Raw genomic sequence first — 72,089 nt, forward strand, 5'->3', positions numbered from 1 at the left:
TTGCTCCGTTCCGTGTCACTGATGTGGGATACATTAAGGCCCTCCTTTGATGGATCGTTTCTTTTCAACATCAGCTCATTATCCAAGAAGTTGATGTAGGAACACCCCCTTCAGTACTTTGAAGCTTGCATGCCTCAATGGCAAGTTTCTCACTTCCGGCGATAGGTATACATCAATGACCTTCGACCAAAAGATTTTGCGTGGTGTTTGACGCCAAGTCCTTTATTCACACCACGTGAATTGTACTGCAGTACCTTGAGGGTCATTATCATTATCGGTGATTCCTCTCGCGCTTGTTAACAGTTTACATCATTGACTGGTAATCAAGCGATGTCTTTCCATGTTCGACTTCAAAACATTTCTCACATGGATCGACTTGTACTTAGAGTGAAGATCGGACGAGATTGAAGACCCCGGATCTAGTTTCATCCATCCGGGCTGCGATATATATTCAGGAAAAATAAAGACATTGACATGTACAACATTGCAGCAGATAATCATCCTACCAAAAGGATGATGATTTCATCAAAATCATCAGTCTACCATCAGACGATTGTTTGTTCTATGTACAGAAAAGTGAATTTATAAAAGCTGAGCATGGGAATGCTCGCCTCAGCTAGATCATGAAAACAGTATGAAAAATAATGTATTGTATTGTATCTTATTATAGGTCTCCTCCCAGCATTGAAAGAACTTCGGATCCTCCTAATAAAGCATTTCACCCGATAAACGGCCTCATACTTTAGGGGGCAATTGTTATAGACATTTTTGTGCCTTACAGCATTGAGCATGAAATGTCCATAATCCAAGGGATCCAAAGTCCCTAAAAGAGTTGTTCCTACCCTAAAGGAACAAGGTCAACTAATGACATCTTCTCCCAGAAGTTCTCCACCAAAAATCACTCAGAAATAGTCAATTCAGGATCAATTCAGAAGCTCTTCTATATGCCTGCGTTGCAATGCACCCCAGTGCACTAGCTAGGTGTGTTGCAACGCACCTAAAAGCACTACCAGGGTGCGCTGAGCGAGAAATGCCAAATGGCAATGTCATTCCGCAAGGTGTACAGACACTGGAAGCTTCCAGAATCTTCCTCAATGACACTTGCCTCAATGAACTCGACTAGTGATGAGTAAGAGGCTCTCAACCTCCAAGTGGAAACAAGAACTAACAGAGAGAAGCCACAAGTCAAAACATAAGCTGACTCATCCTCTCTGCTTACATCTATATATGGATCTCTCACCCAGAGGTCCAGGAGGCTGGAATTTTGTACTTTGCAGAGAATTGTTGTTGGTTTGAGATCAAGATTAGTATATTGGGTGATTTATGCTTTGTTGGAGGAGAGGAAGGGATTTCTTTGCTGGGAGGTAGATGCTGGATCGGGACTCACTTGGTTGTATCTCCCCTTGGACTTTATTATCATATCAAGAAAACTATTTGAGTTTCTCCTATATGCTTGTATACCAATGATGCTTTGTTATATTTGCATGTTTAGTTTAATCTGATCCTAAACTAGTTATGAATGTAAATCTATGTTTGTGTAGTTTTCCTCTCTTGTGATCTTGCAGGAACTTGGTGAAGCTGGACCAGTGAGAGAGCAGGCAGCGAGAAGCGAACAAAGGAGAGAGCGATTGGATCGACAAACAAGCGGAAGATACCGGTTAGTTACATCCTTCTTCTCCATTTACATTTCATAAAGAAGAATACTCAGATAGTTTTCCTTGTTTGTTGCTAAGGCACTATCACACCTTAGAGTGGGATAGGGGCATTCCGAATTGGATACTTTTCCCAACAACAAAATTGCTTAAGCGAATGCTTCAACGAATGATAGGAGTTCACAAAAAAAACTAGAATTTGATCCTGTACTTAGCTTTGTTGGCATACCGAACCTCAGTAAGAAATGTAATTGGATTCACACCCTTTCAATTGGTGTATGGTCTGGAGGGAATCTTGCCCATACAATGTGAAATTTCATCACTTAAACTCACAATTGACTATTACCTAATACTTTTGATGAAGAAGCATGTTTCGTAGAACTCATCCATCTAGATGAAACACGTCGTGAAGCCAGATTGGCCAACGAAGCACATAAGAAACGAATTAAGGTGCAATATGGCTGAAATGTCAAGCCTCGCATATTCTTAGAAGGAGGCCTGGCCTTGCTTTATGATCAGGAAGTTGATAAATTAGGAGCAGGAAAATTTGAACCACTATGGATGGGCCCCTACATTGTCAAAAGGTGCTTACGAGTTGGTTGATTATGATGGAATTCCATTGTCGTAGACCCAAAACGGGCTGTATCTTAAACATTATTATGCTTAATTGAGCATAGTAAAAAAATTGCATATATGATTTGATTGCGTGTGTGTGTTATAGTGTGACTTTTAGAGTATTTTATGTGGTTATTAATCCACTTTGCATTTGTTGCAGATGTCAGAATCTTTGGAACCATTTGCTGGTTATGCCGTTCGTGCTAGTTGTACTACGCAGAACCTATCTTCTGCAACATGGGCAATATTCAGTCCAAGTGGCAAGTTAGTGAGTTTTCAAGGGATCTGTATTGGTCATTATACGAACAATATAGCTGAGTATAGTGCATTGATCGAACTCCTCTTTGATGCCATTTCACTTGGCATTCGTCGAATCATCATTAGGCTAGACTCAGAACTTGTCGTACTACAACTTACAAATGTTTATACCATCCAAAATCCAGCTATTCATCGTATGTTCCTTAGAGTTTGTTTTTCAGAAAGACATTTTGATTACATTCAATATCAATACATTTCCAAAAACATTAACACATTGCTTGATTCTTTAGCGAATTATGTGTTAAACAGACATTTGCGACATATGTAAATAGTAAATTTTCAATTCACATGAATAGTTGAATAGGATTGAACATAACCATATAAAAGCACTGAAAGTAAAAAAATAGATGGATGTTTAAAGTTTTTATAAAATCTGTGTCCAAGACATGTTGGTCATCTGACCTCAAAACTCAAAATGCATACATAAATCATCCTAAGTAGACCTAATGATGCTCATGATAACAGGTCACAGCCTGAGCTATCATGCGCAATAGCCTCATCCAATGGCTAGGTACACCAATAGTATGGTGTTGTATCCTCATCGGTATCTCCTTGATCTGTACATCAGGAATACTGAGATTTAACCCCTCTATATGATCCTGCAACTCCGCTAGTGTCTCGGTCAAATCCAAATCCTGGAGAACTGCTCTTCCGAAATTTCTCCACGCTGGTTAACTTGCCTCCTGTTGATGACCCATTGGTCAAACAATACCAACATCTGTATGCATGATAAAAAATTTTAGTTTAGTCTTGGAAACATCAAAAACACAAAAACATGTAGAAACTTAAAAATTAAAAAACGCTTGGTCAAAACAATTTACCTATAGCACCCCATTGAGCACCCACTGGTAATATCAAATATGGATCTCCACGAAAATCCATCCTTGCATATGGAAGCTCATCGATGACAATATGTTGTTGATTGAGCCAACTGAAGAATGCGGTAGAAAATGAGATTGATGACTGACCAGTATGTCTAGCTATCAATTCTACCCATCTCTGCATCTGTGGATCTCTAGGGCCAGCTAAACTCAGTGTCACATGCTAAGGTTGAATCAATGGAATTCTCTCTAAAGTAAAAGCCATTAATATCGATCCATAGTTGAAATTATTTGTCTTACCACTCTTTACTTTATTCAGTTTCTCTTTCATCAAAGAGAGAACTACCTCACACTAGTTAAATATAGTTGGCTCAAGACACTCAAGCGCATACTGCATTTATGATCTATTCGCGATATGAAGTGTCGCACTACTCACCAACTTTGTGATAGTGAAAAGACTTGTTCGTAAGGGCATATCACGAACTTCTTTGATTCTTATATTTCCATCTTTGCTAGGATGTATACCTGGCCGACATAATTATCAAATCTAGTCCCTCACTAATTCACCCCGACGGGCAGAACCTGAAAGAGAAATGGGGGCACCATGTCTCGACAACCCTTTGAGAAAGTAAATGTCATCAATAACTATAGGGAGTACTTTGTCCCCTATGTGAAAAGCCTAATCTGCTAGATCCCATGAATGAACCAAGAACTACAATAGTTCTAACTATTTACTCCTCCCAGACAACCTGAAGTATTTGGGTAACCCACAATTTCTGAGGGCCTCAACAGTACCCGATCATTTAGGGGAACCATATCTTATTCTTCATGTTCTCTTTCATGCCAAGTAATAGCCATTCTAATCCAATCAAAGTCTGAAATCAAACCATAGGCTTAGTTAGGATCCATTTCATGAAAAAAAACTGAAGAGATTTTGGGTAAAAATGGAGAATCAAATTTCTAAACTGTGCCTAGTGCACCCCTGGTCTTGAGACATTACAGTGTAGAGCAGGTCCCCTTCTGCTTGAGTACACCCCAGTGCAGTTTTTGATTTACAAGGGTGCACTGATCCTAGGGTGAGGTATATTTTCCCTAGGGACCGCAAAACCCTAATTTTGTTTCCTGAAACTGGAAAAGAATGACCTTAAATGAAAGAGAAGAGGTATATATCCTACCTAGTCCTGATGGTGCAAAGAATGATCCACAGAAGCTCCCACAATCAGCTGCTGAATTTTGAGGTAGAAACTGGTTCAGAGCACACAACTAAATGGTAAATATCAAATGGTAAAAATGACTTGGTAAATTCTTGTTTTATGGTTATTTCATGTTCATTAAATGAATAAACTATAGTTTTTACCTATTTTTATTAATGAAATAGGTATGTTTAATCCGTTTGGTGGTTCTTTGAGCAAGTTTTCAGCTGACATAGTGAATTTGACGTGCATGATCACAAATTGTACTTTTGACCACAAATCATACTTTTATCTCTTTTTTGAGCTTTGTCAAACATTGAAAAAGAAACCCCCTCTGGAGTTCTCTTTAAGCTCTTTTCAGACTCTTGAAATATGAAAAGATTGTTGAGCGCTTGTCCTTTTCAGCTTTTTAATGGATTGGAAACGACATCTACTTAGTATAAGTTTAGCCCTTTTCCGGGCTGAGATAGATTACTTACGAAAAACGAATATGTTGATCGAACATGGTCAATAGGTACACTCTTGTATTATTTTACACTTTTTTGGACTTGAGATACAAATTTACAAAAAAGAACTTGTGGAGTTTTCTTTTTGTCCTTTTTCAAACTCTTTAAACATGAAAAGGACCGAGTTCTCATTGTCTTTAAACTCGTTAAAACATCAAATAGTGACAAACTTGTCCATCATGACAAGACTGAGTTTCACCTTCGCTAGGCTCGTTAAAACATCATATAGCAGTCAATTCACCCGAAGGGTGGAATTATACAACAATCATATGTTATCCTCCTCAAGCTTGATAAGAAATAAATAGGTACTCGTTAGCAATGACTAGGGAAAATGGGAAAAGGGTAAACCACTTTATGGTAGTAGGTCACTCTTTAACATGGCACTTTCACTTCATCTCCATGACTATCTAGGTTGGTTTATCTGCTTCATGGTTATCATACCTATGGTCTATCACACCATCCATTACTTTGGTTTTGGGTCAATGTTACCAATTCATTCAGTGTTGCCAACATGTTCAAGAGAAGTCACTCAGTAAACTTCATTCTTTGCAAATTATACTCTTAAACCTTCATTTTCATGACCGCCATTCTTGAACCTTGTGTTGCCAGTCACATCCTATCTTCAAAATCATTGCACTCGCTTCGTGTCGTTCATGGGGGGTACATCAAGGCCCTGCTGTGACGAGTCGCTTCTTATCGACATCAACACATTATCCAGGAAGTTGACTTAGAAACACCCTTCCAGTACCCTAAGGCTTGCATACATCAATGGCAATTTTCTTGCTTCCGGTGACAGGTTGACATCATAGGCCTTTGGTCGAAAGACTTTGTATGGTGTTCGACATCAAAACATCTATTCACACCATGCAGAATGTATTGTAGTACCTTGAGGATCATTTTCATTATCGGTGATTTCTCTCGCGTCTGTTAACAACTTGCACCATTCGCTAGTAATCAGACGATGTCTTCCCATGTTTGACTTTAGATCACATTTTCACATGGTTAGACTCGTACTTGAGCAAACTATTGGATGAGATAGAAGACCCCAGATCTAGTTTCATCCATCTGGGCTGTGATTTTAGGAGAGTACTAGATCATCTGTACAATGGCTTTACATAGATGGTCATCCTATCATAGGTCTATATCTGTAGACGAATATCTGATTTATGTACATGTAATGAAAAGTTTATATGTTGAGCATGGGTATGCCTTCCCTTAGCCATTCATGAAAAATTCAAAGATATCATGATATTATGTATTGTAATTGATGCAGGTCACCGTCTGCTTTAGATCCTCCTCATCACATCATAAAGCATATCACTCGACATTATCATTTTCAACTTCATGGCTTAGGGGGTAGCAGTTACAGATCTATTTGGGCACATCACTCCTGACATTTAGATTAGTACCATTAGGGTTCATCAAACCCTATCTCAGTTGCTACATGCCCTAGACAAGTCATCACATTGAATGCCTCCATCCATGAAAGTTTCCTGGCTTAAAACATTTTTGAAATGCCTCCTTGGGACACCAGCGCAACGTTGGTCAGGGGAAAGTGTGTTGCATAGTAGGTAGGCCCATTCAGGGCTGCACTTCAATGCACTTAGGCCCACTTACACCAGCGTTGGGCGAGAATGAGTGAAATTTCCATAGGGTTCTGGGAATATCGCTTGATTCTAGAGAATTCTAGAAGGATCCCATCTCTTATCCCGTCCTGTGAGCTCAAATTTGGATACGCTATGGATCAATTAACCTCTTATCCTCTCATCCCTTCCTCCATGGAGACTAACTCCAATTTTGAAAAGCCATTCAATGCCCAATCAATGACATAACCACTTGCATTTCCATATAAATTGACCACTCAACATAGTGATTAGGGGCTGGAACTTGAAGATTGTAGATAAATACTATTGGTTTGATGTTTGAGATCATAATAAAGTAATGTTGTGCTGCTAGATTGATGTGCTTTTGGTGTGGTGAAGGTTGGAACTAAAGTTGGATGAGTGACATGGGATCGAACTACTTTGGTTGTAGCTCCTCCTTCTATCATTAATAAAGTTGTTCACTCCTTCTCCCATATTCTTTTCTTTATCTATGATGATTATATGTGCAAATTCTTTCGATTCCATTTTTTTATAGTAGATAGATCGTATGCTTTGATTGTTGTCATCTTCTATTTGTGCAGGTACCAATTGAGCAGATTCAGTTAGAGAGGGAGCGACGAAAGCAATTCAAAGGAGATCAAGGGAAGCGAAGGATCATAAGTAGGTTCCTTTTGTCTTGTCTATCTATCATAGGAAAAAGTTAAACTCTTTAATTTTTTTGTTCTAAGTGTAGCTACCCACTTAGCGAAGATGTACTTATCCATAGGTATAAATTATGTATAACATGCTTATGTCTTAAAAAAATGCTACATGAAGTACTTTTTAGGAATGACATCGGGACAGACAAAAAGATCTTAAAGACCCAGTGCTTTTATTTAAATTTACAACGCCGGTGCGCTACTAATATAAAAAAATGATGTTGTTGATTTGAGTAATGCATTGAGGTTGGAAACAATATTTTGGAGAACCTAGGCGTTGGTTCTATGAAAGCATTGGTGCGTTAAGAATTACAATGCTTTAGCGCATTAAATGAAAACAATATCGGTGCTTGAAGAGTATAATTCCCTTATGGTCATTTTTCTTCCAAACACCCTGGTGCTATACTTTTTAGAAAAAAGGTATCAGGCCATGAAAAAAAAATAAAAATTCTTGCCCCACTAGTGCTTTTAAGTAAAACAATGCACAAGTGCATATTTATTTTACGGATGCACCAAGATTTTGTATAGGATACCATTTTTCGTTACTAAAAATATCATTGTTAAAAAAAAATTATTCAGAGCAGTGCTCGTTAATATACGATGTTCAATAGCGACATTGGAAAATGCAATAGAATAAATTAAAATATATTTTATTATATATGAATAAGAGGCTTTTTGTCATACAAAATGGGATAGTTATCAGTAACCCTTTTTCTTTCAATTGAGACACTATGTCCATTAAATTAAACAAAATATCTTATTTTGACAGACAATTATTTCAAAAAATACAACTTGCATTGATATCCAAATAGATCATCCTTCTTCACTGGAACTATTGTCAGTACTCGAGCTACTTCCATGACTTCGGTTATTTGGATGAATGTTTTGTTGATTGCATCGATTGTTTTCACCTTCTTCATATTCCATCTGCAAACATAAAAATAAAGTGTAATGAGTGTATCTACATTGGTGAGAACAATGAAAATTGAAATAAATAATATACATCAATGTAAATCAAATAACAATGTACCATATCAAGAAGTGAGGCATGAATTGTACACATGATTTCAAAACCAAGTCTCATGCCTTGTTACAACAACCCTTATGTTGGTGTAGTAACATACTTTGTTTCTAGCAAGTTTTATGCCCTATAATAATCATAGATTTAATATAAAGGATTTTTTTGTTCTATTAATTATAAACTCAGAGAAGTAAAACAACATAGATACTTACAAATTCCACAAATAATTCTTGATATGCTAATATATATTCACAACCTATATTTAACCCAATATGAACAAATTATTTTTTTATGCTCTTAACCTGTGAGAATTCCAGAATAACATAAATGTGAAGAAATATACCTGAGAACACAGAATAAAATGAGAAAAATTGCAAGTATCTTATTATATAGAAATAGATTCAATGTTCACTTGCGTCTTCGATGGGGCAACATCCAGCAGAGCAGAGCTCGATTACAATGAGACTCAATGATGTTTCCTTTACTAACTAAGACTATTTATAGCTAAATGACATCCAAAACCTTAACTACTAGTGGTCCCTTACATAAAATGAGTTAACCACTTTATTTAGTAACTATGGCCTGTTCACAACTAACTGTGGTCATTTTTCTCTAATGCATATCACCCACTTACAATTATTAATGCGGGCTTTATTGAATCTGTAACTAATTATGACTATGACTCGGCCCATTGGGATTATTACATAAATAAAGGGGTTAGGGTTTGACCCTAACATGCCCTCCCCCATCAAAAGCAGCCTTGTCCTTAAGGTTGAAGCTGCAGAAACTGCTAAAGAATAGTGGTTGGTTCCCAAGTCGCATCTTCTAGAGAGGTGTCTTTCCACTTGACGAAGACGTCCTTGATCGTGAGATAGAGGAGATGTTTTTCAAGGGTATTGAGGCCCTATTCTAGTTGGAGCTAGAGTGAGCCTCCCTCATCCAATTTGGGTAGACTGGTTTGAATTTTGCAATTGTTCCCCACCAATTTCTTGAGGCATGATACATGGAAGACCAGAGGGATTTTTGAAGTTGGTGGTAAGGAGAGTTTCTAGGTGACTACTCCAATGCATTGAAGTATCTGATAAGGTTCATAGAATTTTGGTGCTAGTTTTTGGCTACCCTTTTCATTGAGAGATGTTTGCTTATATGGTTGCAGTCCCAGGAATACATGATCCCCTTCTTAAAATGTGCACTCAGAACAATGTTGGTTTGCCTGTTGCTTCATTCGATTCTAAGCTTGATGTAGATTATCTTTGAGACGAGTTATCATGGCAGTCTGGTTCTGTAGGAGTTGATCAATTGACTGCACCTTAGAACATCTAGGGATATATGAAATAGGTGAAGCTAGGAGTTGGCCATACACTGCCTTGTGTGGAGTCATCTCGGTGGATTCATGATAATTAGTATTATACCACCATTCAGCTAAAGGTAGCCATTGTACCCATTGATTCTCCTTTTTCGAAGTGAAGCACCTTAGATATGTCTCAAAACATTTGTTGACTGCTTCTATTTGACCATCAGTTTGGGGATGACAGGCGATACTTAGTTGGAGTTTCGTGCCTTGTAGCTTGAAAATTTCTTGCCAAAATTTGTTGGTGAAAGTGGGGTCATGATCAGACACAATGGAAGTGGGCATGCCATGGAGTTTGAAGATCTAGTCCATGAAAGATTGAGCCACCAAAGTGGAGGTAAATGTGCAGGGTAGAGCACAAAAATGAACATATTTAGAAAGTCTGTCCACAACCACCATGATGACGGATTTGTTGCCTGAATTTGGGAGAACAGTGATGAAATCCATGGAAACACCCATTTACACAGAGGCAAGGAGTGGCAATGGCTGTAAAGTTCTTGATAACTTGATTGTTTCTCCTTTGTTGGATTGACACACATCACATTCAGCTACAAAAGTAAGAATGTCATTTTTCATTCCAGTCCAAAAGAAAGAACGATGAGTGTGAGCATACATCTTTTGAAAACCTGAAGTTCCTGCAGTTGGAGATGAGTACAACTCTTCCAAAATGTGGGTTTTGAGGGTGGATGCCAATGATATAACTACTCAATCCTTCTAGTGAAGAATATCATCCTTTCAAGAGTATTCGGTTGAGGAATTAGGATCTTATCTCAAGTTATTAATAAGTTTGGAGAAAGAGGGGTGTGAGAACCATTCCTTGCGGGCCTCTTCAATCCAATCTGGTATGGGCAAAGAGATTGATAGCAGGGTGCTTTCATCCTCAAATTAGCACGATAAATCATCAACTTCTACATTGTCACAAACTTTCTTGTAAATTATCTCATAATCATATATCATCATTTTGGCCAACGATTTATTTTGCTGTGGTGATGATAGGTGTTGCTCCAAAATATATTTTAGGCTTTGATGGTTTGAGCAGAGTTGGAAACGTCACCCCAGCAAGTATGGTCATCAAGTGTCTACTGCATGTAAGATGGCCATCATTTCTTTCTCATAGGTAGATTGGTCTATATGTTTTCCACTTAGTGTTTGGTTGGTGAAGGCCAATGGTCTACCTTCTTGCATTAATACAACACTAATACTAGTACCAGAAGTATCATATTCAATCACAAAAGATTTGGTGAAGTCTGGTAGGGCCAATATGGGAGTGGAGCACATGGTTTGTTTGAGAGCCACGAAGGCCTGTTGAGCTGCATCAATCCAGAGAAATGAATTTTTATTGAGAATATTAGTGAGGGGTCTAGCAATTCGGCCATAATTGTGGAAAAATTTGTGATAGTAGCGAGTGAGACCCAAGAGTATCCTCAAACTCTTCAAGGTTTTTGGTTGGGGCCAATCTTTCGTTACCTATATATTTTTTGGATCAACCCCGACTCCTTCATGACCCACAATGTGTCCCAAATACTTGACTTATTCCATGCCAAAATAACACTTGGACAATTTGACAAATAATTTTTGATTCCAGAGTAGTTGCAAGATCAGGTGTACATGCTGAAGATGTTTGTCCTAGGTTAGGTTGTAGATGATAATGTCATCAAAGAAGAAGAGGACAAATTTTCGGAGGTTTGGTTTCAGTAGGTTGTCCATGAGGTTTTGTGACACAGGAAAAACCTGTGATACCCACAGTATGCATATAAATTCATAATCTCATCTATCCCAGGAATTTCATTGACCTACCCAGTCAAACCTTCATAAATTAAGGTTTAAGGCCCCTTAATTGGTCCCATGCAGAACACGTTAATAACTAACCCCAGTTTGACCCTTATTTAATCCTTTGGTGTGGAAACTTATGTCTCAACCCTTTAGCCTCATAACAACTCTGGTTAATTCTATAACTACGCATGTTAACTAAACCCCGCTCTACATGCCAGCTCATCCTTTATGACAATCGTGGAGTTCAAAGGACTCAAAAAAATGTGCATTTAGAACTCCCATATTGTGATATGTGATTACCCTTTCCACCATTGGTTTCGTCCACCAGATCAACGGTTGTCGCAATCTCACATCACACCAACATGTGACTTCATCGCCTCTCACATGTGATATGCGATAACACAACCGAACTTCAAATAGAATGAGACCATGCCTATAACCTTTCTGGGTCCACTCTATCCAAACCTTATTGCTCAATCTCTACCATCGATCTTACCTTCAATCTGATAGTTGATGTCTTCCCCGATCAACAGACTTGCTCGGTGATCCTGTGCCATAGATCAAAACCCATTTGATCTGACGGTCCACAATGATATCACACAGACCACTTGCATGACGTTTAACCACCTTACGGAGCCGATAAGGACTATTCAACCTTAATCTATAAATTTCCGGGTCCACCCTTGAAGTTAAAGTCTGATCAACTTAAAACCCGATATCCATTGGATAATGGAATCCATCAAATCCTACGGTCTATGGCCCTTCAACTAGCTCGTGGATTATCAAGTTCTCAACCCCCGTAGTTGACTATGACTTAAGCATCTGAAATTGTGATCGACGGCTAATAACAATTGTGGGCCTTCAACCATGATCAAGGCATCCCATACTCTCTACCCCGGCTGTAGTTACTAATCACCATCGATCTACCATATCTATCAATCCGACGGTCCAAATTGATTCTTGCCTTTCTCCTTCCACAAATACTTAGATTTAATCTCCACCGTTCATTTCTTTTACTTATGTGGCACAACTTAATCTTGGTCGCCCATCGCCTTTATTCTCGTTCATTAATCTATAAATCCAATGACTACTATGCGTCATTACCTCACTTCCTTCGTCCTTCTCTTAACTCTATTTTTATTTCATTCCTTCAATGTTCTTCTGTGATTCCAATTTTCTTCAGGGTTCTTGTCCTTCACTATTATATCTTCCTCCTTAACTCTCTCCTGAGCTTGAATCTGCATATTCCTTAACCACTGTTGCTCCCAAACTTTACTTTGATCCTTTAATCATATTCAATGACACGATCCTTCATCCTCACTTCTTCTGTATTCTTCCCGAACTCCACATTCATACATATATGATGCAGAACCTCTAATTCATACACATATTACAATTAAATTTCTCCATACACACACATACACTAAGAATTGAGTTATTTGTATTAATAAACAAATATTTAGACAGTGAATTCCTTCTCGACCAGATCTTCTATATTAGTGGCCTTCCTTCTCCTGCCCATAGGCTTACAATATGACTAACTTCACTAACTACTTCTCTAACTACTGACTCTCTATGCCTTTTAGGCTTAAATTTATACAAAAGGTTCCATTCAACTAATTTTGGTTTAGATCCTTAATCAACTGAACTAAATCGTGAATATCCTCTAAGTCCACTTTTAACTCCAATTAATCCCTGAGAATTATCTCTAGTTCCTCGAATCATGAGACCAATAAGAGTTACAATTGATTTCCAACTCTCTCAATTCCCACTAATCACTCATGTTCTCCTACATTCGAGAGAATTTACAAATATCGTCACAATATCTAATTAATTCATATTCTAATCACTCAAAACATTAATGATTACATACATAGGAATCCAATTCCTTGAAAACAAAAGACCCCCTAAGTCAACTAAAACATAATGAAATTGATGAGCTGTATGCTCCTGCATCACTTTGAAAAGTAGATGGAGCATTACAGAGACCAAATGGCATGACCAAGAGTTCATAATGGCCTTCATGAGTTTGAAAGGCAGCCTTGGTAATGTCTACTTCCTTCATCCGTATTTGGTGATAGCCCGAGCGAAGATCTAGCTTGGTAAAGAATTGAGCACCATGCGGTTCATCAAGAAGATCATCAAAAACTGAAATAGAAAATTTGTTCTTGATAGTGAGCTTGTTGAGGGCCCAAAAGTCTGAACACATGCGTCATTCTCCACCTTTCTTTAGCACCGTGACCACTAGTTATGAATAAGGACTGACGCTGGGACGAATAGAAATGGCTTTGAGGAGTTCCTTGATGATTTTTTCAATTTCATTCTTTTTGGTGAAAGGATATTGGTATGGGCACACATTAGGCGGTTGGGCCCCCAGGATGTAAGGGATGCTATGATCATGTTCACCCCTAGAGGGTGGAAGCTCTTTAGGTCTATCAAATACCTGTTGGTGGTGGTCTAAGACCAGTTGCATCTCAGGATGAATATGAGGAGTAGTGGATTCAATGGCCTGGATGACATTAAATTGGATGATGGCTCTGTGATGGCCCTTTTTCAAAAGCTTTTCCATTTGATGCGAGTTGATTATAGTAGGATCACTTGCCTGGATTCCTAATATTGTATGAATGTGGTCGTTCTACTTAAAGCTTATATATAACTCTTGGAAATCCATTGTGATTGGTCCCAGTGTGTGAAGCCATTCAGCACCCAGGATAATGTCACAACCACCCATTTTAAAAGCAAACATGTGAGTCTTTAGGTGGTATTCTCCCATCTGAAGCTTAATATTTTCACAGTGGTTTTCACATTTCATGGTCCCCCCGTCAGCGATAAGGACGTGAAAATTAGCTATTGCCTGCACAAAGCAATGAAAAACTTCTGTGACTCTCTTATGGGTAAAATTATGAGTGCTGCCACTATCAATCAATACCACGACTGATCGATGTTTAATAAAGCCTTGAATTTTGAGAGTTTGAGCGAAGAAATGTCATTCAAAGCATGTAGTGAGATAACTGGCTCATCCAGTGTAGCTGTGAGGTGATTGTCAGTTTGGGTTTCCCCAACTTCGTCCTTGGGCACCTAAAGGGATGGATCTTCCTTGTGTGAACTATTATCAATAGCATCAATTTGAAATAATTTTGGTTCCTTGCATTTATGTCAAGGAGAGTGCTTGTCATCATAGTAGTAGCACCATCCTTGTTTTCTTCTTTTGGCCATTTCTGTTGGTGACACCTTTTGAACCTTAAGTGTTTGGGTGGGGCCTTGAGCCTAGGTGGGACACGCCTTGGCAAAAAAATTTTGGTCGATTGGACTGGACAACTAAGGCTATTTCCACTTCTAAGGCCTTCTTGCAGGCGTCCATCCAAGTAGCTAGGTGGTGCATCTGGACATAGGCTTGGATGACTTCTTTTAGGCCACTAATGAAACACTCTCAATAGAAGTCATCTCCTAGACCATCAGTTCTGATGGCCAATTGCTCAAAGCCTGCAATGTAGTCCTTTATTGTTTCGGTTTGCCAAAGCTTAGTGGGACGACCCAAAAAATTAGATTGGTGGTCAAAGCACTCATATATGAATTTTGAGAACATGTGCCAAGTTAATTTCCCTAAATAAAATTTCTGATGCCACTGCCACCATTTCCATCTCTCTTGATCCAAGTAAAGGGATCCCACATGTATTTTAGTTTGATCTTCCTAGATATCATTAAGGGAGAAATATTGTTCCATTTGTGCTACCCATATTGCAGGGTTAGAGCCATATGTCCAGCTTGGGTGTCCGATGGTTGGAAAGGTGGTGATTTCCATGGAAGTGAATGTGATGGTTGGATTCTCCTTATAGGTGTGCATCAACACTAGGCTCCTCCATATGAGGTGGCCTTATAATGGATGATATCTGTGAGAGTTGTTTGAGAACCTTGCCCTCGAATGCCTTGAATTTTTCTTCAAGGATGGTGACCCTCTCGAGTGCCTTTTCCACAACCATAACTTGAGATTGGGTGCCCTGCATACACAAATCCTAGAAAAGTTTTTTTAGCTTACTTAAGAGTATTCTGCTTTTCAAGAAGGCAAGCTCAGGATTCTAATGACGTGGATCACTTGAGGATGCATCGGGAAAAAATTTGGGACCGCCAAAAAAATTGGGGCTTACAAGTGAATGGTACTAATGCGACCGACTTGTTGTCCTCAATCTTATGGGCTAAGTCTCTTGTAGGTGCCTCGGGATGGTCTCTATTTTTCTTACTCTGAAAGGAGTTTCACTCCCCACTGATCAATACTACAGTAGCTGAACTCCAGAAAACTTGATCCTGCCTAATGTCCTATGAAAATAGGGCTTGGACTATAGTAGCAGCAAGCCTCATTGCACAAAGAGTTTGATCGGCACTGTGAACACCCAAATTTTTGAAAGTGAGTTGCACAGCGGTGACCGAACCCCAACTGCTAGATTTTCGTCGCAGCAACAGAACCTTAACTGTTGGATCTGATTTGTAAGGTGGCAACAAAACCCCAACTACTAGATTTGATTTGTACGGCGGCGACGGAACCCCAACTATTGGATCTAATGTGGAAGATAAGGTAGAGGGCAATCTTTAGATAATAGAGGGAGCTATGGTCACAAAGGAGTGTTAGGCGCTACATATCACAATATACATAGGGGTCTAACAATAGTGCTTGACCTAATTTTTCAAGGAGCTAACTAAGGAGGATCGACCGTACCCTTAGTCATACTACCCAACTACCCTATCGTACACGTGATTAATCTCCCCGAGTGTTGTTCTTAGTGTACCGTAGCAACAAGACGACTGATGACTTATCTAAGGTTAGGTTTCAAGTGAGCCTAGGGAGCTTCCGATACACCAAAGGGTACATGGAAGTTCAGTCCTTATGCGGTTTTTTCTAATGCACTACTACTCGAAGGGGTACCCACAGGGTTTACAAGGGATTCCAACAAGTGTGACCACTTATTGTAGTTTCTGCGTGCATGCCTCCCCAAATCCATAGGTTTATGCACTCAATGACAAATCTCATGGTTTAAAGACGCCGAAAAACATCTCTAGCCTAAAAAAAGGTTTGTGAAAATTGGAGGCACAACTGGCCTTGGAAAGTGCTCTGATACCACTTTTTATGTTCTTGACCTGCGAGAAATTCCAAAATACTAGAAATGCTAAGAAATATAGCCCAAAACACAAAATAAAATTAGAAAAAGTGCAAGTATCTTATTATTCAGAAATAGATTCAATGTTCACTTGCCTCTTTGAGGGGGCCACCTCTAGCAGAGCGGAGCTTGATTGCAATAAGACTCAATGATATTTCCTTTACTAACTAAGAATATTTATATCTAAATGACATCCAAAACCCTAACTACTAGTGGTCCCTTGCATAACACGGGTTAACCACTTTATTTATTAACTATGGCCTATTTACAACTAACTCTGGTCCCTTTTCTCTAATGTGGATCAACCACTTACAATTATTAATGTGGACTTTATTGACTCTCTAACTAACTATGACTATGACTCGGCCCATTGGGCTTATTACATAAATAAAGGGGTTAGGGTTGGACCCTAACATCTTCCAATGGCTTTTCTTTTTATGTTAGCACCTATTTGAAGAAATTCAAGCATGGATGTTCTAAAACAACTTAAAATATACAAAAATGAAATCTTAAGTTGTTATAACGAAATATTAACAATTACTCACAAACTTTGATATCAACCATTTTCTTCCTTGTCGTCTTGTTTTATGTGTTGAATGGGGTCCATTTTATTTTATTTTTTGGAAGAAAATATTTGAAAAATAATAGATAATGTTAAATTATTAGTTTATATGTACCTAATAGAAAAATTATATGGTTACATACATTTGAAGTACATTGTTGCTGAGATCGCTCATCTTGTGATGCAATTATGTGTATTTCTTTAAGCATCTCCTTGTACATTTTTTTGGACATTCCTACTAGCATGTTTCAATATCATCTCGTTGATCCTTTGGGATTTTCATAATCTTCCTAAAAGAGAAATAAACTATTTTTATATTGATATATGAAAACTAAATATAACAAAATTGATATTAATAAATGAATGCTTTGTAGTAATAAATACATATAATTCTAGAAAAGCATTTTAATTATGAATATTACTTTTTGCATGATTTTTTGGTTGTTGTTGTATGTATTTGCTATTGCAAGTATGATAGGTATCATTGACCATTGCTTTGGAAATGTTTCCTGTAGTTTTAATATAACTTGGTTCTTGGAATCGTTGGATTGAATTCTGTATTATAAGTGGAAAGTACGTCTATACATTTTTTCCACTATATCCCTCATAGTTTTCTAAAAGTTTTGCCCCCTTTCATTAACCTCCAACACTACTCCAAATGAGCTAAGGACCAATTCATCAACATTTACATGTTCTATATTTTTTTTTTTATCTTAGAGCGACATTCTTTTCCTTTGTTGTTGGTCACTATAGAACATTAAACATATATAAATTAATAGATTGTTTGAAACATGTTACCTAATATTATTAATTATATTATTAATGAACATTCAAAAGAAGAAAGCTCATATTGAATAGTATCTTTTCATTCACCTAATTCATCCTTCTACAATTTTTCAATCAAGCTTTTATGCTCTTCTGCACTTAGATCATTAATAATGTTATCGAGCTTTCTCATTTTGTGGCTTTGCATGACACATACTAACCAATACATATTAGTTAAACTTATATATAGTTCAAAAATATTAATTTTGTGAAGAATTTACAAAGAATTTGTCTTTTCAATGATTTTGGATGTGCTATCATTGTATCTATCAATATTTTTGCTACTTGACCACTTCTGAGACATTTTTTTTATCAATATACAACCTGTACCATTAAATACAGAAACCATTAAATATATTTTATAAATAAATAGCATAATTTTCGACCAAAAAGAGCTCTAGAAACTAGTGTTCTTATGTGAATAAATCCATTGGTGCATTTAATTTAGTAAATGAACTAGAGATTTAATTATTAAGCACCAATAACAATTTTTTTTTAATTACTTTAAATTATGACTATGTGATAGGTGACGATAAAGTCATAATCATCATAGAAAATAACAAAAACATAAAAAATTTAATACAAATGGTTTGACTTAACAATGTTATTTATCATAGGAGCACTGATGCATTTAATTTAGTAAACACCATATTTTTAATTATTTATTATCGACAATGATTTTTTTTTTAATTTAAATTATCACTACTCAATAAACACCACCATCACAGTAAAGAAAATTAAAAAAAATTAAACACAAGTTTTTTTACTTAACGGTGCTATATGTCATAGGCATCGCGATGCATTATATAAAACATGGCACATCGGTAAACATAAGTCGTTTTTTTTAAATAGACAAGGATGACAGTGTTTGGATCTCGTTCAAGAACTGGTCCCCATGCTTTACATGTGAAACACCTTAGATATAGTAATACACAAACCCATTAAATCTAAAATTTCTAAAATGAAAAGCCCTAATTATGAAGTGGTAGAGGGAGTTAGACTCTAAGGTGAAATTCTACAGTCACATAAGTAAGAAGAAGCAAGGTTTTAAGGTAAATATTGATTATTTTTTTTGTCTGAATTTTAATTAAATCTAATTAGGAAAAAAACAATATTAGTAAAATGAATACTAAAATTTTTACTATGTAGGGTTTTTGTTTTATTCTTCTAAATTTTGATTAAATCTAACAGAAATTGTATATTTGTTTTAGTAAAATCAACAGTAAAATTTAAATTTTTTACATGTAGGGTTTTGAGTGAATCACCATACCTTTCAAATTACGATCTTCTGAACAGTTTATCTACTATTCCAAAGTATTTTTTTCGCTCCATAGCGCTCTAAGTATGCCTCTCTTGCAAATCTATCTTTTAATTAAATCTAACAGACACAAGTACAAATGGGGCTAAAATCCTACAGTTATTAGTCAGATATGTGACTTATTAGTGTCAGCTATCTGAGAGTATTGATGTTCATTAAATTATATTGAATATTTGATAATTCAATAACTGTCGGATATTCAACGATACATATGTCAATTATCCGACACAAGAAAAGGTTGAAATGGTCATTAAAAAACTAGCATTTTCGAAGTCGGTTTGGCAATGCTACAAATCATCAAATATCTAATGGATCAAATGTAAAATATCCAGCAGGTCTCACACCAGTCTATAGTTGGATACTCGACACATATATCATTCTGTCCAATGGGAAATATCAACATTTAGGCATTAGGTAATCAACAATATAGATAAATTGTGTGCAAGAGTTTTCTTGCTCTGATGCTCGCATGTTGATGGCCATGTGCCGGATATGCGATGGACGACAGTTCTGTTCAACAAGAGTTTGAAACAACTGACACTTTTGTCTATCGATTATCCAACGAGTACTCTTACTAATGGGAGTCAAATATTCGATGAATGGTCTCTGAAGTCGAATATTCGATAGAGATATGTGTTTAATATATACATATATCTATATAAAACCTTGGCATCGACTATTTATAGAGTTTGTATGGTATGTATTCTTTGAGAATCTTGGCTTCTATACCAAATACATATGACCTCAATATAAAGTTTGTTTGGCCTTGATATATTAAACTTGACATAGAAACAGTGACTTGAAGACAACTGCTAACTTAACATAGTGACCTTATGAGTTGTAAAAGTAGTTTCTGAGTATAGATATGCACACATGACAACGTCTTGGATAGTGGTACATTGACATGGTCTTGTGTTAATGTGACAACCATAGTGCATGAAGCTACAACACCTTTGGACTATGTTGTAATATAGAATATTGAGCTATGCAAATATGAATTGATAGACCTAAAATTGATGTCTTACCATGAAAAGTACTATGATGAGTTTCTTTCTTTGAATTAACTCGTTTGACTGTGGCATTGACAGTGACAAAATTGACAAGTAATGTAATGGGACAACAAGTGATATAGTCCCACTTTGTAAAATATGTGAGTTGATTACCTCAACCTTGGGAAATGGGAGTAAGGGGATGGAGTCCTTATTTCATAGTTATGATATAGGACATGTGTTAGTGGTGTGCAATCCTTACTCCCCAAAAATAATCCTTCCAAACTCTACCTAAACTAGTACAAAATGTAAGTTGACTTGTTGATAATTCACTTAAAAATTACCCACTTTTGGAGTGAAAATTAATATATTATTATTTAATTTGGTAATCAAGAAGAATGTTTGTTTGGAAATATCCAAAAGGTGACACATAAGGATGTTGAGTAATCCTTTGTTAAAAAATGACATTGAAAAAGGAAAATGATGCCACATAGGTGGTTAATAATGACTAATTTTAGGAAATTAGAAAATATAATTTTTTATGAGGGGTTAGATTGCTATACTTATATATTTTACATATAGATGAGACCTCCATGAGCTTTATTTTGGATGGGGAAGTAGAATTATATAGGCTAAAGGCTCAATTATTCTGGGCACATACAGTAGCACAAATAACAAAGATATTTTCTGTTCTAGAGGACTGAAATGATAATTTGGTAACCTAAGGTAGAACAACCAAGGTCCTAGTATAATCTCCATTAGAAGAATCCAAATAGTTGGAAAAACAACTCTCTCTAGACCGAACTTCCTAGGCTACAGATTGAAGCTCTGAGAACACTTGATATTCTCTGAAATCATTCCAAAAGATATGAGTTATGTGTTGTTTCGGAAATTCAAGTTTTGTGTTGTTTCAAGAGGACCGAAACCCATTGTGTGCATAAAAGAGACTCAAGGTTAGGACTTCTAAACTGATCTATCACTTTCCTTCATATCATCAAGTATTTCATTGATATTATAGTAGTATGTCACATCAAATTTGGTGGTAAAGACTCTTTTTTCTAGGCATATATATACACAGTACTATTTTGAAGACTATAAGAAGTGACACTAGTCACCATAAGACCACCTTCTAAGCATAATATATATTAAAAGGATTCATTCATAGGAACCAAGGTTTCCCACATTATTCCTAAGCATAAAAGAGATTGAGAGTGAAGGCTCGTTAGGCCTATTGTCTCGCTACAGTCACCTTAGAAGATAAAATTTGTATAGACAACTCAAGCCCATACAAGTCGGTGAGCCAAGCAAAACTACAAGTGTCTCTCTTGAAGATCTCTACAAAGAAGTTTTAATGAAAGCAGTCAATATATTAAGACATGTACACCACACAACCAAACAAGAAGGATGTCTATAGTTGGAATTCTTCGGATGACATTAAAAAAATCACTATACCCATTGAGGACAATTTTTCTAATCATGACATGTAGGAACAGGCCTAACAAAAATCTCCATGATCATAAAAGAAAAAGATATAGTCTTTGAGAAGGAACTATCTCCTTTGTTCAGTGATAGGAAACTCTAAGTTTTGTAGCAGTAAAGATATGATGACAAAGAATACCTCTTATAGTCACCTTCATGAAGTCCAATTCTAATCAGTAGTGAATAGGACATGTGTACTTATATAAAAAAGCAAAAAACACCAAGGAACAAACAATTAGAAGGATAAAAGTTTAAATGCAAGCAATGTAAATCATGAAAAGGTTATGAGGAATATCTCTGGCATCTTTGGCGCCAAGGCCTCGTCTATCTCAGTTAATTATTGCCTTTATCTGTTATGTTTTGGTTATCCAGCAACTTGTCTTCAATTTGCAAAGGGAAACAAGCTCAATGAAAAAAACAAAGGCAAATGTATGTAATTATAAGATATGTATGATTAAGATTTGAGTCATCTTAGGGTCTAACAAATTTAAGATTGGTAGTTGCTATCCAATAATGTAAAACCCTAGGTAAATCATGAAGAACCCTAGTCATAGATTTTGTAAAAGATATTTGGTTTCTAAAGTTTGTAATTGAAAACTTTAATTGGCTAGGAAATCCTAGAATGACTTCACAGTTTTTGGTATCGTATATATTGGCATCCTCTTTGCATTGCGAATACCAAATATTTACATAAGATAATACAATATTACTTTGGCTTTCCACCTTGGAAACCACACCAAAGACATTAAAAAGAAAAGTGTAAAGAACTAACAAAATTTACTAAGTGTTACACTAGATGCTACAAAATTAATGTCTTTGGGTTTCCACCTTGGAAACCACACCATAGACAGTAAAGCAAAGAGACAAGAAGTAAAAAAATTAATTGAGTGTCTAGGATTAACAAAGACCCAGAAGATTTGTTGCCCAACCTAGTGGGGGAAGCCAATAATAAGAGACAAAAAAAGGCAAGAAATAACAAAAAATAATTGAGTGCCCGAGATTGACAAAGACCCAAAATCATTGTTGCCCCACCTATAGGGGAAACCAACACCAAGAGACAAAATGAGTCACCTTATTAAACTTCAAAGTTTGAGTGAACAGGCAAATTAAACTAAACATACAGTTAAAGAAAAACATGACTATAACCTTAAGGGCTAGCTAGAGTAGCAAGAACTTAGATGAAATTGCAAGGAATCATAGCATGCATATGAAAATGAAGTATCTAGGTTGATAAGTCATTCCTTAAGATTGCATGGTGGAGGAATTGGAGAGTTAGGTGAAAAACCCATCTCCAACCTGGCTAGTTAGCCTTCCACATCAAGCATGAAGTCTTTGGGTCCATCTAAAATATATTGGGAACCCAAGGTGCAATGGGAGCCATGACATTTGAATCAAGAGTGACCTACATTTAATGACAAATTTCTTCCTCCACAAGACAAATTTTTTCATGTATATTTTGAGGTGTGCTGGCATGGAATTTATAGGCTAATGCTTCTTCTCGAAGTTGTGCCCTTTATCCCCCTAAATCTCCACGATTACCACTTCCATGTTGACAACAAGATCTTTGATGCATCATGGACGTTATAGGCATCGAGATGTCACATGTACTGACTTTGAGATGGGAGGGGAGCTACATGAGGCAACAACGAAAGAGATATGATATAACAATTTGTTGGTCAACTTGCATTGACATTGAACTCGAGACCATACCTTCTCCCTATGAAAATGCTAACAGTGGAAGGGGGGAAGTCAAAGACAAGAGCCAACCCATCAAAGCAACCAAGTGAGAGTCCAGATGCATTGTGGGTGAAGACCAGAGTAGAAGGAAGCAATGGAGGAGTAAGGAATGCTCAAGCCATTAGCTAGGGACAAAGGGCATGCTAGAAATTTCATAGATGTCGTGAATGCATATACCAAAATCTTACCAAGGGGTATAGACCTCCCTCCTTGGGAGGTGAGGCCCCATAAATGTGCCTTGAATGGATGACATGCACATGAAATGGCGAAAGGAAAGTAAGTTAAACCCTGACCCCATTTATATCACCATATGACCCCAATGGAGATAAAAATATATCTAACTATAATTATCATTGTTATTTTTGAATATTTAGCAATAAAATAATTATACTCAATTTCACATTATAAAATAGGTAATATTATATTCAACCATTTCTTTTTTAAATAACCAACCAAAATATATTTAATAAAATTTATATTTTACTATTAATATTTTATTAATCAAAACACTTTAAATTTTGTAACCTTTATTTAGATGTGAATTAACATAAATATTTTAAATAAATACTTGTTTTATAAGTCCAAATAAATATTTATTTTAAATTCCAAAATTTTGAAAAATTATATACATTTCTCCAACCAAAAACTCAATTCAATACATTAAAGATAAACAATAATCAATCCAATGCATTGAAATATAAACAATAATCAATCCAATACATTGAAAGCAAACAAATATATATATTAAACCATAATCCTAATTTTTGAAAGGCCATATCAAGTAATTGATGGCAGATTAAGAACAAAGAGAAATATATCATTAAACTATTTACATTAATTAATCCAACACATTAAAAAGATACAAATACATATGAAACCATATATATGAATTCATATAACACTCCAAGGTCAACATGTGCATATATTTAGATTGCGCTGAATGACATGGGATATATTACTTCCACAAATTATAAAGCACTCCAGTCATGTATTGACAATCTAGTCCTCTGAAATCAATTGCACACATTTCAATTTTAGTATCACACAAACCCATCTAGCACCCACAACTTAAGATTCAATCCATTACACACAATTATGTCACCATTTATGACCTGAAACTTCTGAGACACAAACCAATCCAGAACCCGCTACATGACCAAATAAAACCTTCAATTTGTTTAAATCCCAACACAATTTATCCTTCTACTTGAAGACTGTTACCACTCGAAAATTTTACTTTCGTGGAGGATGAGTCAAGTATAAACCATCATGTTATTGATAGATTCTGTGCCGTTAATGGAGCTCCTGTCCATAGGCGTTGCACTATTGAGAGATTCTGTGTCGTTAATGGAGCTCCTGTCCATAGGCGTTGCACTATTGAGAGATTCTGTGCCGTTAATGGAGCTCCTGTCCATAGGCGTTGCACTATTGAGAGATTCTGTGCCGTTGATGGAGCTCCTGTCCATAGGCGTTGCAGTATTGAGAGATTCTGTGCCGTTAATGGAGCTCCTGTCCCTAGATATGGAACTACCAGCCACTGGAGGCATACCACCAATTGAAGAATCAAAATATACCGCCAAAGACTCCACCGGTAACTCAATTTTATCAACGCGAACACCAATATCTCCTTTATATCTCCCTATAGCAAAATTTAGAACCGTCCAGAAAGCCACGCCTACTGGTTCAGCAGCAAACATAACTCTACACGCGTACTTTGAAGTGAAACAATAACCAGCACGCATTACAGCACGCAGTGCTGCTACTTGCCCACTTCCCGAGTCATGACTTCCAACAATGAATCCTGTCTTGCAGTATATTGCGAAGTCCTCACAGTTCATCGATACTACATCATAGTTTGCAAACCCATTTTGAAGCAGGTACTCTGCACGGTGAATCACTGTTTCTGGGGGATTCGATCGTGCAAGTGTGCACGTTCCTCCACGCGCTTGTACCAAAAATACAGCTACAGTAACAACATACTCAAATCGATGCACAGCTCCTCCCTTAAGAAAGCAATCCAAACAAGAACGTATTACTCCATTATTTCCATTTTGTAAGCCACAGTTGCCGGTTGGACTCGTACAACTCAGATGTTGTTTTGGTATTGAACTAGAGGCAAATGAATTAATTAAACTCGCCCCGACTGCCAGTTCTTGGTCTGACCCTCTTGTAAAATGGACCACGTGATTATCCCCAACATAAATCCCTGTGGAGGAACCCATCAAGCATATTATGTGTGAGATTAGATAAATTGGAGAAATCATACAAAATCCATTTACATTGATTGCAAAATAGATAAACAACGCATCGTTACCAAATAAAATTCAATGGAGACAAATCCAATATTATATATATCTAAAATATTTTTCCAAAGAAAAATGGAGAATAATGAGAATAATGATGATTAATTCAATTTATACTAATATGATAGCAAGTGTAATCGATATTTTTAATATTTTATTTTTATTATATAAAGGAAGGAGAGAAGCATTTTTAGATCACTATAGTTTTGATGATTTAATATGTCAAGAAGGTTGGACATAGTGTGACAAAGGTCTGTCTTGGTTGATTGGAGCTGATGTGCACTGATGGTTGATAGGAGCCCAAGTGAGCTGATGTGAGTAAGAGTCTTACAATTGGAGAAAGTGTTTTTCATGTTCAACCCTTTTAGTATGGCTAAAGTGACAGACTTTTTCGTCCCAAAATATTTTGGAAATTGACCAACTTGAAGTTTTACATTGAAGAAAATTAGTCCTTATCTTTTCAATGTTTATTTTCTTCTTAAAATTAGTCAAGACAGAAAAATAATTCTGATAATTTTATAAACTTAAATATATTACAAACATAAACATATTATTTTTTCAAAATTTCAAAATATTTTAATTAATAACCGCTATATTTTAAAAAAAAATCATTGTCTGCATGGACACTCTATAATCCAATGTGACGAATATATTTTAAAAATAGTAAAACAATATTTTAAATTAGAAAATTAAAAATAAGAATAACAAAAAGAAATTAATGTTGGTAATAATTACAGTACTTCAATTTTATATAGTTTTATATAGATTTATATTGAGATATAAAAAAATGGAATGTAAGCCCAAAAAAATTAATTTCTTCATTCCTTAGATTTAGTGGTGAGGTTTTGTGAATTCTGTATCTTTCGCATATGGTGCCAACTTGGTTAACTTATTGATATAACGTTTGGTAACAGCTTGTCTCAATCTATTCTGGTGGGGAACATGGCTTCTTTATCTCTCATCTGGTGGCAACTTCTCAACCTCAATCACAATATCTCGTCTGTAGGCAAAATGGGAAACATAATCTTTTCCTGTGGCAACTTTAATTCAATCAATATTTCATTATCATAGCCACTTGGATAACAAACATCATATCTTGCGTCTGTTGGTTTGACGCATGGTATGGGTTCCATTATCGGGTTGTAAGGTCCAACCATACCCTAGCGACTACCTCAACGTTCTCGCCTGGCAGGTGAAACCAGCCAGCTCTCACGCCATGCTTCTTCATCAGGTTATTTTGGCAAGCGTGGGGTTCGACAGGAAATTGAGAAAGAGCAGGTGGGACTGACTGTGGCTTTTCGGTTCTAACCTGCCTGGGTATTCTGTTTAGCGATCGAGATAGGGGCGAGCCTATCAGGCAGAGAGATATAAGCTCGAAAGCGTGCAACAATAATATGTGTCTTCTCAGGCAGGAAGTTCAAGAGAAGTTCGAGATAAGATACCAAGAGGGGGAAAGATCGATCAGAGGACTCCAGTAGCAAAATCGATACGAACATGTATCACACTAGAGGGCAAGCGGCAAGGTCGAAGCGGTAAGTCATATCGCAAGAGTGAGCCCATTTGTTTCATTTATTCTTCCAGCCGGGGTTGATTTGACTAGCGAGAAAGATTAGAAACCCTGGCTTTATCATTTCCCCTATCTGTGTGAACGTCTTCTTTGTTTCTCACTATTTTTCACCTGACCGATCCTCGACCTAATTTTCTATCCTTCCCGCACCAGTATTGTCACGCCCCTACAGTGGCGGTAATTTTCCAACCGCACTATAGCGACGTGCGGCACCATCGAACACTTTCTTTTCACCAATACTTATGTTCATGGACTACATCTAACATTCATTCTTAATTTATTTTTCGTTACCAAGTATTATCTTTATCTTTTATACAGATGAAAATCCATACATATTCATCATTACAACGTTATACAAGAGAAATGCACAATAGTATAAAGAGAGGGGAAACTCCCTGCAATATGAATCTGCCCTATATCAATATACATAATTTTCCACTTTTACCAAGTATAAGTTAAATCTTGGGAAATCCCAAATTTACACCTAGTCAAATTTCCAACTTTCGGCAAACTTGGTTGCCCAGCTCGTCGCCACCTCCACACAGTCGTCGCACGACTCACCAACCCTTCATTCACCTCGTTGCACGTCTTCACTCGACTCGCGCTCCATTTTGTCAGCAAAAACGCCCAAATCGTGTTACCCTGCCCGACCACCATTCAGTGGGCCGCACGTAGTACCGTCTGCCCGACCTCCGTTCGGTGGGCCGCATGCAGTACCGTCTGCCCGACTCTCGTTCACAACCTTCGGTTCAATACTTTACTGTTTCCACCATCTCGTAGTGCACGGTGCGCCCTACACGGGTTGCCCATCCGCACGTTTCAACCGTGTCTTCGTTTCAACATGCACGACGCGCCCTCACCCGTACCACGACTCACCCGAGTTGCCTTTGCACGACTCACCCGAGTTGCATCCGCATGACTCACCCGGGTTCGCCAGAACGCCTTCACCCGAACGACTTCACCCGAGTCGCCACACGACTTCACCCAGGTTGCTCGACGACTTCACCCGAGTTCGCCCAAACGACTTCACTGAGGTCGCCCGACGACTTCACATGAGTCTGCCCGAACGACCTCACCTGGTCTGCCCGAACGACTTCACCCAGGTCGGCCAACGACTTCACCCGAGTCTACCCGAACGACCTCATCAAGTCTGCCCGAACGACCTCACGAGAGTTTTCTGCTCAACGACCTCACTTGTGTTTCCTATCGGACGACCTCACCCAAGTTTTGCCAAACGACTCGCTCCCTGAATGCTTTACCCGAAGTGTGGGCACATCTCCCTTTGCCTTTGCACTCCAACCCAGCTCGTAGATAAACCGTGTTGTGAATGATGGTTTGCCTCCACAAACTGTTCGCCTATGTATATGAGCGGGTGGCGGGTTGTGTCACTCAGCCGACCCACGCCAAACGCCCAGCCAACTCGTTCATGTTGCGATGTCTTGCCCACGGGGAGTGTCGGCCCACCCAACTCGTGGGACCACCCCCTAAACGCTTGCCCAACGCCTATATGAACTCGTCAAAGGTTTGTTCAACTGCATTTTTCACATGCTCCTCGCACGCACTTCGCACGGTGAAGATGACCCGGCCCGCTGATCCTTACATCCTCCCCTACCTGAAATCATTGTCATCCTCGACAATATCTCGTCCCGGCAACCATCTGTCACCAAGATATCCATACCAAGGCATACACCCCACTGGTGTGTCATACATCGGAAAATCATCCCAATCCATGATCATCAACTACCTTGTCACAATTTCCACATGCTGCTCTCCATCATGGAAGGTTAGCCCCTCCATCTCAAGCTACATGCCCACTGCAACATTTCTTGTCGACCTCATCATGTATTGTCATCGTGTGAACTGTTGCCATGATACTCCAACACAATGCTAACACATTTCTACACACTGCGCACCCTCATGACTCAAACTAGTTGGGTAGCTAATCCAACTATCACGTCCAAATCATAAGAATGTCCATCCTCATGCCATCATCAATCGTTTCTCAGAACATCGTGTCACATCATCAAATCGATTAAGAATCCATCTCCATACAAGTGTAAGCCATGCTCAGGGCCATGACGTAGTTCCATCTCATCTGCAACATGTTGTCCATGATGTTTGGTGTCAATGTGCTGCATGAAATCAGTCGCATCTATCCCAACATCATCATCCATCTGCAAAACATCTATCTCCTCAAGGTGAATAAATCATCTCATCAAACTCTGACTCTCGATGTGCCACATCTAGGTCCATAAAGCTACCTCCATCATATCTGTAATGTGCCATTCCTCATGTCTGTCATAAAAACAAGTATACACCTATCTCACCTATCCATGTGGTGCCCATGATCATAGATCAATCAGCTCCCATGTGTCAAAGTGGTTAAGTTTCAGCTCAACCCATGCCCAAGTGTTGCCACCAAGGCATCATCATCGTTGTAACTCCATCACTCCAAAGTGTCTCATATCGATCCTCCACATCAAGTCACTCTTCCAAGCCACACCCATATATGTACTCGAAAGTATGCACCCCATCCTGCATCAAAGTCTCTGACCTCAGCTCCTCAATGCATCAGATCCTCTAAGTCCACCATATATGAAGCCCTCAAAAGTCACAACCTCATGTCATCATGAGCTCTATGAGTCATCTCCAACCAACATCTCAGTAAGCATACAAGTCTTGGCCCAAAGGTCTCTGCAAGATGCCTCAGCTCTCCATGTAGTAAGAATGCTCCATAGTCTGCTCACAATTCCATCCAAGTCCATAGCCTTGTTGTACAAGAGTGCACAACATCTCCATGGTTCATAAGTAAAACATCTCCATGTCGCCAACCTGATGTCCATGACTAAGTTGCCCATGTAGTCCAACTAAGTAGACCCATCACAACAATTGGTCATCCCCATCCAAGTCTGCAATCTTCGGTCTAGTGAACTCGGTCACTCAACCATATCATCATCACATGAGTCTCTCTATCATAGCTCCCCCACTAAAGGTTCCACCAAGACTTGCTCTTGGTCTTGGCCATGAGAAGTCCACCCAAGTATCATCATACCTCAAGTGTGTGCCCTCCTCCAATCTGTCTATGAGCCATGTCGGACACTTAGCCAATTCCCCATGTGGCTAAATCATGACCCATTCTTCTACAATGATTATCATGTTTCTCCCTTGTCACAGGTCCTTGTACCTTCTACCATAAGGTCACAAACAACCCCAACAAGTTCTGCAACAGTCAAAAATCCTTGCTTCTCCATACAAGGTCTCGTCATAGACATCCATGGTAAGATCCTTCCTAGCATCGAAAAACTGATTTTTCCCTTCTCTACATATGATTCATCTACCAAATGCTGAAGTGAAACACAAGTATCAATACTAAATTCATCATCATGAGGCTCCTCCATATGAGTATCCTCATCCATCCATGTCTGCAAACTGCACAATCCTGGTCCAACTTGATCAATCTCAAGTTCATCCTCCATCATGGTCATATTTGCAACATCCTCAAACATTACGGCTTCCTGTTCCTTGTCAGCACAATCTGTAACTTCATCCTACTCCATTGTTCAACCAAGTTGAAAAAATTCGTCTTCAACATTATTTTCTAAGACTTCAAGTTCCTTTCGAATCTGGGGGTTCTCTTCTTTCATCCGCTTCAACCTGTATAAGGTAAGCAAGAGCTTCCCTTCACATTCTTCCAAACCTACCATATCTTGCTGTTCAACTTGGCCCAAGCACTAAGCGACACCTCTACTAAACTTGTTTCACCATTCACCTGAATCACCCTGTTATTCCACCTATCACCTGCAAAACTTGAACTCCCTTTCAAGTCTTCGGCCTTCGTAGAATCAGCTCCTTAATTCAATTCACTAGATCTGATACCACTTGCCACGCCCCTACACTGGCGGTAATCTTCCAACCGCATTATAGCAAGGTGCAACACCACCGAACACTTACTTTTCACCAATACTTATGTTCATGGACTACACCTAACATTTATACTTAGTTTATTTTTCATTACCAAGTATTATCTTTATCCTTTATACAGATGAAAACCCATACATATTCATCATAACAACATTATACAAGAGAAATGCACAACAATATAAAGGGAGGGGAAACTCCCTGCAATATGAGTCTGCCCGATATCAATATACATAATTTTCCACTTTTACAAAGTATAAGCTAAATCTTGGGAAACCCCAAATTTACACTTAGCCAAATTTACAACTTTCGGCAAACTTGATTGTCCAGCGCGTCGGCACCTCTGCATGGTCGTTGCACGATTCACCAACCCTTCATTCACCTCGTTGCACGTCTTCACCCGACTCGCTCTCTGTTTGGTCATCAAACGCCCAAATTGTGTTACCCTACCTGACCTCCATTCGGTGGGCCGCACATAGTACCGTCTGCCCGACTCTTGTTCACAACCTTCGGTTCAATACTTCACCATTTCCACCGTCTCGTAGTGCACGACGCGGCCTACCCGGGTTGCCCGTCCACACGTTTCAACCATGTCTTCGTTTTGGTGTGCACGACGTGCCCTTGCCCGGCCGCTCGTCTGCACATCCACCCGCACCTTCGCATGATGCACCACAGTTGCCTTCGCACGACTCACCTAAGTTCCCTTCGCATGACTCACACGAGTTCGCCCGAATGCCTTCACCTGAACTCGTTCACCCAAACAACTTCACCCGAGTCGCCACACGACTTCACCCGGGTCGCCTGATGACTTCACCCGAGTCCGCCCGAACGAATTCACCCAGGTTGCCCGACGACTTCACCTGAGTCTGTCCGAACGACCTCACTCGGTCCACCCGAACAACTTCACCCGGGTCACCCGACGACTTCACTCGAGTCCCCCGAACGACCTCACCCGGTTCGCTCGAATGACCTCACCCGATTATTTTGCGCAACGACCTCACCCGGGTTTCGCCAAACAACTCACTGCTTGAATGCTTTGCCCGAAGTGCGGGCACATCTCCCTGTGCCTTCGCACTTCTCAAACTGCGTCGAACTTCACACTCCAACCAAGCTCGTAGATAAATCGTGTTGTGAATAATGGTTTGCCTCCACATACTGTTCGCCTGTGTATCTGAGTGGGTGGCGGGTTGGGTCACCCGGTCGACCCACGCCAAATGCCCAGCTGACTCATTCATGTTGTGATGTCTCGCCTAGGAGAAGGGTCAGCCCACCCAACTCGTGGGACCGCCCCCTCAACGCTTGCCCAACACCTATATGAACTCGTCCAAGGCTCGTTCAACCCCATTTCGCACATGCTCCTCGTATGTGCCTCGCACGGTGAAGATGACCCGGACCGCAGGTCCTTACAAGTATGGTTCCATATCTATTTCGCTGGTTAGCGATAGAATGGTATCTATTTCCGATATATCTGTATTTTGCTCAAGAGCATAGCGAAGTGTTGCTTGTGATAACCTTCCACCCAAAACTGTCTTTTGTTCCTATCCTTATAGATATAGTGGTCGAGAGTTCGCTGCCAACACTTGTGATATCTATTTCCTAACCAGCAATAGCATAATATAAGTTTGGGGCTCCTCAAAGAGCATAATGAAGGGTTGTTGGAATCACTCTAGATTTCCTTACTTTTCCCAAGAGGGGAGCGCTAAACAGTGACTCTTTGCTAACCATTTATCCTAGTCATTATTGATATATGTAATTACGATTTAGCATCGTATGGAATCTCTGCTCGAATCATCGATCGTACCAGAATATTGTATAATCTCGTTCATATACCAAGAGATCTCTCATTTTCGTTGTGTCCTCTCTTTATTAGATCTTTAGTTACCAAAAGAAATGAGATGCACCAATTCAATTTAGGTGCCAAATTAATCACGAAAGAGATTAGTGGATAATCTAATATACAATGCCAATCTGAAATACTCAATTTCGTGAGGGAAGGAAATAACGCTCGGTAAGGGGAGGCATTAATTTATTATATTTGCCGTTCTATATATATGTGATTACGCTTTAGCACCGGTACTAGTTCAGAAATGACACCCACTTCCCCACCACCCAATAATTCAATTAGATCTAAACAAGCGGTGATAATGAAAACATGGTAGCATATGCCTTGGGATGATAGAGAATGCAATGTGTAAATGGTCAATTTGCTAGTGAAAGGGTGGACCCATATTTTAGGTGGGGGCATACTTGAGGTGAGTGCCCATCCCTAAAACAAGTGGGGTGGCCTATCACTCTAAAATCAAGTGGGGGTGGTTGCACCCATTCCTCAAACTCACCCATCAGCCAAGTCCACCCACAAATAGACCATACCTCACGAAGGAGGGAATAGATAGAGACATTCATATCAGGGAGGTTGAGCCAAGTTGAAAACAGACAAGAGAAAGGGCCCCCTTCAATGGCCAAAAGATAGAGAAATACCACATAAATGGTTGGCCAAGAGAAAATACAAGGTCCTGATCCAAGACTGAAGGGGATTTATTAGGTTTACCATGTTCCCCACCAGAAGACTGAGGTTTAGCCATGTTGTTAACATATGAGCTTCTCAATTAAGATATGTTACCAACTCACAAGATTGATCGAACATATTGGACTAGATTGGGAATTGAATCTTCTGCTGATCCTGCTGGCCAGAAGGAGTGAAAAGAGGGGACGAATTAGGTGGTAGTCCCCAGCGTGAGGTGTACCCATTCCCCTAACTCCTTATCCAACCATTCCATGGTTACTCCAGACCGAGAGAAGGAATGGACCCTTTTGTAATGTAAATCCAACCTAGGGCTAGGAACCCTATTTATGCTACTTTGGACTCAGACTTGGGGATGGGAATTCCAAATAATAATCCCTATGAATGCGCCTTCTATCTAGGGGGTCACACAACGAGCCTTAAAATGAATTTTCTATTAATAAAGTGGGGGTACTTGCATTTTTAGGTGATCCAACACAACTGCTGGTTGGGCACTTTTAAGCCTCTTCTTTATAAGCCTCATTTGAATAACATTTTTAGTCCTCTTAACCTTTTTTCCCAGATACCTTTTATGCCAAATCTTTTCAGTATCATAGAAACATTTTGAAGCCTCTTATTGCCTCATGGATGGATGGGGACTTATCTCACGAACATGCTTTTTTAGCTAGGAATTTATGGGATACAGGGCAAATACACTTTATTGGGTTATCCACTGAGCTATTGAACAATCATATATCCCCTTTTCATTGACTAGGATATTACGTATAGAAAAGACATAGGAGGAAGGAGGGAGTAGCTCTCTATTTATGTCTTTATGTCTAGAACTTTGAAATGTATACAGCCTTTGGAAAACCAGGGGCTGCCTTAGAATGAACCAACCAACGAATACACTTCTTAGAGATGGGAAAACAAGGATAGAAAGAAGGATCAGAAGGATGGATGGATGAATGGAGATATTACCTACGTTATCTAGTTATAGCCCCTTTATCTCCTTCGGTAGGTTAGAGAGATGGAAAAAACTAGCCCTTTCTTTCTTGCTGGGATGTTGGTTGGCTGACTGGTTGGGATGCTTGAATTTAGGGATTATGAGAGAGATAGAGATAGCCCCCCTTATATTAATATTACATGGGAAAACAAGGACAAAAAGAGGGATCAGAAGGATGGATGGACAGATGGAGATATTACCTATGTTATCTAGTTCTAGCCCCTTTATCTCCTTCGGTAGGTTAGAGAGATGGAAAAAACATTAGGGAGGAAAAAATTAACCCTTTCTTTCTTGTTGGGATGTTGGTTGGCTGATTGGTTGGGATGCTTGAATTTAGGGATTATGAGAGAGATAGAGATAGCCCCCTTATATTAATATTACATACTTTATTTCCTTACAGATCTGGTTAGGTTATACGAGGGGATATTTGTTTTGTTAAAAATAAAGAGTTTGTTTTTGACATATTGAAAAGTGATTGGGAGCTTATAAAGGTTGGTAAAGAGCTATTAAAGGGCTCTATTAAAAAAAAGTTGTTTTTATATATTAAATAAAGTGTATGGTTTGAAAATGTTTATAAAGATGTTTTCAAAAATATATTTTTCGATACTATTATAAAGTTGTTTTTCCTCATTAAAGAAAAAGGGAAAGTTGGTTTTGAAAAGAAAATTTCTAAAGTGTTGTTTTTTTTAAACAGAAAAGGGTTTTATTGAGAAGAGAGTTTAGGGCTTTGCAAAACTTTGCGAGTCTACAAAATTATTTGTCTTTTTGTCAAGCATGACAAGTTTTTGGTCGAAGATTGTTCCTTACGGGGACACATATTGAAAATTATATTCTTTTTCGGGGGCGATATGGAAGACAACCTCATGCAATCAGCAACTATAAGAAAAGGAATGACAACAGTCATGGGTCGTAAAATGCAACTGAAGAAGACTAAGAAAAGGAATCGAAAAGAAGAGGAAGATATTATTGTCGTACTTAGAAAGGTTCGGGCCTCAACCGAGGAACTTAGAAGTCTAGCAAAAGATGAAGAAGAATTTGGTGCAAGGGGGAGTGACATGCAACAAGAAATTAGGTCACAAGCAAAGAAGTGAGCCACAAATCTAATAATAGATGAGAAAGACCCTGAGAGGAAAACAGAGCTTGGAGAATTCCACTCAAAATTGGATGATAGTTTCAGAGAGAGAAGTAGGAGCCTCTATATGTGAAGAAGAGAAAGAGCATATAAATGCTGAAGGAATCCATTGTAATGTGGATGATGCAGATGATGGTGAATCCCACTGTGCTGAAACACATGTGGATGATGAATGAAAAGTGAGATATGAATTGGTGCAAACAACCATAGTTGATGGATTTGGTGAAGTTCAGATTATCAATGAAATTGGCAATGGGCACATGCATGCTCAGATATCCCACCATAGTGTGGATGAACATTATCTTGATGATATGTGTGGTTTATTTTTTGAGATAGTGATTGATTATGGAAATATAGCAAGCGCCATGTTTGATGAAGAATTGAAGGTTGAAGCTGCAATTGTAGCAACAATATATGAAGAAGTTGGAACTGCTCATGAAGCAGTGTGTGATCTAGCAACAGCTAACAATCAAGAAGAGGATAAAGTGATTGAAATTTTTTTGATGAGAATATCCAGTTACAACATAACAATGGAAGACAACCTCCACGCAGTTGAAAATAAGGGAGAGAATGAAGCTCTCACTAAAGAGCTTGATAATGATGTTTTTAACATTTTTTTTGAATATACAGTTATTCAGAATAGCATGGACGAAAAGGTTGAAAACAAAGTTGTTAATAAATTTGATGCAGATTTGAAGCTCATTGAAGAATGGATTCAGAAACCAACAGAACAAATTGATGTGAGCCCTAAAGCAATAGATGGAATAAAAGAATTGAATGAAATGGTGAATGTTGATCTTGATTGTGTAAATTACATGAAAAAGGCAACAATACCTGATGATGAAAGTGAAAAGAATGATATGAAAGATAAATATGAATGCATTGAAACCATTTTTCAACAATCGAGTCAAGAAGAGATAAGATTATGCTATCAAGAAATATGGCAGAAAGAGAGTCATGAATATGAAGTGCAAAAAGCATAGCAAAGAAGAAAGTTTGAAGATGCAATGTTGTGGCAGCAGTCCATGGTTGAATGAATATTTGAAGAGGAAGGTGTAGTAGACAAGATGAGATTGTGTTCCGGCAAAAAATCAAGAAAAGTGAAAGAAAACCTACAACAACAACAAGTAAAGAAATATGGAGCCTACAACGAACACCCGCAACTGAGAATAAAGCAATTTCGAGGATTTAAAATTCAGAAGAAGATAAAAAGAAAATGCAAAATTGTGAAAGTCTTGACCCATTATAAGCTTAGCTAAGATATAGACCAGCAGACATATTACAGTGATAATTGAATCAATTTATATTGTAAGCCTATCAGTCATAGTTAAGTAATGTTGAGTCATATAGTCATAATTAAGGGGGAGTGTTAGAAATTGTAATTACTCCCACATGAGGAGTTGACTAAAATTAGAGAGTCAGTTAAAACTCAGTGTTGAGTCAAGTTGAGTGATGGATAAAGAGTTAAGTGTAGTCCATATTTCAAAGAAGACAGTTTGAAGATGCAATGTTGTGGCAGCAGTCCATGGTTGAATGAATATTTAAAGAGGAAGGTGTAGTAGACAAGATGAGATTGTGTTTCGGCAAAAATTCAAGAAAAGTGAAAGAAAAATTACAACAACAACAAGTAAAGAAATATGGAACCTACAACGAACACCCGCAACAGAGAATGAAGCAATTTCGAGGATTTAAAATTCAAAAGAAGATAAAAGGAAAATGCAAAATTGTGAAACTCTTGACCCATTATAAGCTTAGCTGAGACATAGACCAGTAGACATATTACAGTGATAATTGAATCAATTTCTATTGTAAGCCTATCAGGCATAGTTAAGTAATGTTGAGTCATATGGTCATAATTAAGGGGGAGTGTTAGAAATTGTAATTACTCCCGCATGAGGAGTTGAGGAGTTGACTAAAATTAGAGAGTCGGTTAACTCAGTGTTGAGTCAAGTTGAGTGATGGATAATGAGTTAAGCGCAATCCATATTTAAAGTGTGAGTTCACTGGGTTAAGTGTGTGTTCATGTTAAGATATTTTAGGCGAGTCGCTAGTCGAAAAAGTTTAAATACCCTTCACCAGGTTCATTGTAAGAATTAAGTTTTGTGTGATCAATAGAAGAGCTGCAACTCGTGCGTTTTGTGTGTGAATTTGTGTTTTGTCTCTTACACCTTTCCAACAAATATATGGCATAGTTAAGTAATGTTGAGTAATATAGTCATAATTAAGGGGGAGTGTTAGAAATTGTAATTACTCGTGCATGAGGAGTTGACTAAAATTAGAGAGTCAGTGAACTCAGCCTTGAGTCAAGTTGAGTGATAGATAAATAGTTAAGTGCAGTCCATATTTAAAGTGTGAGTTCACTGAGTTAAGTGTGTGTGCATGTTAAGATATTTTAGGCGAGTCGCTAGTTGAAAAAGTTTAAATACCCTGCACCAGGTTCATTGTAAGAATTAAGTTTTGTGTGATCAATAGAAGCGCTGCAGTTTGTGTGTTTTGTGTGTGAATTTGTGTTTTGTCTCCTATACCTTTCCAACAAATATATTTAGGAAGTCATTCCAACATATAAATGTACCATTCCAAATTTCTCACCGTATATGGAAAGAGGTAAAAAATAAATAGTTAAGATTAGTTGCTAAACTAGCTTTGTTACCATTTTTAGAAAAAGAATTTATTACTTCATGTGATAGTTTAATTAATATGAAATTTATCAATTTTCAAAACTGCAAACTTATCATTTGGTACCATACTTTAATATCAAATTCACAGTTTTTTAGCAACTGCATGTATTTTAACATGCAATTTACTGTTATCTATAACTTTTTTAAATATAGCGAATCTGCATCAAAGTTGAAAGCTCACAAGATGATAAAGTCAGGCGGACACGTAAACAGAAATGGCAAATAGATTTCCAGTGTAAGTAAGATTCATGTAGAAAGCAAACATAAAGATTACGAGAAGCAAACCATAACCCAAACATTCTAAAGAAAAAAAACCTTAACTGGAAAGAAAAGCAACCTTGTTGTCTCTTCCAAAATCAGAATCCCTGTACGCATAATCGCTAATTAAAAATCAAAGTGCATGGTATATGAATGGAAAATTCGATGAGAGTATCAAAATCTTTCCTCAACGGAAATCAACCATAATGATAATTGTTTAGGAAGCCAATTTAACAGATGATTTTCCTTAATGATGAAATATAGTTTGAATAGTTAATGAGATGAATGTTATCCTCCCGCTTAAATTTTTACTGTAAAAGGTTTAAAGCTGTTTGTTGTGAAGGCCAGTTTGAATAGGTGCAGGCCACTATCCTCCACTTAAATTTTTGTGGCATGTTGGTTGCTAGTAGACTAATTAATTTTCCTCGTTTTAGGCTAACTTACCTGACAAAAAACTATTGCATGTGGATATGAAATTGAACAAGAAATGAGTTCAGGTGGATATGAAATATGAGATAGACATTAACGGGCCCGCTCATGAATTGTTATTTGAAACCCCAAAAGCATACAACCAAGAAAAAGTGACTTCATGAGTTATAATGGATGGCCATGTCTCAAAGAAAGCAACTTTTTGTGGACAGTAAATAAAACGACAAATGTGGAAAACTCTTCTTGAATTTCTTAATCCCCTTTTCACACCATGGATCCACATCCCAAAAATGCTCATATGGTGTGAAATGATGTATGTTTTGCCATGTATAAAAATTGTTCATACAAAAAAATTAATATCTTTGATACAAAACGTTGAATTTTAGCATGAAAAATAAATGGCAGGAAGTAGTGTAAGAGAAATTGTATTAAGGAATGTAAATACAAAATTGAAAGGATGAAGTTCATATATATAAGTTTATATGAATTTGGAAGGCTTTAATTTGATAAAAGAATAAAATTTTGAAATTTCAGTATTTTATTTAGCCCAAAAATATAACTCATAAAAATGAATTCACATATATATATATATATATAATTATTTATAAAAACATTAATTAATATTTATTTTTATAAATAAATTTATATAAATCTAATTAATATATTTTAATTTATTTTTTTAATTATTTTGCCATTTATTCTTTATGCAAATGTTCATTGTCCTTATAAAAAAAAATTCTCTTTTAAATTTTATATCAATTTGTCTATGTTTAAATGTTCATTATCCTTGTGAATCCAAATGGAAACACAAATAAGGAATTCATCTTTCACAAACCACTTTTCCTAAGCTGGAAGTTCATCCTCCTAGCCAACTAGATAAGTGGTAATGATGCCATGACATTGTTGATGGCCAACAATATATCATGTAGAAGCAAAGAATGAAAATTAGGCACATTTCCCACCAGCTAGAAGATAGGGAACTCTTACTTCACATTAAGAGGGTTCATAAATCGTTTGCTAGGATACATTAACTACTAAATTAATACAAAGTTGTGAAGAAAACTCGAGCTTATCAACACTTTTTCATAACTTTTGCAAAAATGTGTAGAGATTATATTGAAGTGAATGGAACTAGTGAGGAACTAGTGAGGATTACCCCTAAAAACGTTGCTTCTAAAGGTACAACAATACTTCATCAATTATTTAGAATGGAGATACATTGAGATGGTGATATTTGAGTCCCTTCACATGCTTTTTATTTTTCGAGAGTGCTACTTAAAATTGCAATGAGTTTGGGTATTTAGGTGAAAAAAGGAAGTGGCATATTTCTGGGTGTTGTGCTATTGTTGAGAGTTAGGAGAAGGGAAGAAAAATGGAAACTAAAAGGTGTCTATGGTTAGCACCCATAAAAAACTTTAAAATTGCAACAAGTTTGGGTAATTAGGTGAAAAAAGGAAGTGGCATATTGTTGGGTGTTGTGCTATTGTTGAGAGTTAGGAAAAGGCAAGAAAATTGGAAACTAAAAGGCGGCTATGGTTAGTACCCATAGAAAACTTCAAAAAGGCTCTGCAAGAGTGCTACAACCAAAGATCAATGCAATGGTACTACAACCAAAGATTAGAAGAGATTAAATTCACAAAAGGATTGATTGACCTTAAATACAACTAAAAGTAACATAGCTACAGTTTCCAAGAAGATTAAAAAAAATTCAATTAGAAAAGGACTTCACTAGTGCTAATGTGACTATGTAATGAGAGGGTATCTAACAAACTTCTTACTAGTCTCTTTACTCAAGTCAACCAAGTTTTCAAGGCATCTTTCATACTAGATATCCTTGATCTCTTTTTTAGTTGCTATGCCTAATGATTTTCTTAGATGTGCTTGTTATCTTCCTTTAGCTCCTACAAGTTGTGATTAACTACTTTCCACTTTATATAGTTTAATGTGCATGAAAAAGTCGTTCACCACTAAGACTTATTGATATCTCACTAATCCTAGTACCACTCTAGATCATTTTTTCATTTTAATTCCTTATTAACATTTTAGTGATGCTTATACATGCTGAAAAATCCAGGTCTTACACAAAGGCATCATTGAAAAAACGAGGTGACATTGTATTAGGCATTATTGTTACATGAAATGGAATAATGCAACCACTTTGAACATTGAAAGGATAAAGGATCCAAGCTTATATGAAGTAAGACCAACCACTCGTTAAATTATCACCTTTTGTAGTACATACACCCTATATGGCATGTTTAAAGTTATGAATGATTGAATTACAATATACTTCTAAACATATTTCAAATAATTTACTTCAAATAAAAGTCAACGTTGCTTTCAATTAAAATGTAGGGGAAGCCAACATATTTTAACTTTTTATCTCATTTATGTTGATTATCAATATATGTTTGAAACAATGTTAATATTGAGTTGCGGGGGGGTTGCGAGGGGGAGGGGAGGGGCCGGGTGAATTAGTATTAAGGCTAACTTAAATTTTTGTTCTAATTTATACTTCTATTCAAACATGCCAACCATCATGAGAAATCAACAGCATATCATGTGAATCAACATAAATCAACACATAAACACAAACACCATGAGAAATATAAACATGAGACACAAAGGTTTAACGTGGAAACCCTTATGGGAGAAAAACCACCAATTCTTGTTTGTTATTTGATGTAAAAATAAGCTCTTACTCTAGTACATTAAATTGTTTGTGAGCCACCACTCATAGGAAAAACAAACTCCCTTTGATTGTTTACTAACACCCACTAGCAGGAAGCACTAACTCCCTTTTTTTGTAGACACCTGACCAACTTACCAGAAGCACCAACTGAAGCATCAACTTCATGGATTTTTCGCAAACACCAACTTGCAAAAGGGCCCAACCCCCAAGCTTTTATCAGATACCCACTGATATGGAAGCACCAACTCCCAGTATGTAGGCTCCAACCCACACTCAATATGGAAATAAATACATTGAAAATGGTATCCACTGCCTATTTTCAACTGTTTGTTCTCCCCTGTAGCGTTCACATTACACAACCCACAAAACACTTTCGTCTCTTCTCACGCTGCTCATTCTATTTATTCAACCACAACATACATTTTGCTCTTTGACTGTAAACAATTTTGTAGCATTCTCAACACTTTTTTCTCTGCTGTTGGACCTCGTCCTCATGCACTCTTAGCCTCTCTCTTCAGCATAGGTACTCTCAACCTCTCTCTACAACCTAGGCACTCTCGGCCTCTCTCTTCAGCATAGGCACTCTTGACCTCTCTCTATAACGCAGGCACACTTGACCTCTTCTCAGCAGCGCTCAGCCATAGAGCTCTTCACATAGCTCACTCAATAATGTTTCCTTTCCCCAATCTCATTACTGTAATCCTTGGTTTTATTCCACTGTAACACAAGAATAATGTTATCTTTCTCAACCATCACTTTGCCATCCACACTACCCATAAGAGTACTCCAGCATGGCTTGTTGTACTTCATAATATAGGATTGCCTATTAAAACTTATAACTGAAGCATGGAATTTTATCGTGTTGTATTGTCCTATTACACAACTAATACATCTTCATTAACTCACAAAATGGGCAAAAAATGTTCTTCCATGCCGACAATCAATTCTTATGCACCCAACAATATTTTCAATTTAATTCTCCATGGCATGCAAAGAAGCTCATAGGTGGCTTTTTTCCTTTCAATACAAGCACCATTGATGATTCTACACAATCATGGTCCTTTCTACCTTGACTTAGTGTTTCTTAACAATTTCCACTACCACTAGTTTCCAAAGGTCTATATTCTGACCCGTTTAAGCTTAAATATCCATACATAGTGAATGACCAGTTTGGTGTAAAAACCAAATATGGGGGAACCTACCAATTGAGATACCATCTTGTTCAAACTCCACAGATGCGTGAATATGACACAATGCCACATTTGGCACCCCTGCCAAAAATCGAGGACTTCTCCCAAAGCTTTCAACCCATCCATCCAAGTGTCCAAGAACTTTATTAAAGGCCCAAATCCTTTTTAATTCCATCACTGCAAAACATATTACCTCTACTTCCCCTTTTGAAATTAAATTACACACTTTTTCAATTCTTCCAAAATTATTTTAGCTCCTTATTTGTTGATGCCTAGCCTATTTTTCCATCATAGGAATAGGTGTTGTGACCTCCATCTAAGCCTCTAGGTTCTAAACTTCTTCCCTAGCCTATGAGGTCTTAATTCCTTTTATAAGCTTCTCTTCGCCCTTGGCATTCCATTACATGTAGCTTGACACTAACGCTTAACTCGTAGCTCTCAAACTAGCACTATCGCTTGCGCCTCCCTTGTAAACATTCAGGCTCCTCTAGGAAGGCTTAATTGTCTTGTGGGGTCCAAACGACGAATGCACCAACCAATAAAAAACCTGCAGGGATAAGCTGTCTCAGTGGGGTCCTCTTGAAACACGATGGTCCAATAACATTGCTCCCACGCTGAGTTATCTCTGACACTGCCTAGATCATCCTGACGCCTAGTAAGCCCGACAATCCTTCTATGTGTTGCTACAAAACCTTCTGGGCTCTAACCAACAGGATGGTGTCATGTTGTCATCACCTCTAACCAATAATGCACTACCACCTATCTCGCTATAAGAGACGAAAAAGAAAGGGTCCCTAGACCTTGGTTTTGTGAGAAAAACATTTATAAAAATTTATTAAGGGTTTGACCTTTTCTCTGCTTGCCACGTTTCCCGGTGCTTAGAAAAGCATCGTTGGTCAATACCGTCAATTGCCACCCATCTCAAAACCCCTTGCTAGATGTTTGTTGTATTGAGAGGGGGGTGTCAGGATGAACCTCCACCATTGATCTCCATATCGATGGTATGAGCATACTACCATCTCGACACTCATCTTCCCATTAACTCTTCTACTTGTTGACCCATTGGGACATCCTCTGATGTGCGTGGTGCCTGATTTCCCTTCGAACTTGCATGGTATTTAAAATCTTCTTGTGTTGTCTTGGTTCTTTGTCCTTTGCCCTACATAAAACTTCTCGGGCACTCCTATCAAGCCTACATGTAGGGAGGGCTCCACTGTTGTCCAATCAAAACGTTCCCCACTACTACTAGGTCCATGTCCACTTAACACTTCCATCCCGATACTCACCTTTGTGACCATTTAAAAAATTATGGGACCTGTCTGTCGGGCATAGATGTAGATCAGGCTACACTATCAACCAAACAAAGCACTCCTCACTATAGCACTGTTAGATCACGTTCGCCCAGTGCTTGGTTAGTTGCTATGCTAAAGAGCTGCATCATATTTGGAAAATCTGCTAAATCAACATGTCGTTAAATGGTCCCTTAGCTACTTTTGTCACTGTAACTTTGACTTTGGAGATCATGACTTTAACTGTCAATAAATTTCACTCTAGGATGCCATTTGCAGACTTCAATATACCATTATAAAGCTCTTTCTGAGCATAATCCAATTGTGCCACAACCGAGGACATCTGAGATGATGTCTTGATTTAGAAATTCCATCCAAGCATGGACCTCCCAACCATCATAGTCATCATATAAGGGCTTCTCCAATAAGTATACTGTTGTGATGATTCTCTTCAAGAGACTACAACAACCATGGGACGTCCCCTAAGCTCGACACATCATGAACTTAAATGCTAGTCCCATATTCCATCACAGTTAGGCTAGTGGACATCAATGTCAACGTCTGCTGCAACCAAGCTCAATGTTAATCAGGTTGACTAGACTAGTGGACATTAATGTCAATGCCTATTGTCACCTACCTCAATGCTAATTTGGTTGACATCAATACCAACACCCTTGCAGCCACTAGAAATCTAGAAAATGCCAAATATCCAATAATCTTCACGTGGCATTTATGGCAACACCTTAACACTTCTCCACATTGATGGCAAATCCTCATGTTTCTTCCACACTTCTCCTTGCATGAGCCACTAATCGCTTTCTCTCCTCGACATGGGCCATCACAACTTACTGGCTTTCTCTCCTCTGCATGGCCCATTACAACTTACTCTCCCCCTTTGACATCAATGGCAGAGAGCTACAAGTTGCTTCTTCACCCCCTTACAATCATTGATTGAAGGTCAAGTTGCTAATGTGAATTCTGCTTTGCTAACTTCTCTTCTCTAGGGATGATATCTCTAATGAGGCTTGTCAATTCTTCCATCCAATATCAGCTACACTCATCATGGGTATAGGCAATTGCAAAGCTAAACGCTAGAAAAAAAATCCATTATGCCTTTCTTGTAGCTAATCCTGCTTTATAAACTGGACATATGTGATATGCTCCCCCTGAACATATATTGGCTCTTCTTTAAATACCCATCCAATTCTCATTACCTTATGGCTATTGGCTGAGTACTCTTTCTACAAATATATATTTTTTATCAATTAAAAGAAACTTATACCAATTGAAATTTCTCATGGTATTGTTGTTGAATGAAAATACCAGCCATCAGTGATGCATTGAGCTTGTTTTTCATTGTTTTTGTTTTTGTTGCCTCAAAGATTGTGCTCACTTCTCCTGAGCATCTTAATAGTCACTACTGCTCCCCTTGAGAACATATTGCTACACATATGGATTGTTGCTTAAGTAAGGGTATTTCACCCAAGATGAAAACCTTTAATTTCCTATGCAATATTTCTTCCTGAGGTTGAAAATGTTTTCCTTCTACTACTTACTAAATTAGCTTCCCCTAAGTCAGTGCTCTTTGATCTCTTGCATATACTTCCTTGCTTCTGCATGGGGACTAATTCTGTGGACTTGAATTAACTATGGGCCTCTTTTCATTCCACGCTCTTGTTGTAACTCATCTTCTTCTCAAAACTTAAAGTGTTGTGAACTCCCCATAAAACCAAACAAACTACATTCCCCTTCTCTTGCAATTTTGTTATGTTTGAGATAAACAAATTCATTACTATAATCAACAAGGGGACTTGGTCATACCTCCAATTCTCAGATGCATCACTCTATATAAGATTTACTATGCCTACATTTGAATTATTTGGCCTCACTTGAGACCATTCTCTTCTTTTAATCAAGAGAAATAGAGGACCTACTCCCCTTGAGTAGATTTTTCTCCTCCTTCCAATGCTTCAATGGTCAAGTCCTAACAAGAGCATTATCTTTTAGTTTCTTTTTCAACTTGCATTGGTTTTCATCTAGGTTGTGTTGATTGGAAGGACACTCCTCCCTTCTTTCCTCTTTCTTTTTCCATATCTTATTGCTACCTTTCTTCCTTATAGAGGGGTCTATTATGAGGGTAAGAGGATCTTTCTTCTTGTTTTTCTTTTGATTTATTTCTCCTTTTTAACCTTGATCTTTTTACACATAACATTGAAGATGTACTAGTGATCATTTTATCCATCCTCAATTTTGGTTATCAAGGACTGAGCTGCTCCATTTTCATGTATATTCTGAGAAGCATCCTTCTTCTTCTCATATATGGAAATCACTATCTTGTGCCCAATATTGTCACAATTGTAGCATTCTACATGGCTTAGGAATGGGGAAAAATGATTTTTGTGTGTGACAACATTCTTTTCAAACCCACTATTGTTGCCACCATGCTTATTTCTAGTCATCCTATGCCTTCTTGGGTCACTTCTCCCCAACACATTTTGTTTTCTTACAAACCTTCTACAATATTTGGCTCTATGCCCAAAATTGTTGCAAGAAAAACAATAGCCATAAAAGGGATTTTGAGGACTAAATACACCTTTACTTTGAGTGCTTATTCCTTGAGGGGGAAAGGACCTCAGTTGGTTCTTCATGTGTCTTCCATGGTTGTCTCGATAGCTACCTTGCATTCTTCCTTTTTGTTGTGTAGCTCCCTTCCTCTATTCTCCTCAATGTTGTTGCTTAACATTATGTTGTTGTCTTTACTTCTCTTGTTGTTGTTGGTTTCCAAAAATTATTTTCCTTTATTATTGTTGGGACCTTCAACTTCCTTTGTTCTATTGGATCTTGATTCTTCTTTGTGGCCAAAACTAGCCTTGATGAGAGGGGATCTCTACTTAGCAAACATCTTATCCAAGGCCTTCCTTCTCCTTTCAAGCTTCTAATATTGAGACAAATCTTTATTTTTCCTTTTAGGACATGTCTCAATGAGACTACTTCATCTTGTAGTCTCTCATATAAGGCTTCCTTTTCAAGCAACTTATTCACTAACATTTCATTCAATATATTAACCTCTCCTTGTTGAGCATTTAGGTCAACATCTTTTTTTCTCAACTTCTCATTCTCCAGCTCATATTCTTGCAGTTGCTCCTTTTTCCTGGGGTTGGAATTTGGATAGCTCATTGATCTCTTTTAGACAAGAGATGAGATTCTTACTAAAGTACATCCTTTCATTCAGATATTTTTCTTTGTTATCAGAGGTGCTAGCAGATCCACCACAAAGATCTAAATTCCTCTCTATGTACATGGAATCTTCCATAGGTCTGAGAAGTATTCCATATTCATCACTACCATGGCTACTCCTATCCTCTTCATGGGATATACTCTCTTCTTCTTTTGAGGATCCCTCATTTGCTATTGCTACTAAGGTAGGTCTATCTACATCACTTCTAGATGCATTTCTATATTCAAAACCTTGACATGAACATATAGAAGATAAATGGCCTATCATTTTAGTTTATCATAGAGCAATGGAATAGCTTTTGAGCAACATTACCTTTCTTCTAATTCATCATCATCATCAACTTGAGAGTGATGACTAGTAGGTTGTGCATTAAGAGAAAGATCTCTAATATCCTTAGCATCTCTTTTATGGGATGGTTTGTTCGACTTCTTCCTTGTCCTCTTCTATTTATCATTTCCAGCACCATCGTTTGCATGTTTTGGTTCACTACTTGAGCAACAAGGTTCTTCGACCTTCTCTTGAGCCACATTGCTATCTCCTCCATATAGACAATATGACTTGTCCCATTTTTCCATTTTTGTCTCACTTTATGAACATCTGACTTTGATAACCCTTTCATGATAATCTCCTTGGCTTTTGCACTAAACTTATTCTTCTCTCCATATTCTTTAGACAACCAAACATTTTCATTGATGACCATTAAATAGGCTCCCATTCTAATCCTTTAGATCTCATAATCTGATCCATTTCGAAGTCGAACTTGCTCTAGTGATAGCCAAACTTCATTAGTCATTGTTTCCTTTTGATCTACCTTCAACTAGTTAAGTTTTTCCTGAAGGAACCAGGATATGATACAAATTGTTTGAAACAATGTTAAAACTGAGAGGGGGTGTGAACTAATATTAAGGATAATTTAAAATTTTATGCTAATTTATACTTCTATTCAAATTTGGAAACCATAATTTAAGGAATCAACAACATATCATGTGTGGCAACATAAATCAACACATGAACACACACACACACCATGAGAAACATACACAAGAGACACAAAGGTTTAATGTGCAAACCGTTATGGGAGAAAAACCACCAAAGCTTGTTTGTTATTTGATGTAAAAATAAGCTCCTACTCTATTACATCAATATTTTTGTGAGCCGCCACTCACAGGAGGCACCAACTCCCTTTGATTATTTGCTAGCTCCCGCTAGCAGGAAGCACCAACTTGCTTCTTTTGTAGAAACCTGATCAACTTACCAGAAGCACCAACTTCATGAATTTATTATAAGCATAAACTTGCAAATCATTGGATTTATGCAAGCACCAACTTGCAGGAGGCCCCAACCCCCAATCTTTCTTCAGATACTCACTGAGATGGAAGCACCAAATCCTTGTAAGTAGGCTTCAAACTGCACTCAGTATGAAAATAAATACACTGTAAATGACATCCACTCTGCTCATTTCCAGCTCTTTGTTCTCCCCTATAGCCTTCACCTTACACAACCCACACAACGCATTGCTCTATGCTCACTCTAATCATTTTGCTCATTCAATAATGGCATACATTTAACTCTTTGGCCGTCAACACTTTGGTAGCATACTCAACAGTATGTTATCTACAATTGGACCTCTTCTTCAAAAACTTTCAACCTCTCTCTTCAGCATAGGCACTCTTGACCTATCTCTGTAGCCCAAGCACTCTCAGCCTATCTCTTTAGCATAGGAACTCTCGACCTTTCTTTGTATCCTAGGAACACTTGTCCTCTTCTTAGTAGCAGTCACCCACGAAGCTCTCCACATAGCTCACTCAAAAATGCTTCCTTCCCCAATCACACTATTGCAATCCTTGGTTTTGTTCAACTACAAAACAAGAAACAATGTTATCTTTGTCAACCATCACGCTGCCATCCACACTATGCGAGAGCGTACTTCAACATGGCTTCTCATACTTCATAAGACATGATTACCTATTCAAACTCATAACTGAATCATGAATTGTTGTCTTGCTATATTTTCATATTACTCAGTCATTTCACCTTCGTTAACTCACATAATGGGCACACAATGTTCTTCTATGTCGTCAATCAATTCTTTTGCACCCAACAATCTTTTCAATTTAATTCTCCCTGTTGTGTAAGGAAGCTTAGAGGTGGATTGTTTCCATTCAAGATAGGCTCAGTTGATTATTCTACACAATCATGGTCCTTGTTGCCTTGACTCGATGTTTCTTGACAAGCACCACTGCCACCAATTTCCAAAGGTTGAGTTGTCGACCCATTAAAGCTTCGATATCCATACATGGAAAATGGCCAATTTGGTGTAACAAACAAATATGGGGGAACTTCCCAAGTGAGCTTCTGACTCGTCCAAACTTCACGAATGCATGAATATGGTGCAATGCAATATTTGGAAACACTATTAGAAATGGAGGACTTCTCCCAAAGTTGTCAACCCATCCATTCAAGTTCCCAAACACTTTATTAAAGGCCCAAAACCATTTTAATTCCACCGCTGCAAAACATAACCTTTGTGGCCCCTTTTTAAATTATATTACACACTTTTTCAATTATGCCAAAATGCTTTAAGATCCTTTGCTGGTGCCTAACCTTCTTTTCCATCATAGGACTAGGTGTTATGACCTCTAGCTAGGCCTCTAGGTGCTAAACTTCTTCCCAAGCTCACAAGGGATTAATTCCTTTTATAAACTTATTCGCGCCCTTAGTCTTCCGCTACATGTATCCTCGTGATGGCGCTTAGCCCATAGCTCTTAAACTTGACACTATCGTTTGTGCCTCCCTTGTAAACTTTTGGACTCCCCTAGGCAGGCTTATTTGTCTTGTGGGGTCCAACCGATGCATGCACCATTGATTAAAAAAATTGCAAGGTTGAGTTGTCCTGATGGGATCCTCCCACAACACCATGGGCCAATATCATGGCTCCCAAGCTTAGCTATCTTTGACAACACCCATGTCATCTTAACACCTAGTCAGCCTAACACTCCCTATGGATGCTGCTACAAAAGCTTTCAGGCTCTGACCAACAAAATGACTTCACGTTGATGTCACCTTTGACCAGTAATTTGTTGCCACTTGTCCCCAAACCCTGGTTTTATGATCAAAACGTTTATAGAAATTTCTTAAGAGTCTAGTCTCTTCTCCACTTACCATGTTGCCCAATGCTTGGAAAACCACTGTTGGTCATTACCTGTGGTTGCCACTCATCTCGACACCCCTTGTTATATGTTTGTGGTATTGAGGGGGGGTGTCAGGTGAACCTCTATCATTGATCTCCAGTTCGGCAGTTTGGGCCTATTTCCATCTCAACACTCCTTTTGCCCTTAACTCTTTCACTTTCTGACACATCGTGACCTCTTCCGATGTCTATGGTGCTTGATCTTCCTCTAAACTTGCACGGTATTCAAACTCATCTTGCATCATTCCAATTCTTCATTCTTTGCCTTGCATAAAACTTTTGGGGCACTCTCGTCGGGCCTACATGTAGGGAAGGCTCCACCGTTGGCCAATCATAATGTTCCCCGTTGTTGTCAGGTGCACATCTGCCTGACACTTCCATCCCGACACTCACCTTCGCGACCCTTTAAAAACTTTCAAGACATATTCGTTGGGCTTAGTTGTAGAGTGGGCTCCACCATTGGCAAAACAAAACACTCCCCACTACAATGTTGTTAGACGACGTCTAAGAGGTCCTCTGTTAGCCATTGTGCTAAAGTGCTCCACTGTATTTGGCAAAGATGCCAAACTAGCATGTCACTAAAGGGTCCTTTAGCTACTTTTGGCACTGTAACTTTGACTTTGGAGGTCCTAAATTTGACTGTCGATAGCTTTTCATCTAGGAAGTCATTTGTAGACTTCAGTATACCGTTGGAAGGCTCTTTCTAAGCACAATTCAATTGTGCCACATCTAGGGGCATCTGAGCTGATCTTTTGATTAACAAATGCTTTCAAAGCATGGGCCTCCCAACAATCATAGTCATCATATCATGACTTCTTCAATGGTCTTGCTATTATGATGACTCTTTACAAAAGATTACAATAGCCATGGGATTCCCCCCTGAGCTTGGCACACCATGCACATTATCGCTAGCCCCAGTTGACATCATAGCTAGATTAGTGGACATCAATGCCAACGGTTGCTTCCACCAACCTCAATGCTAATCTAGTTGACTAGGCTAGTGGACATCAATACCAATGTTTGTTGCCACCTACCTCAATGCTAATCTAGCTAACATCAATCCCAACACACTTGTAGCCACTAGTCATCCAAACAATGCCAATGGTCGAACAATATTTTAAAAAACTTTCTTAATTAAAGATGTATGTTATATGCTACATTTGATCCTATTTAATTATATTGAATAATCATTAAATCCACCCTTTATCTAACAAACTTTATATTTACACCTAATACAATATATAAATAAGTTAGAGGTTCCATTGTAGAAATTTGATGGATTTTTATAAAAATAATAAAAAAAACACTTATTTATGTTATGTTATATAGTCATTAAAAGCACCCTTAAGATGCCAAACCTTATCTTTGCACCTAATGCAAAAGTATATTACACATTCCTTTAACTTAAAAGTTTTTTTTTAAAAATATAAAACATTTCATTATAAAAATAGAACTCGTTAACTATTAAAGGGTTATTAAATAATATTCTTACTCTAACGTCAAGTAAGATATTAATATCCAGAATTATACATTAACTATTATTTGAATAATAACTATTAATACATCAACTTACCACAATTATAATAATTATATTAAATTATATTGCTAAATCGATAAAAATACCACATACTATTCCATAAAAGTTGCACCAAACTTCCACAAACTTCCACTTTTTACTTACATTGGATGCATACTTCCACTCTTTACTTACATTGGATGTATTCTTTTAATCCTATTAACATACTTTTCTAATCAGTTTGAGACATTAATAAATATTAAGATAACTAATATACACAACTTTTATTAAAGCACCCGACATTCCATTACCATACCAAAATAGTTGGAGAAAACATAAAATGCAACAAAAGACTATTGCGACCAAAGATCACGGGGGCTTATATTCAAAGGTTTGATTGGTCTCAAAAACACCTGTAGTGTAAGGTGCGGCCTTTGGGGGAGCAATAAACACCAGCCAACGACCTAATTTTGACCTAGAGCAACAGTACGATGCATGAGGAGGTCATACTGCTTATAACAGCAACAGTACGATGCACGAGGAGGTCTTACTGCTTATAAGGAGTGTGATTTGTTTAATGATGGACGAAATTGCGAACCAGTACAACCAAGTGGATGGAAAACATCAAACAGCAAAAGCAATTAAACTTAAGCCTGCAAGAGATAAAGATATATCCACGTGTTTTAGGAAAACTGAACTGATTTAGCAATTTCCAATTTATTTACAATAATTCTGAAATGTTGGAATATTAATTCCAACTGCTGTGCAGCAGCAACAGCTGTTTTACTTTATTCATTTGTCTTTATCTGGCGCCCCACACTTTTCCCCCGATCTGTTAAATCACCGCTATTACCATCTTTTCACCGTTGGCTTGTTTGTGTTCCCAAAGGAGGAGGAAGATCAGATCTGGGCTCTGCGCCATAACAGCTCACCAAACAGCATTAAAGAAGAAGCATGGCCGAGAAGGAAAGTACCAGCCGCAACACTTATCAGTCTTGGGTTTCAGCACAACCGACTCAAGAAATACAGCAAGAAATCAAATCTGTTAATTATGAGCAGCAGATATTTCATCAGCAAGTTAAGGCGGTGAAGAACCTTTCCTGCACTATATATATGTGTAGACACAGCAGTGTAGAAGACAGAGAAAGATAGAGAGCAGAGGAGAGCACGCAGCAGCGTGAGTATAGTTTTCTGTTAGTGAATATGGAAACGCAGCACACAGCAGTGTTAAGAGTTTAGCAATATAGCGCAGCAGCGCTGGAATGTAATTTCTGTGTTTTTAAGAAAGAATGTGCAGCAGCATGAGCTCACATGAATGAAGCCATTTTGCACAGCAGTGCTGAAATTTTATGAGATAGTTGTTGTGTGGAACTGAAGCGTTCCTGATGTAATCCCTCTGTCAAGAGGAAGATGCTTTTCAGCATAGTTTGGTGAATCCCTCTGTTGAGAGGAAGATGCTCTTTAGCATAGATTGTAAATCCCTCTGTTAAGAGGAAGATGTTTTGTAACAGCAGTTGAGAAATCTCTCTGTGTGAGAGGAAGACAAATTTGCATCAGTTGATTTACTGTTTATAAATAGAAGTTCTTTTTGTGTGTTGCTGAAACACCTCGTAACTCAAAAAGTACTTGACGTCAAAATTTCCTGTTGCTGAAACACCACGAACAGCAACTGAAAATTTTTACGTTGTTGAAACACCGTTGCTGAAACACCTGTTTCAGCAACTGAGGAAAAAAAAAACTGTGTTGCTGAAACACCGTTTCCAGCAAACGAATTTTTATGTTTTTCTGTGTAAAAACAGAGTGCGATTTTTGTTTGTTTGTTATGGGATTTATCAGAAAATTCCAACATGGTATCAGAGCTAGTCCAGGCTCTTTGAAGGCGTCAAAGAAGCTGAAGGAAGATTTCTTGCAGCAGCAACTTCTCCAGCAGCGTGAAGACTCAGCCAAGAAAAATATAAGGTATTTCTCAAGAATTTCTTTTGTGTTGCTGTTGAAGAAACAATCAGTTATTTTAAAATACTCAGTCAAATGGCAAGGTCAAAGAAGAAAGTCACCAATCCTGCTAAGAATGTGTCTCCCTCTACTCCCAAAATAGAAGACAATCAACTTGAAAGCATTCTATTTGAGGCTTCAAGACTTAATGGAAATTTTGATATGTGGGAAATAAAAATGAGGACTGTCTTACAGTCTCAAGGGATTGAAATTTGGGAATCAGTGATTGATGATAGCAAGATGGATAGAGAATCCAAGGAGTGCAATGCAAAAGCAGCAAAGACAATTTTTGATGGACTGCCTGATTCTTTAAAGAAGAATCTTGGAAAATATACATCAGCAAAGGATATATGGGACAGACTTCATGACCTTCATGCAAAGGGAGCACTGACCACGACAATCAGTCAAGAAGAAAATTCTGAACCCATCATAGAAGCTGAAAATGAGAAGGTTGACCTCATCAAACTTCAAGTACAAGAAAGAGATGAAGAGCTCGCCAAGCTTAAGAAGGAACTTGATCAAAGCAAAAGGAAGCATCATGAAGAAGTCATATCCATGACAAATCAGTTGAATAAAGCAAGGAAGCAGGAAGATATCTTGTCAAATCAACTTGAACAAAGGCACAAGAGAGTGAACAAACTTGTAGAAGAGATTGGACAGTACAAGGTAGAGGTCTCCTCCCTTAAGTCTGAATTACAAGAAGCCAGGAAGCAGGCACAAGAAGCTGAGAAGAGAATGGAGAGCAGTCATGCAAAAGATGAAGAAATCTCCAAAATGAAGACAGATATTATCTCTCTTAAAATAGTATCAGCTGAAGCTACTTGTAGCAAGGAAGAAACTGAGGGACAACTAGCAAAGAAAAATAATGAATGTGAAAAGTTAGAAGAAGAGATTGTCCTCCTCAGGAAGAAGGTTGAAGGGATGAACAAGATCATGAAGAGCTCTCAAGCCTTGGATGATATGCTCAGCTATCACAGATCTCCATATGATAAATCAGGACTTGGGTATGTACGTGAACCCACAAACAAGTATGAAAATGCTTTAAGCAAAGGAGATGTGAAGAAAGTAGAAAGAAATTGTGATGCCCCTAGTTCCAGCAAAGGCAAGGAGAAAAATGAAGGCTGCAATAGAAGAAATCCTGCTCCAAGCAGAAAACCAGCTCCAAAAGGAAATGTAGATGATGTCAAAGAGGCAAGAGGCAATGGTTATCAACAAAGAATCTCAAGGCAGCAAGGCTTCAGAAGTGCATCAAAAAAACCTCCATCTCCCAGGTACCAAAGTTCATTTTTTGGTTATTGTTATTGTTGTTCAAACTTTGGTCATATGGCAAAAGACTGCAGAGCAGCTCATAGAGATAGATGTTGCAGTCTCCGACAATCTCCAAGAAACAATTTTGCAAGAAGAAATCATGAATTTTTATTCATGAACAATGTTGAATGTTTCAAGTGTCATAACATTGGGCATATGGCACGTGACTGTAACTTGACATGGGCCTTTACACAAGCTAAACCCATGCAAAAGAAGAAAGTTACACAAGTATGGAGGAGGAAGAAAACACAGTCCGAAAGTCCCTTGAGCTCTCTAGCCGATCTAAGTTTCTTTTGAGAAGATTCTGCCAAAAGAAGATAATGCATACATTAAAGGGGAGCCTGTAATTTTTTTTTTTTTTCATTATTGCTGAACTGTATTAACAGTCATTCTTTGATGAAGATCTTCTCATAAGGAAGAGATATGGAATTAAATCTCCCATGACAACAGAGAAGGAGCAGGTTGCTGATATTCTGACCAAACTATTGGACTAGAAAAGTTTTGAGTTTTTATTGAAATGTCTAGGTATGATTGAACGCCCAGCAGTTGAAATTAAAAGGGGAGTGTTGGAATATTAATTCCAACTGCTGTGCAGCAGCAACAGCTGTTTTACTTTATTCATTTGTCTTTATCCGGCGCCCCACACTTTTCCCCCGATCTGTTAAATCACCGCTATTACCATCTTTTCACCGTTTGCTTGTTTGTGTTCCCAAAGGAGGAGGAAGATCAGATCTGGGCTCTGCGCCATAACAGCTCACCAAACAGCATTAAAGAAGAAGCATGGCCGAGAAGGAAAGTACCAGCCGCAACACTTATCAGTCTTGGGTTTCAGCACAACCGACTCAAGAAATACAGCAAGAAATCAAATCTGTTAATTATGAGCAGCAGATATTTCATCAGCAAGTTAAGGCGGTGAAGAACCTTTCCTGCACTATATATATGTGTAGACACAGCAGTGTAGAAGACAGAGAAAGATAGAGAGCAGAGGAGAGCACGCAGCAGCGTGAGTATAGTTTTATGTTAGTGAATATGGAAACGCAGCACACAACAGTGTTAAGAGTTTAGCAATATAGCGCAGCAGCGCTAGAATGTAATTTCTGTGTTTTTAAGAAAGAATGTGCAGCAGCATGAGCTCACATGAATGAAGCCATTTTGCACAGCAGTGCTGAAATTTTATGAGATAGTTGTTGTGTGGAACTGAAGCGTTCCTGATGTAATCCCTCTGTCAAGAGGAAGATGCTTTTCAGCATAGTTTGGTGAATCCCTCTGTTGAGAGGAAGATGCTCTTTAGCATAGATTGTAAATCCCTCTGTTAAGAGGAAGATGTTTTGTAACAGCAGTTGAGAAATCTCTCTGTGTGAGAGGAAGACAAATTTGCATCAGTTGATTTACTGTTTATAAATAGAAGTTCTTTTTGTGTGTTGCTGAAACACCTCGTAACTCAAAAAATACTTGACGTCAAAATTTCCTGTTGCTGAAACACCACGAACAGCAACTGAAAATTTTTACGTTGCTGAAACACCGTTGCTGAAACACCTGTTTCAGCAACTGAGGAAAAAAAAAAACTGTGTTGCTGAAACACCGTTTCCAGCAAACGAATTTTTATGTTTTTTTTGTTTGTTTGTTATGGGATTTATCAGAAAATTCCAACATGAAATAGGAGCCACTGATTTTTCATTTTCCAAATCATCCAACAATGAAGGCAAGAGCGCATTAATGAAGAAAAACACTTGTAATGTGTTGCAATATGCATTTACCATTAAAACACTGAAATATGAAGAAAAATTTTCACACTATAAAGATAGCTATCTTTATAACTAGCGCTCATAGAAATCTTCATAGTGGCAATTAAATATTAAGAACAATCACCAAACTGCAAACAGTTAATTTTAATAGGTCGCAAATGCAAGTTCACAGCAAAATACACAACAGGCAGAGGAAAATCAGTGTACATGGAAACATTATTTATCCTAAAATTCCAAAGGAATTGGATTCAGCCAGGCTGTTTTGGTATGCTTCTATCTATAGTTCGCAAATGCAAGTTCACAGCAAAATGCACAACAGGCAGAGGAAAATCAATGTACATGGAAACATTATTTATCCTAAAAATCCAAAGGAATTGGATTCAGCCAGGCTGTTTTGTTATACTTCTATCTCTAGGCCATATGTTTTCTGATTAATCTCTAACCTCATGAACGAAGTATCGGTAGCATGTAGCATTCCTCTTCATTTTCAGCCAAAGAATCCCTCGTCCCTCTTATCGGAACAATATATAAAAACAAAACAACATAGAGAAGATTGGCTTAACTAAGAGATAGCTGGAATGTCAAGCCTCTAACTTTTTTGATGTTTAGGAAAAATTATTATAATTTAGTTGTCAAAGTCATTATTAGCTGTTATTGGCTAATGCAGGTTGATTTATCACTTTTATTCAAGGAAAACTAGGCTATCTAGTATTACTCCTTATCTATAAATGCAGACTGATTTATCACTTTTATTCAAAAAAACTAGGCTACCTAGTATTACTCTTTATTGGCAAATGCAGGTTGATTTATCACTTTTATTCAAGGAAAACTATACTACCTAGTATTACCCTTTATGGGCAAATGCAAGTTGATTTATCACTTTTATTCAAGAAAAACTAGGCTACCTAGTATTACCCCTGGTAGTATGTAAAAATGCAGACTTTCACTCCTGTTAGATACTTCTGAATCTTAGGCCATTAACTTGTTTCTTTATCTGAGAAAAAAATATCAACTAAACAAAAACAGTTTCTTTTCTCTTTATATTTTCCAAAGAAAAAAAATTTCTTTTTAAAATAAGTAACTTTTATTTTTTATAATAACCTTTCTTATATTTATATTTAAAATACAATGATTAATGACATATACCAACCTAACCAGCTTCAGAAAGACATATTTTGGAATCCAGCAGATAAAGTGAATTTAGGAAAAAATTAACTTCTATATATCTTATTCTTGAAATTTACGATGCAGATAAAAGGCAACATAACCCATACCTATTCTTGAAATTTACAATCCAGATAAAAAGGCAACATAACCCATGCCTATTCTATTCTATTTTATTTTTTTTTTTAAATTTACAGTCCAGATAAAATATTCTTGAAATTTACAAAACTACATATAATAACCCTTCACACCAACAAGCGGATCTCTTTCATATTGTGCGGATCTAATTCGAATCATTCTGGGAAGCAAACCATAACCCAAACATTTCAAGGAAAAAAAGAACTTAACAGCTGCCTCTTCCAAAACCTAGGTTCCCCGTACCCAAAAATCCAAACGGGTCACAATTAGACCCATGAGATCTTCATAAAACCCAACTTAAAGAAAATGATAGCAAACCTCATTGCCATTAAAAATTTAAAACCAGGAAAATTCTGAAAACAATTTGGGTATCACACCATACATATCCATACATATGTCACAGAAGCAAGTCAGAACAAATGCATTACAACGCAGAAAAATCTGATACCTTCTCAGTAACTGTTTTGAATGTAAAGGTTATATTGAGGCGAGGAATTGTACCGTGGTGAGCATATGTGTAACCTGCCCTCCATGAGTAAACATGGTCCCCAGCTCTGAGATCGCTTCTGTCCACCCTGTTGAAGAGAAAGCCCATTCTGATTAACTGAACTGAATCACAATGGATGGCGCAATGCAGAGGAGCCTGCCTCGGAGTCCCGCTGTCGAAATGGAATGCGCTGCGTTTTCCGATTTGCAGAAAAATGTAGGAAACTCTAGGTTTAAGCATGATTCATATAGGTACTATGATTGGACAGCGACGCCATGCGTAGAGGGACATTATCTATCACATCAATCTTGGCATCAATCCCTGGAATTTTACAGTCGGAAAACTTGCATCAATTCCCATATTTACCGTATTATGATACCATTCCCGGGAATCTTGGCATCAATCTTAACATCAATCCCTACCTTATCGGAATTTTAAAACAAACCCACATTTCAAATTTCCTGGTTATTTATGTTCACAATGTCCCGGAAGCATCTTGACAGTTGTGTAAAACAATTTTGCCCTTTGCAAACAATTTTGCATTCACATACAACAAAGTTATTAATGCTGCAAGTGACTAATGTTGCCTCAGCAGTCTGATATTCTCACGCTATCCTCCCATGAATTGATTGATACATCCTGATCCCCTCATTGCTATGAACGTACCACGCCCATGCACAGCCATTCCATTCATTCCTCTCGATGGTTTTGACAATATTATCCGATCAATTGACTGATCAATCTTCTCATACCTTTCCTCCTGATATCCTCCCACATATCAATTCACTGATCCATCCCCTGCTTTGAGAATATATTCCGAGAGAAATCCATTCTCGTACATTTCCTCCTACACGACCTTCACATATCAATTCACTGATCCATGCCCCGCTTTGAGAATAAATTCCGAGAGAAATCCATTCTCGTACCTTCCAATGAATTTCCTGATCCATTACCTCATTATCATGAATGATGAGCAAATATGTCACACATACATCAAGTATACCACCATGAAGTCATGAATCCATCGCCACATTGCTATGCATCCATTACAGAACCCTCTCACTGCTATGAGCATTCACGCCACATATACATCCATTACAAAATGTCACGCACATGCATATTCTCATACATTTCATCCTGCGTTCTGACATTGTAACACTATCTCCTCATCAATAACACTATCTCCTCATCAATTCACTGATCCATCTCATTATAGTTTTTATTATTGAGCCGTTTCCATTTTATGGAAGGCAAAGGTTTTTATTGCTCAGTTAAGAATTAATTTGCATTAATTTGTTGAAATATGATGGGAAAAGGTCTAAAAAATTTGGGAAACATTGGTATATATTTTGCATCTCTGAAACAGTAAAAGCAAAAAAAACATTTCAATTTGGAATATAATACCTTCAAAAGCATCCGGAAAAATTAGGAGAATATGAGAAAGTTTCTGTCTTAGTAGAAATAGCGATGGTGTCCGGCGATAGACGCTCCGAAGCGTATATGACTGAATTTGTATATTTGGAAGAGTTGTAATTTCTTGTTTAAGAAAATAAAATTACATATATGTATTTCTAAATTCAATGAATACCGATGATTTTTAAGCGTTAACGTGTATATATGGAAAAGTTTAAGGTGAGTAAATTAATTTATAAAGAAAAGGGAAGAGTATGCCAAAAGGGAAATTGCAGGTTGACAACAACAAGGGAGCCACTGTCGTAGTGGCAGTCCCTGCCGGGGCTAACTGTATATGAATGTCAATCATCTCCAATGTATTAAAAAATAAAAAATAAGTGTGGTTTGTAATATTAAGTTAAGTCTCACAATTTCATTGAAAGTAGAACAACTATATTCTAATCAACAGCCTTGAAGCAGCCATAAATGTCTTTAGAAAATGGAAGATTATATAAGAGCTTGTCAAGCACGAGCAACTACTAATGTGTTAGTCAACTATTAATGCGTTTGTCATTAGGCTTTGAATGAAAAATGGAATTATTGACAAAAGTTTAGGTCGGTATTCGCAACCAATATGCATGGTAAAGTACTAACTAATTTTCAAGACTTGCAACTCTCGCTTTAATAGATAATTAGTCAAAGTTTACTTGCAAGATTAAAAGGCATATAAGCCACCACTCCTCATCTCCATCCTTGTGAGTTAGACTCCATCCTTGTGAGTTAGAGGAATACTCGATAAAAGATACTTTGCTAGGCTTCAACCCTTAACTCTTCAACTTGATCAACCCTCTTGCTTTATCGGGTTGACTTAAATTAGATCGATGGACTACCTGGTTGGGTACATGCACTAAGTGTTGTTGGAAAGAAAATATAGAACACCTCCTCAATTGCAGTTTTGAATCTTGCCAAAAATCAGGTTAAGGGAGGATGAGGCTAATCCTCTCAAGTCAAATCCACAAAGGTAATCGAGAATCCATTTATTTTTTGTTTTCCTTTTCTTTTCCAGTTCTCAACTCAAAATTAAAGAAACGTGTCTTAAGTGGGCTTCACATATACACTAATACATGAATTCCATTCGATTGTAATTTTATTTGGTTATAAGTAAATAGAAAAAGAGAAGTTCTATTAAGCAGATCTGTTGAATCGTCTTCCTACCGAAATGGCCATCTAGCCTTTCAACCAGCAATCACTCTACTGGTTACCATTTGTGGGATCTCAAGTGTCCGCTACCCATTTGCACCCGCTTTGAAGGGAGGAAATAGACCTAGTTTGTTACAGGGAGGTGTTCAAACCCCTGCCATTAAATTAGCTCGATTCTTACATCCAACTGCCTTTCTAATTATTTTTTGTTTGTAAGGAAAGTTAGTTTTGTAAATTTGCACGCTTTCAATTCATTCTTTTTGTTTATCTTTTCTATGCTATGTCTACAGTAAGTTGTTTGGCTTCTACAAAATTCCCTCGAAGTGCAGTCATAGAAATTAAGATACCTATCCACCGAAGGCTCTTTTGGATCCTCCAGTGTAGCTACAACACTTGATCAATGTAACCCCTTTGATTGCTCTACACTGACCTAGTTCGAATATTTAACTCGTACAAAAGCAAGGGACAATTCGTCAAATTAAGAGTAAGTATATTACCAAAAGTCATTGTTAATATAAAGAATTTAATAAACTAATGATAATAATGATTTTTAAAATATTTAATTAAGTAAAGATCCATTCACATGCTAATGACAAGGTTAAAGTAAAATTTAATTTATCATTTTAAAAACATAATTCTTAAAAACAATGTAACTTCTGCTTACACATGTTTTTCAATGCACTGGCATTGATAAAATCCATCTGTCTTGACGCTGCAATCATTTCCATGCATCTTCTACTACGGTATTTCCTACGCATGTTCGCCCTGTGTGTCACCTCAACTTTAACACCTCTCGGTGCCTTTTTAATCTGGTTTTCATTAAGCCCCACAAATTTGGATTAGTTAGGAGCACATTCACCACATTTTCTAAAACCTTTTTAGTAAGAACTAAATCTTTGAATACTTCCAATTGCACGTTGCCAGTCCAAATTGTAGCACAAGGCTAAGTGAAGCCCTCTGTAGAAATAAGATACCTTTATACGATCAGCATCAGAAAATGGCCTTGATACTATATCCCTATTCAAAATTTGTGCCACAAAATCAATTACGGGCAACGGTTCAATGAAAGCGGTTGAGGACATATCTGCAGCATAAATTAGCAGGGGCACACTGTCAATAGGTCTTACAAGCAGGTAGCTAATTAAAGAGACAGAAGAGAGAAACGTACACTAATATCCAAATAAAAAATATACATACCAATGTTGAGCGACAAACCCATTTGAGTGGGTTTGATACTATGGTAAAATCCACGGCAGCTCTCTAAGCCCTCCCCAAGCTGTTTCCTCGTTCCTAAATGAGGGGAATAGAAGGATATCCCAACCAGCCAATACCTGAAATACAAAATTAGATCAAAAACTATTATGTTGACTCTCTCTTTTTCCATAACAAACGATGCTATTTAATCTCAACATACCTATGTGTCGGCAATTCGCGAAGAACAATATCGAGAACCTGTAGATCTTCCTGGGGTGCATCTGCCTGCCTCCCTGATAAAAATTGACCTAAATGGTGTAGATTAGCCCGAGCTTCAGACTCAATAACAACCTTGAAGTTCCGTTCTCTTCTGTGAAAATTTTCAATTAAATATGCTTAGTTACTGCGCTATGTGAATATGGAGATTACTATTGTTGAATAATCTTAAAGCAACAATAATCTTCTACCATTAGCGAGCATGATAATTCATCATATATTTTGACAGTATAATATGTCTACGACAATATCAGTTTTGAGAATACCTTTGGCCACCCATACCATCATCCTCGTCAACAAGATTACACATTTGATGAGCTTGAATATCATTGTTCAGTGAGCTGCATTTTATAACTGAGAGAGAATACCTGATACCTATGTCTCATTTAGCATCAGGTCGCTTTGTCTCAGTTAGAGCTAGCCTGGGTTATGCCTCCTTCAAATATTCATGGTTTGAACCCCAAACGCCATGTCATCACAGCGCCCTCAAATAATTATGCTGATAATTCAGTTTGAATTTCACAGTTTTTTGAAATAATCGCTGAATCAATCAACCAAAGTTAATTTGAAGGTGTACCCAATGGAGATGGGGAAACCCCCGGCGAAAGTGCTATGCGTGAATGGTGGGAATGGAGATTAAAGCTATGCATAATATTCTCCATCTTTACAGGTAATTCCATTAACACTAGTATCCCATAGTTAAATCTTACCTCAAAATCCTATAATTTAAGGTTATTAACTTTTGATTCCAATGGCGTGCAGCTAAAGATGGTTCTGGCTTGTAAATGCTTTCTAGAGCATGAAATCTCCCACAACGTTAGACCTGCCATAACCGCCTGTGAGGTAGCATGCACATTCCTTATAGTGGACTTCCGATGTGCAACGGTCTAATACTCTTCTCGCGGTGGAAACCATGGCCAACTCTATCAACATTCCATTTCTATCATTCTTCCATTAGCCTGCAGGCTCTCACAAGTCAGTGAAGGAGATCGCACTACGTATATTCATTTAATTTCCTGCCATGAAATCCAATTATGAAGATGTTATATTAATCTCTTTGAATTCCAGGTTCCTGCTAACCTTGAGGACAAAAATTCTCTAGCCTGGAATGCACTTCACAGTTCAAGAGACAATACAATGCACTTCATGCTCTGAAAATCTATCTTCAAGCTTTGAAAAGCTTTCTTGCAGAGCGACAATACAATTCAAACCTGCCCAACCATGGCAGGTGTAGGTGTTAGGTGTTGAGGCAGCAGAGAAGTGATGCAAGTGTTGAGCGCAAACGAGGCAGCAATTGAAACCACGGCAGGTGTTGATCCCAAACTAGGCAGGTGTTGGACGGCAGATGATGCCTCCATAATTTTGTACATAAACAAAAAGTTCATGCATCCTTATCTTTGTATAAAAAAGATGACATTAAATGTTTCAGGGTAATGCTAACTTGAAAGTTAGCATTAGTTCAAATCCATAAATGTTTTAAAGTCTTCAGTGCACGTTATCCTAACTTTTAATTACAATCACAGAAATCATACATTATTTCAGGCAATAAGAGGTGCAAACTGAAACTTTGGCTAAAATTTTGGTTGATCGAATAATTTTAATAAAACTTTGGCGTACTTTGGATAAGATAAGATTGCATCAAATTTTTTGCATCGGGAAACGTGAAGGCTGCAATAAGACCTCAATTGTTTGCCGAACCAAAAACTTTGGGTAAAATTTTGTTGAATAAAATTGGGAACATCAAACTTAGGTTAAAATGTCAAAAAACCGAAAAAAAAACCAATCAAAGTATCAAGTAATGGTAGGTCAACGATCGATCGATCGCTATTAGTCCCAGGCAGGGACTAATAATGAGTTAAGAATATTTATTTTTTTACATCTTTTGATGTTAACCAAATAAGCCTTAAATGTTTTATTTAAAATATTAAAAAACAAAATATTGTGAAATAATTTAAATATAAATATTTATTTATTTTTAATTAATATTAATAAAATACTTTTTAAAATTATATAATTTATAATGTCCTGAATCATTATTTATGCAGAGTGAGATTATAAAAATAAGTGTTTTTGATATCCTAAGTTATTAAATATATTCATTTTATTATTATTTTACTATTTAATTAAGAAATTAATTTTAAATTTTGTCACAAAATACAATGGTTAATCTTAATTTTGGATCTTAATACATTTTAAGTGTTTTTTTTACTGTAGATAGATTAATGGTTTGAAGCCTCAAATCGCTATATTAATAATGGGTTAAGAATCTTTAATTCTTTACATCTCTTTGATGTTCAACAAATAAGTTGGTTCTAAACCTTTATCACAAATATAATGACTAATCTTAACTCTTTATCTTAATGATTTTTAAATGTCATTTATTATGTAACAAAATTTAGTATGTAATAATGTTTAAATATCATTTATTATGTAATGATATATTGATGTTTGGATTCCATTTGTTCACATACATGCTCTCAATGACTAAGAAATATGGTTTCTTGCTAAAAATGAGATCTCAATATTTCCCTTTAAGGGTAACTACTTCTAGGGCCACCCTCTCATAAGTGTGGCGTTGCCACTTGGATGATTTCTCCTCCTTATTTCTTTCTATTTAAACTATTTATCTAGTTCTCCCATTATATACATGAGGATCTAACTTCACATAACTCATGATTTATTTCAGATGACTATGCTATGGCATATCATCTCCTATGCCTTATACCTCAAATTTTGTGTGCACTTACAAATTGTACTTCATGCACGATCTTTATTTTAGTTGATGTGTTATATTCTCATGTGTAGTTTTCTTGCTTAGACATGGTTTCCTATTCTCGTGTGTAGTTTTCTTGCTTAGACATGGTTTCCTATTCTCATGTGTAGGTTTCTTGCTTAGACATGTTGTGATGGTTTCCTACCTAGTTGTGAACATGTTAAACATTGGATGAGATCCCATAACACTCTTAACAATAAAGATTTTATTATTTTGTTTTGTTATACCATGACGAGACATAATTGTCCTTAGATAGGAGTTGCCAAGACTTGGGCCAAGTTGTAACACTGGAGATGTCATTGAGTTATTGTACTTCATATCCTAACCATACTTAACATTTTCCCTTTTTTCCTATTCAACGTCATCTCATTTCATAAAAATATATTATTCCCACTCATATTTGGTTTATCATAAGTCATCCAACAAGGTCTAGTCAAGAAAATTGAAGAACAATGTGAGCCTAAGTCAAATAAAACCAAAAAAGACTAGAGATGAAGAGCATGAAAGTTAAAAGTTGAAAAAATAATAAAGCTAGACTAATGCCACCTCATTAAAAATGCCTTCACCCCAAGGTCCTATATTAAAAAGTGCATATAGAAAGAAAAGTCTAAGAGATCAAAGGAAAAAATACAAAGGGGTAATAAAATAAAGTGCCAAGGTGGTAAATCTAAGCAAAGTTGCCTCTGAAGAGCTTGTGAATACAAATAATGAATATTCCTAGCTATTGAAATCTAGTTGGACCAATTAAAATACCTTTTACATAATTAAATATGACTTTTAGGGCCAATACATGAAGTTTCCTCCTCTTTACAAAAGTTATTCATCATTTTTACCTATCTCTAACCAAGTGAACTAAGAAATACCTCTAACCAAGTGAACTAAGAAATACCTCTTGCCTTAGAAATTATCACATGTAATAGGGATAAGGTCGTCCCATCATGGTAAAATTAGGAAAATTGTAAAAATTAAGATATGTTCAGATGTTCAAAGTGATTATTTATTATGTTTTTCCTAACGACTTACATGAGACTTGAATTGTTATCATATGTGGGCACTCCACATTAGGATCCATGCACTATGCATCATGATATATGTACTTACATCATAGTATGTAATATTACCTTGGGATTCATGTAAAAGTGGATAGACATATATACATATATTGGGATCTATGTCACATTTATTGGGATTTGTGACATTGCATTGAGATGCATGTCACTGCCTAATCCATGATAGTGTGTTTGAATCACTACTTGTACACTTGATTACATATGAAGCATACATAAGCCAATAATGTGGTTTTTGTAACAACCCCTGGTTGAATTTCCATGTAAAAAATATAAGACCAAGGTCATGGGACATGTATTCCAAGATGAATGGTGGGAAAAACATCCTAATGGGTGTCACTTTCGGTTTATTATGGTTAAGGAAATTAGCGAAGGCAAAGAGGCATTAATTGTCATTTTATTTATGAAAATAATGGAAAATAGGAGAAAAGGAAGGTGAAAGGTCACATATTTGCATGAGGAGGGAAAATGAAGAAAATAGAGGCCTCAATGATAAAAAGGCTCATGAGGATCAGTTCATGGGCTTTTGTCATTGTTAGTTTTGTTAGTTCAGTTTTGGAGCTCTCTCTCTATTCTCTCTCTCTCATACTCTTACACACTTAGAGTTTTCTTGGAGCATTCTTGGAGCACAATGGATTTGGAGAAAGAAAGCAAAGGAAAGTGGGAAAGCTCAGGGGAAGGGGTGGATCAACAGCTACAATGGCATTGCTTTGCAGGTATTGAGTTGCATATATGGTTTCCTTTCTAGTTTTGGCATGCATGGTACATGCATGTAGTTTCTTGGTTATGAGTTGTCATTGGCATGGAGGATTGCCTGGATTGACATTTGTTTTTCCTAGCCTTATCGTTTCCTGGATAGTCATGGTGTTGTGGGTCTTTCCGTTTGTTTTTTTATTGGTGCTCATGTTCCTCATGACTGTGGGTTGAGTTACTAGTTCCTGGAACCTTGGTTGGACAAACACTCTAGAAGCCCTGGAACAACTTGGGTTGAGTTACTAGTCTTGGAAGCCTTGGTTGGACGAATGATCTGGAATCCTTAATTAGACAAATGCTCTGGAGCCTTATGGTAGTTGTGGGTTGAGTTACTATTCCTAGAGTCAGGTTGGAACAAACGCTCTAGAGCCATGGACATCTTGGGTAGAGATTGATCTAGTGACAGTTAGTGATGTTGTAACAACCCTGGTGAAAATTCCATGTAATAAAAGTTAATAAAGGAAAAATAATAACCACGGTTGATGGGACACCTATTCCAAGTTGAATGTTGGGAAAGACATCCTAGTGTGGGTGTTCAATGGTTTATTAATGGCTAAGGAAATTAACAAAGGACAAAGGGCATTTTTGGCACATTTATTTATGAAAATAATGGAAATTAGGAGAAAAGGGAGGTGAAAGGTCACATGTCGCATGTGAGGAGAAAAATGAAGGAAAATAAAGAAAATAGAGGCCTAATTGATTAAAAATATTTTGAGGATCAATTGGTAAACTTTTTGTCAGTTCAATTTTTGGAGCTCTCTCATTATTCTCTTTCTCTCACTCTTGGACACTTAGAGTTTTCTTAGAGGGTGTGGCATACTTGGATTTTTGGAGCAAGAAGGCAAAGGAAGAGCAGGAAAGCGCAAGAGGACATCGGGATCAGCGACTACAACTGGTTTTGCTTGCAGGTACCGAGTTGCATGTATGTTTACCTCACTAGTTTTGGCATGCATGATATATGCATGTGGTTTATTGGTCATGATCTATCACTGGCATGGAGGATTGCCTGGACTAACAATGAATTTTCCAAGCCTTTCCATTTCCTGGATAGCCATGGTGATTGTGGATGTATTTCCTTTTTTTTTTTATTGGTTCTCATGTTTCCTTAGCTTGGATTGAGTTACTAGTTCCCAGAGACTTGGTTGGACAAATTCGCTGGAGCCCTGTAACATCTTGGGTTGAGTTACTTGTCCTATAGCCTTGGTTGGAAAAACGCTCTGAAATCCCTAGGTGGGTTGAGTTACAAGTCCTGGAGCCTTGGTTGGACAAATGCTCTGAAGCCCGGTATAAGCTATGGGTTGAGTTACTAGTTCTGGAGCCTTGGTTGGACAAATGCTCTAAAGCCTGGTATAAGCTAAGGGTTGAGTTACTAGTCCTGGAGCCTTGGTTGGAACAAATTTTCTCAAGCCCTGGAAGGCTTGGATAGAGACCAATTTGATGATGGTTTGTGATGTCCGACCGTGAGGTGGAATCACTATTTGATGGGTTCAATTGGTTGGCTTCTGGAAGCCCTGGATGGTTTTGGATTGATGTGTTTATGAGATCCCACATTCATGCTTGGAATATGGAACGGGGGTGAATGGTTGAAGAGAGATTTGGCTTAGCCATTCTATGGTCGGGTGGAACGTGGAAGTCCCATCTCGGGTTTGGATTTTTCATCATCAATATGAGGTTATTTCTCTTTGTATTTCTATGAGTATTATACTAGTTTATATGTGGATTATATGGTTGTGATTTCCTTGGTATTTCTGTTGCTATTATGTTGGTTATGTATATGTTTTATGACAGTATTTATGTATGGCTCTCATCATGTTTTTACTTGTAAATGAATGAACAATGTATCTATGACCTAGTGGATGAAACAACAACTAATGTGTTGAGTGATCCAGGTGGCTCCAAACACAGGAAGAAGTCCCAGAGGATTCAGAAAGGGTCAAAAAATCAAAATGTTTGGATTATGCTTGAACTAGGACCAGAGTGTATATCTCATCATCCTAATCGCGGCGGTGTGAATGGTTCGTCAATCTGAGTCCGGATGAGGAATTTAGAAGTAGTCAAAGTCGGATTGACTTTTTGCTAACTGGGCAGGCTTAAGGAGGCCACAATTTGGATAGAACCCAGCCACCGGATTCCAACCAACTCCAGCCAGATTCTGAGCAAAATTGTGGCCTAGTTAAAAAGACTCCTACGGCTTAAAAATGGAATTTCCAAAAATCTGCATATTGTTTTACATATAAAAAATATATATATAAAAAAAGGGGGGTGGGGGCCACCAACCCCGCCACTCCCAACTCTCATGCAACAACAGTTATATAAATATGGTGGAGGGGTGGGCCATGACCCTGGGCCCCTCCCACGGATCCTCAAACCTCAAACGACAAGGAATGGGTGGTGGGTCGGCCCTTGGGGCATGGACCCAACCATGCCCAAACAACACACCAACCACGCTTAATAAAAATGCGCCGGGGAGGTGGGTATGGTGGGCAGGCCCGGCCCAACCAACATTTAAATTAAAATTTTGATCTATAAAAAAGGAGGAGGCAGGGTTTGACTACCCGACCTCCTCCCTCTTAACCAAGCCCTTTAACCAACTCAGTTAACTGTCTACATTGGTTAATCTGCTGGAGAAATCTTATATGAACCCGTCATTTGCCCAGTGCGCCTAGTATGGAGGAACCAGGAGCGGGCATGGATTTCGAGACAGAGGAGACAGAGTCTTGGCACCCAGTTCGAGGCAGCATTTTGCAGGAGGGGTGAAATTTCACTTTGTTAGATTTTGACAAATTTTATATGGTTTTAGCACTTCTCGACGCCACGAACACAATGGCGTTGTCTGTGTCTCCATCAGAATTCTGCATTTTTCGGCCATTTTCCAGTATGCAGGTGGAACCATGACTGTTGTAAAAACAGGGAGTGGAACCATGATCCTTGAAATTTTCCAGAGGAGGTAATTTTTCTCCATGTCGGAATATAGTCAAGTTTACAGTCGTTTTTCATGGTTGTCTGTAGGGATAGCAATGGTGAGATCAGATTTGCCTTTGGAGTTGCAGATTTCCAATCCACCTATGGAGCATAATATTTGAGGAATCTAGGGAGAATCTAAAAGATTCCTTGAGCACCAGATTCTCAATTTCTCAGAATTCAAAAATTGGACAGTCAATTTTGCACCATTCGACGCCACAAATCTAATGGTGTGTTTAGATTTCTCATTTTCTCATTCTATTCTTCAGCCAATTTTCTAAGTGGAATGCAGGTGTCAGCATTCATGTGCGAGCAACCATTTCCATGCAATTGATGTCATGAGATCGATGGCACAAAAAACTTAGCAGTTTGACATCTACTTCTTCAGATGGCCCTTAGTTGTGAGGTATATGCAGTGCGTTCATGTACTTCTTTTGCTATGCATTGTGCTACACAGATCCATGTTGATGCTTGATGTGGGATCTTGTTTATTACTTGTTTTCATGATTCCTGCTTGATGTGACGCGAAATCATCTATGTGATGTACTTGTTGTCATGACTTGTCATGTTGTTTTTTGAGATCCCTTGTTGTATGTTGATGGGATACTCATGTTGTCGTCATGTATGTTTGCATTGAGATCCATTTTATGCCATGTTGGCGGGATGCTCATCATGCATGAGTTTGTGTCATACTGATAGGAGTATTTTGATTGAGAGTTCCTGTAGCGGAACATTTCCTAGAGCCACTCTTGCGTGAGGGCATTTTTCCTTGTATGATAACGACATCACCTCTATTGACAACACTTAATGTAGCGGCCTACACCATCTTGACACTAGTGCCCAGAGACGTAGTCCCTCCTGGACGAACTCCATTATCAACGACTTATGTTTTTATGTTGTTGATGATTGACATGTTCCTCTTATTTACATCATGTAGATGTATTCATTTATGTTCTTTAAAAAATTCAATTTAACATATCACGGAAGTAAAAGGTCTTGGAAGGGTCCTTCGTCATACCCGGACTTGGATCAAGTGGTATTAGAGCGGTCTTTGCATTGATGTGAATTGCAACGTGAACGATGGAACGTGCAGCGACAGAGGATGAAAAAGCGATGTACGA

The 72,089-nt window shown here is 37.7% G+C and overlaps 1 protein-coding gene across 1 annotated transcript; it reads right to left on the bottom strand.

Annotated features, from left to right (window-relative positions):
- Nucleotides 1–24,519: 24,519 nt before the first annotated feature.
- Nucleotides 24,520–59,557, bottom strand: LOC149247634 (protein LEAD-SENSITIVE 1-like). The gene is made up of 2 exons (XM_089455914.1): nt 59,367–59,557; nt 24,520–25,818 (listed from the first exon to the last, which is right to left on the bottom strand). The coding sequence occupies exons 1-2, from the start codon at nt 59,458–59,460 to the stop codon at nt 24,866–24,868; spliced, it is 1,047 nt and encodes a 348-aa protein (XP_089312040.1). The 5' UTR covers nt 59,461–59,557; the 3' UTR covers nt 24,520–24,865.
- Between the last annotated feature and the right edge of the window lie 12,532 nt (nt 59,558–72,089).

The sequence above is a fragment of the Pinus tabuliformis genome, chromosome 7, assembly GCF_031772625.1.
Source record: "Pinus tabuliformis cultivar Carrire ecotype Pingquan chromosome 7, CPIR1, whole genome shotgun sequence".
Classification (NCBI taxonomy): Eukaryota; Viridiplantae; Streptophyta; class Pinopsida; order Pinales; family Pinaceae; genus Pinus; species Pinus tabuliformis.

Excerpts from the sequence above, each read along its gene's own strand:
- LOC149247634 (XM_089455914.1), bottom strand. The coding sequence starts at position 59,460 with ATGGGCTTTCTCTTCAACAGGGTGGACAGAAGCGATCTCAGAGCTGGG. Across the intron at positions 25,819-59,366 it reads TTACACATATGCTCACCACG|GGATTTATGTTGGGGATAAT; the intron begins GTACAATTCCTC and ends GTTCCTCCACAG.